The sequence below is a fragment of the Nicotiana tabacum genome, chromosome 17 (assembly GCF_000715075.1).
Source record: "Nicotiana tabacum cultivar K326 chromosome 17, ASM71507v2, whole genome shotgun sequence".
Taxonomy (NCBI): Eukaryota; Viridiplantae; Streptophyta; class Magnoliopsida; order Solanales; family Solanaceae; genus Nicotiana; species Nicotiana tabacum.
Window position 1 is genome coordinate 9,579,884 of NC_134096.1, and position 71,727 is coordinate 9,651,610.

A 71,727-nucleotide genomic window follows, 5' to 3' on the forward strand; every position below is an offset into this window, starting at 1 on the left:
AAGAAGGCCATAACACCGCCAAACTTAACATATTCAATCAAGGATGACGACACCACATCTCGGATGAAGATTCCACCACACTCGAAAATACCAAGTCTTTTTTCTCCATCAATCCAACCTGAACATTCTTAGTCTAATTGCCTTTCCCTCCGTTGGAAATAAAACACTGAACCTCTGAATCACACATTGAGAAAAAACTCCTTTCAATTCATTCATTTTCCCTATACATAGACAAACATCCTACCATTACTTTAATATTGTGCGATAACAACTCGTGAACATCGTAGCAATTGGTGCATAGCCCCCAAAACCATAAGAAATACAGCTACTGAGTTGTGATGACAAAATATCCTTCCACAAGGTGACAACACCAGCCCAATCGAATACGCAGGGAGAAACATCCTACTCTACATCAGTAATGCCATTAAAATTCCTTGATTCCAAATTTATAACAAGCATTTCACGTCGCATAAGATTGAATGGGAAGGAAATGAATGCATAAGCCTTAAAGGAATCAAATCGCACGATGAGGAATCAAAAAGGGAAGTGCTCCTAACAGTCTTGTAGCCTCTCAAAGATAAGTACAGACGTCTCTGTACCGATCCGCAAGACTCTACTAGACTCGCTCATGACTCATGAGACCCAAGTGAACCTAGTGCTCTAATACCATGTTGTCATGACCCCAAATCCATAAAGGTCGTGATGGCGTCGAACACCACTGTCAGGCAAGCCAACAATAATTACTTAATTGGGTTCTCATTTTGTTATTTTTTAAAATCATATTTTCCTTTAATTTAAATGGTAAAGAATGAGGATTTACGGAGTAAATAATAATACTTTTAACAAACTCAATACAGAACAACCCATAATCATCCCAAAATCCGGTGTCACAAGTGCGTGAGCATTAACTAGGAATATAAAATAAAATACAGCAGTTGTCTGAAATACAAATTGGACAAAAAAAATGTAAATACTCTGAAGAAGACTCTGCTGGCTGCGGGTCGACAAATGGAATACAGCTCACCTAGGTTCCCCGCATGTATACACACCTCTGCTCTCACATGGCCTCTAGACATATATGTACATGCACAAAAATGTGCAGCAAGTGTAGTATGAGTACGTAAGCAACGTGTACCTAATAAGTATCTAGCCTAACCCCAGAGAAGTAGTGACGAGGGGTCGACATCGACACTAACTAGTGGTCCAACAACATAAGGTACAGTAAAGAGGTAGCAAATATGAGGCAGAGTAAGTAAGTGAAATAGACAAATATAGATCACGTGGTACATATTCCCTCTCTTTATGAGGAACTCATGCTCTTAATTAGAATTTTCCTCCTTAACCGGAGCATATATATAGGTATAGTGAAACTCATCAAGTGGCCACCATAATTCAAATCCGAAATTTACAAATACACTAGTTTCTTGCCAAGTTTTACGCACGATTTCATGGGAACGTGATATAGGAAATGCCGAGGCGTACGACTTGATCCAACATAATAATAAAATTGTGCACTACCGAGGGTCGAACGGCCCGAACCATATGATAAATCAATTAACCTGCCAAGGCGAACGGCCCGCTCCCATGAGAGTGTGCTACATAAATCATGCCGAGGCGAATGGCCCGTTCCCATAAGAAGTGAAATACAAATTTCTGCCTAAGCGATCGGCTCGATCCCATAAGCATAAGTGGTTTTGACGGGTCCTTGACCCCACTCACCAATAAACGTGTGAGTTGTAATTTCTTTAACAAAAACCTTTCAATGAAGTATATATATATCACGCAAAGATGCCATAGGAGGAGTAAAGTTATTCGATGACTAATCGCGAAACTATGAAGTCTCTACAGTTACTCGGTGACTAATCGTGAAATCGTGAAGTCTCTATAATAGCAAGTCTACTCTCAAGTAGAAATGTAAAATAAAGAATTAAATGAGCAAGGAAAATCCCTATAGTACAAGTACATCATGGTGTGAACCTAAGTCTACCCCGGACAATAACATGAATCTAACTACGTACGGACTCTCGTCACCTCGTGTGTATGTAGTCTCCGCAACAAATTGCACATATTAAATACATTACTTAGGGTTAGGAGTAGTTTTCCTCCCTCATAGAGTCAGACAAGAGACTTACCTCACTCCGAAGTTCCATAACCGGCTCCAACACTGCTCTAATACCTCAAACCGATTCCCGTCGCTCCAAAACTAGTCAAACAATATGCAAACCAATAGGGATATACTCTAATACTCTTGACAAATCAATTTAGACAAATTCCCAACTCCGCTTGAAAGGTCGATAAAATCACCCTCGGGCCCACGTGCCTGGATTCCGATTTTTTTAAAAGATAACTATTACCCATAACCTCACGAACTCAAATATATAATTTATTTCCAATTCCATTCCCAAATTCGTGGTCAAAATCCAAAAATACCAATTCTAGGTTTTCTATAAAAAAATAATACCACAAATTCTACCAATTTTCATGCTTGAATCCATATAAAAACCATGTATTTAACTTGTAATAAATGAAAATCACTTACCTTGTATTGTTTGATGGAAACCTCCCTTTGAAGCTCTCCAAAACCCCCCAACCAAATAAAAAATGGAAGAAAATGGGCCAAATTCCCGTTCTTAAAGAACCCTTTTGCCCAGCGACTCCGGCACCTACGGCCGCTTCACCGCATCTGCGGGCTCGCAGGTGCGACCAAAACCTCGCACCTACGCATGCCCTTTGCCCAGCACAGCTCCGCACTTGCGATGCCAAACGCGCCCCTGCGGTCTCGCACATGCGGAGACCTTCCGCTCTTGCGACTACAGCTGCCAGCTCGCATTCTGCTTATGCGGAGCTTTCCTCGCATGCGGGCTCGCAGATGCGGAAACATCCTCGCATCTGCGGCCATCCCATCTCCGTCCAGATGTCGCTTCTATGACCCAATCGCCGCACATGCGGTATTATTCAAGCATGTGCGATTGCACCAGGTATCAGCTGCCTCAAACACTTCTTCCAAGTCCAAACTCGGTCCGTTTACCATCCGGAATCTACTAGGGGCTCTCTGGACCTTAACCAAGTATACCAACATGTCCCAAAATACATTACAAACTTAGGCGAGGCCTCAAATCACGCAAAACAACATCGAAACTACGAATCATCCTCCGATTCAAACTTAATGAACTTTAGAACTTCAAACTTCTACCTTCGATGCCGAAACCTATCAAATCACGTCCGATTGACCTCAAATTTTGTACAAAAGTCATAATTGACATTGCAGACCTACCCAAGCTTCTGAAATCAAAATTCGACCCCGATATCAAAAAGTTCACTCCCGGTCAAACTTTCCAAAAACCTTCAAATTTCTATTTTTCGCCAAATGACCCCGAAATGACCTACGGACCTCCAAATCCACTTCCGGACACGCTCCCAATACCATAATCACCATACGGAGCTATTCCCAGACTCGAAATCTCAAACAGATATTGATAACATTTCAAATACACCTCAAACCCAATTCTTCTAGAATTCTTCCAAAATGCCAATTTCCATAATAGGCGCCGAAACGCCCCGGGTCATCCAAAAACCTTATCCGGACATACGAACCTGTTGGAACCTTTAATTCCCGATTCCGAGGCCGTTTACTCAAAAATCCCAGTTTGGTTGATTCCTCCAACTTAAGGCTTCCGAAATTTAAATTTTCTTTCCAAATCAACTCCGAACTTCCCGAAATTAAATTCAGACCACGCGTACAAGTCATAATACCTGAAGTGAAGTTATTCGGAACCTCAAATCGCTGAATGACACGCTAAAACTTAAAACGACCGATCAAGTCGTTATAATTACAGCCTAAGATCAAGCCGAAAGACGTAGTTGACGGACAACACGTGAATATTCATGTACTACCCTTTTTTGTCTAATATTACCCCCATCATTAAGAAACAATCTCTTTTTTGCCATTGGCCCATCATAGAGCTCCAACTCGAAGGTGTTTTTAAATTGCAGTTATAAGTTAAATATTAAATTTGAATATTTTTGTTTGAAAAATTTGGACACGTAGAATCAACTATTCCATTTTGGCATTCCATTAATAGTAAAGATATGAATGAACAAAAAATATAATAGATGACAAAATCAAACAATTCAAATAGTACATCATATACATGATAAATGTGAACATCTTTTCCTCTATAATTCTAACACTAAGCTGGCGAGCAATTTTTTGACAACCTACTTTTGCAAAATGTTCATTGAAAAGTATATATTTCTACAATTTATTGACGGTATAATATAATATATAAATGACAAAATTTCATATTATTCCCCTTCAAAAGACAAGAAAAAAATAAAGTAAATGCTAAATTAATACAAAAAGTTTTGGGTTTCAGGCCAATGGGCCGAAGTCATATGGGCCTTAAAGGTCCAAACATTTAGCTAGGGTTTCAGTTCCGTATTTGACTTCAAAGTAGTACTCTTTTGCTCACAACAGCTTCGTCTCACCCCCTCAACCCCTAACGCCGGCGGCGGAGGCTAATCGAAGAACAACAATGGTAAAATTCAATAACTTCTAGGTTTTCATTTGACCATATTTTGCATTTTTTTTTCATTTTCTGTTTTTTTTAATTGCATTATATACTAATATTATCTAAAGCAGTCGAGATTTGGAAGAACAAAAAGCAGAATATGCTAGATAATTACAATGGGAGTGGTGACGTTCAGTTTTTTTTTTTTTAATGAAATATACATTTGTTTTGAGTTTTTTCATTTAGTTTTTGCACACAAAAAAAGTTTGTTGTTTTAAAAAAAATTACAACTATCTAAACTTGTTAAAGTTTTTCATGCATTTTTTGTACTGTGTATGCGTGTATTTGCTGTCTAAAGGAATAACAAATTGTGATTTTAGTGTTATTTCTCTTGTTTATGGCCATAATATTATTGTTCATATTTTTATCTGTTTTATCTTATTGAGATATGCTTAGTTTTGATTTCGAGATTTCTTATCACCTTTTTTGGTCTCTCTTTGAAAATGTTAACAAAAATGGTTTTTTTGTTGGAATTTGAAAATGTATATGTGTATTAGAATGTTATTATGCAAATTCATTTCGGATTGGAGCTAGATTTTTATGACAAGATATCCCTAGAGCTGATTTAGGGTTTTAACATGATAAGTTCAACCTTTAAGGTTCTTATCATTGAACTTATTGTACTTTTAAGTTATGGGGTTGAGTGTAAATGTCTATTAAAATATTATAGGGTTTCCCCCATGTATTTATGTTGTGTTAAGAATATTTGGTTTTAGCTGAACCCGTAATTTATGAACTCCATCCTCCACTGCATATCCCCAAGGAGATTGAACCACTTCCGCTTATGTTCCTTACTTGACCTTCCAATAGCATTGCTAGTTCTTTTTTGGGGAATTTCTTTATTTTCTGGTTGAGTTTTGACATTGTTGCTGAATTATGTTACAGGCCTTCATCAAAGTCCAGAAGACGAGGGCTTACTTTAAGCGTTTTCAGGTTAAATTCAAGAGAAGGAGAGGTAAAGCTCTATTTTCCGTCATCATTTTTTTGTCTGTTCTCAATCTTGTTTGCAAGTAAAGTATCACTAATTTCAATGTTTTGCTACTGTATAGAGGGAAAGACTGACTATAGAGCCAGGAATCGGCTGATCAATCAGGACAAAAATAAGTACAACACACCAAAATACCGTTTTGTTGTCCGATTTGTATCCTTTCTAATGCGGTTTTCTGCCCTTAACTTGCATAGCATCTACTTAATTACACTGCTATTTCTGTCATAGGATGATCTGCCTTCGCATTTTGTCCACAGAACGTTTCCTTATTACTGTGGGTTCATTGAATGTCATGTTGAACGTTCATGACTTGATTAATTATGGATGTTTTGATAATCATTTATCTGTGACTTCGGGAGGTGAATGTTCCTAGTTTATCTTAACATTTTCTCTAGACTAACAAGGACATAATCGCACAAATTGTGTCTGCTAGCATTGCTGGTGACATGATTCTTGCCTCTGCCTATGCTCGTGAGTTGCCTCATTATGGACTTAAAGTCGGACTGACAAACTATGCTGCTGGTACTTACACAAAACTATTCAATTTGTTTGTTGTCCCTCCTGAAATTCTGTTCTTTATATATAAGTAATACATCTTTTAATGCTCAATTTAGCATACTGTACTGGACTTCTCTTGGCAAGACGAGTTCTCAAAAAGCTTGAAATGGACGAAGAGTATGAAGGAAACCTCGATGTAAGTAGTAGCTTTGGCTGCACAGTACTTGCTTTTATTTCTGACTTTAATTTAAGTATCAATTTTTTACAGGTCAATGGGGAGGATTACTCTGTTGAACCTGCTGAAAGCAGGAGGCCTTTCCGTGCTCTCCTGGATGTTGGCCTTATAAGAACTACTACAGGCAATCGTGTTTTTGGTGCTCTCAAGGTATTATCCTGCTTCTGCTTTTGGTTCATTTTCACCTAGTTAAAGTCTATACATCATTATGCCCCACTGCTAATTTTAGCTTTAATTCAAAAATTTTGTTCGTGAAACAACAGCATTTATGCTTTTCTTGAATCGTTGATCGGATGGTTTACTCAAAATATAGACATTAGCAATGGTTATTTCCATCTCTGAGGAAATAAAGCAATATGTTTTGTTTGTCCGACTTTAAAAAATGCTTGGGCTATTGGGCCTTAGCATGTTGGTTTGATTGTATAATAATGAGTACTACCTCTGCTGTTTGGAGGATAGTTTTTTCATTCCTTTTAAGGTTTAAGGTGCATTTTAAGGTCATGTGACCTTTAACTGTCTATCTGCATTATTCCATATAAAAACAAAAATAAAAACTCTGCCTATCTTTTGACTTTTAACAATGTCTATCTTCAATGTTGATTGTTGGATCAGGGTGCATTGGATGGTGGGATTGATATCCCTCATAGCGAGAAGAGGTTTGCTGGATTTGGCAAGGATTCCAAGCAACTTGATGCAGATGTTCACCGCAAGTATATCTACGGTGGCCACGTTTCTGCATATATGAAAGTGAGATAGTAGTATTTATATTTGAATCTTTTGTAATTTGTGACTATTGTAGGCTCCATGGGTAGGTAGAGGGATGTTGATCTTCACTATTATTTCTGGCTTCTTGTTACTCCCTGTCTCTAATATGCCCGTCCTTTGTTTGCAGACATTGATGGAAGATGAACCTGAGAAATACCAGTCACACTTTAGCGAGTACATCAAGACGGATCTTGAGGCAGACGATCTCGAGGAGATGTACAAGAAGGTTCATGCTGCCATACGTGCGGATCCAAGCTCAAAGAAGTCCGACAAGCAACCTCCTAAGCAGCACAAGAGGTTTGAGATTTTGTCTATAGTTTAATTGATCGATCATTATTAGCCTTTTGAACATCATTTATTTCTGCAAACCTTATCAACTGAAAGGTATAAGGACGAGTTGAAACTCATTGGTACATTAGTTGTGTCGTGTGTCCATATAGGGTCTTTGGTCTCCGATTTCTACATGATGCTTAGATTCTAATGGCTGAAAATCTTTTGTTAAATATGAAAATCTTTCTTCTTTTCTCACTTTAGTCATTTTGGGGCTGCTGTTCTGCAGGTACAACCTTAAGAAGCTAACATATGACGAGAGGAAAGCTAGGTTGATCGAAAGACTCAATGCTTTGAATGCTGCTGCTGGAAATGATGATGACGAGGAAGACGATGATTAGTTTACTACATAACAAGAATTTTGGATTCTTGTCGCTTATGGTTTTCTATTATATTTTTCTTTTCTTGTTTTCTACTAAGTAGAAATCTCAGTTTTGCATGCTTAGTAGAATGAGACATCACCAAAGTGACGATGTATGAGATTATATTTTGCTTCATTTGTTTATTCCATTGAGTTTTAACTTCTTTACATTCACATGTTAGAAGTTTTACACTATCAAGTCAACAAAAAGATAACATCAAGTACTCATGATAGTAGAACGAGTTTTCTGAAAATAAAGCAAGCAACTTGTAATAACAAAATAAACTATACTATCAATGTCAATTTGTTTTATATTGTTAGTGTATTTTAAAATCCTATTCTATTTGGTTAAATGACTTGGAATAAGTCAATTTAGTAATAACAACAAATCTGCGGGAAGATGTATGTAGCGTTACCCCTATCCTGAAAGGACAAAGATGTTTCTGATAGACCCTCGTGAAAAGAATCCTAGAAGAGTAGAGAGATTGTTTTTGATAGAGTTTCGACAAAAGAGAGGATGAAAAGGTGTAAAGGCAACAACTAGTAACATAACAAGATAAAATGAGAGATCGAAGCCAAGATAGCAAGTAAGCACTAAGGGGTCGTTTGGTTGGGAAATAAGTTATCTCATGATTAATTATTTCGGGATTAGTTATTTCACCCTCTCATGAGAATAAAAAATACCACAATCCCGGTATAACTAATATCACGATTCTATCCCAACCAAACGTGGGATAAACTCATCTTAAATTTAATTCCAGGATTAATAATCCCTTATCTCTCGTACCAAACGAGCCCTAAGTAGTAATAACACTCTAAGAATAAAGAATATTAGGATTAGTTATACCACGAATTTATCACAACCAAACGTGAGATAAACTCATCTCAAATTTAATTCCGGGATTAATTATCCCTTATCTCTCGTACCAAACGAGCCCTAAGTAGTAATAACACTCTAAGAATAAAGAATATCAGGACTAGTTATACCACGGTTTTATCCCAACAAAACGTGAGATAAACTCATCTCAAATTTAATTCCGGGATTAATTATCCCTTATCTCTCGTACCAAAAGAGCCCTAGGTAGTAATAACACTCTAAGAATAAAGAAATATCATATTGACATTAATGCTGTAGAACTGAGAAGACACAGGGGGAACGCTCGGCTGCCTACTAACCTACTAACCTAATCCTCGATCGTCATATCTTTCTATCAAGGGTCATGTCCTCAGTAAGCTCCAACTGTGCCACTCCCGCCTAATCACTGCTCTCCTTAAGATTTCTTTGGCCTACCTCTACCCCCTCTCTTGATACCCACCAAGGTTAACCTCCCAGACCTCATAATAGGGGCTTTTGTACTTCTCCTCTTAACATGTCCAAGACATCTCAACCTCATCTCCCACATCTTATCCTCCATGGGGTCACACCCACCTTATCCCGAATAACTTCATTCTTAATCATATATAACTTAGTAACAATTCTACTTAATCGTCTTTCTCTTTTTTGACTTTATCAAGCCTGATTCAAACATTAGCCATATCTCAACAGAGGCAGGTCTAAAGTTGCGGCATTGGATTCATTTGAATCTAATACTTTCGACGCGAAGTAAACTTTATGAGTAAAAATTAATAAAAATTACAACAAATAGTAGATAAGAATTCATAATTTAAGAACAAAAAATTTCATAATTTAAAACATATAACAAGTTTAATGCTAAGAATTTTGTAAGTTGAACCCGTGGAACTTAAATTTTGATCTAGCATTGTGTCTTTGGATCAAGGTCATATTCAAATAAATACCAAGGACAATTCAATGGCCAATAAGTCATAATTTGAACATTAATATCACACGTTCGACATTTAATAACTAATTAGTTTATTACTCCTTTGGTTTTATTAGTCCAATCAAATTTCTATTAAATACTTGAAATAAATAACTTATTGGTTTTATTAGTCCAAACAAATTTCTATTAAATACTTTTTTTAAAAAAACTTTCCTAAATGACACCACAAGAAAAAGAATTTTCCTAAATGACTTTTTTGACAAATAAATCCTTCCTAAATATATACCTTTACCATTTGAAAAATAAGAATAAAAGGAAAAACCTTTCCTAAATGACGCAAAACGCCATATGAACCCAGGCATAATCAGGGGTAATTGACGTTAAAAAATGACATAAGATATAACCATAAGATATAACACTAATAAAAATAATAATAATAATAATACGTAATAGGTTGAGGCTATAATTAAAAATAGAGGTCCATTTTCCCTCTTTCCTTAGCCATTAGCCAATAGTATCTCAACTCCGGGATCGGGAAAATTAGGGTTTTTTTTCCAGTTCAATAAAGATCCTTAGATCCAAATTCATTCTAAAATTGCTAAACCATAAATCATCAAATTCTTCTATATGCTCGATTTCTTTCTTCAATTGGAGAATAAACGAGTTTCGTGCTTCGTCGGAACCCTAATTTACGTCTCGGATCGAGTATGCTTTTCTTCCTCTATATTGTATTTTGTAAATTTGGAGTCCTCTTTTTGTTGTATTCTTGAAAATCTGAATTTCTTTTTGTTGTATTATAGTTGTCCCTTATATATAAACTCTGAGATTTGATTGATACTGGAATGTGCCAAATGATGAGAATTTGGAACTACAATTTTAAACACATTTTTACCAAACTCAATATAATATCAAGTCAAGCATTCTATGCTTGAACTCCCCACTAGTAAAAGGCTAAAAGCAGGTCATGTTTATCACGTAGGAGGGAGTATTTGGAAGATACTGAAATCGATGAGCTCTATTGGTTCACCATGGTGGTTATTTACATTCGTTAATTTGTATATATCTATTTTTTTGATAAGTAAAGTAATTTTGTTATAGTACCTAGGAGGTGCAAAATATGTATAATTTGTATATATTCATTGCCATTTTGTTTGCATTCTAGTCCCATAAGTAGAGTAAACCATTGCTTGGCTAGATGGTTGTGTTCAATTGTCTTACGCCCCAATACTTTCCAGGAAATAATGCATTATTCATGTGCTGGGCGCTAATTGATGGATCCAGACAGCAAGACGTTTGGAAGAGGTATGATTCTTACAGTGATTTCCCAACAGTCTCTTTGCATGTTAGGGTAAAATGACTACTGTAGACATTTGACTCTACTTGGGTCATTATTGCATGCCTAGGTTTTGATTTAAGGTGAAATGCATTGTGCTCCCTCCGTTCACTTTTACTTGTCAACTATACTAAAAATATATTATCACTTTACTTGTCCATTTTAGCAAATCAAGAGAGACAAATTTTCTTTCATGTTCTTACACTTATCATTAACTATTTATTCCCCAAATCATTTTCAAGACTTTGAAATGTTATTATTATCATGGGTATTATAGTAAAATATGTACTTCATTTATTTTTTCTTAAGGAGAGTGCAAAGTCCATTGTGGACAAGTAAAAAATGAACGGAGGGAGTAGTTGATCAGTACTACAATGTGAATTTCCTGCGTGATCTATTTGCTCTGCAGTTTCTGTTTTCTGTTTCCTTTTTTTTTTTTCCTTTTGTGGTGCTATTGTTTTTACTTTCAGGAGGTAGGAGTTAATGATTTACTGCCGACTTATATTTGCCAATTTCATTTTCATTCCAAGAATGAAACAACTGTCGTTTATTTAACAAAAGAAAAAAAATTCATTAGCAATGCAAGTTCTGAAGCTTTTGGAAGCAATGTGTTATCCAGCTTCTTCCTTCAACATTTGGATGATGTTGTCTGTTAGAGTTATGTTCTTAGGGTTACGACTTCAGTAACAAGATCTCACAAATAACTAAAAATTGATTGAAGCCTTGCCAAAGTGGTTCACAGTTTGCAAACAGTTAAGGTGTTGTAAAAGCTGTGATTGCCAAAAAAGAATATTGGGCTTAGTTTGTGAAGCAGAATCAAACCAAAAAAGAGAAGATTTTAGTACTTAGCATTAGTTGTTCTGATATTGGAGGTGACAACTGAAGATAATACAGAAAGCAGAGGAGAGAGATTAACAGTATTGCATGTTCCAGTATAACGAGTTATAATATTAGAAGTGATAAATGGAAGTAATACAAAACGCAGAGGAATTCAAAGTATGGTATTGTGAGTTGTGTAGCAGACTTACCATTTAGCAATAAATTTGAGATCTGACTTAAAATAGTAGTGAGTCCTTTGCCTTATGTTGCATGTTTGTTCGAAGATATATTTGTAAAAATTGTGACCCATCTCTGAGATTTCATATGAAGAATTTTAAAATAAAGCATTTGACACTTTGATCTTCTTCTCCTTAAAATATCTTCTTTTAAATCAAGATATCATTGGCTTACTGTGGTTGATTGGTCCAAATACATTATTAGGGCCAAGAGAACTTACAGGTGCTGTGGATCTTATCACTCACTTCAAGTTGTTGGCTCATCACGAGTTCTTCTGCAAGAAGCCTCTTTCATTGTCAATTTCAGATACTCATTATCTTCACAATGTGGTGGGAGACACAGAAATTAGGAAAGGGGAAGGAATGCAGTTGGATCAGCTTATACAGGATACTTCGTCTTCAAAAGAGTCAAATTCATGCATCCAATCATTCGACTTAGATGTTCTTAGAGAAGCTTTTCAACTACGTGAAACAGCTCCAATTGATCTGCCTCCTGTAAGAAATCTACTTTGGAAGCTTGAGTTATATGAGTACATCTGATTCAGCATATTTAAGTAACCCTTTTAATCCTTTCTGATCTCTGAAGCTGGAGATCGTGAACTGGATTTTTTTTCAAACCCTGTGCTTTTGCATATTGCCAATTTGCCTGTCCCAGTAATTGCTGATCAATAGGTATTTTTGGTGTTTCGTAGTCTGAGAAAGGGATTCCCACTGTAGCTGGAAAGTCTAAAAGTGAGTCGAAAGACAAGGAGAAGAAGCATAAAAAGCACAAGGATAGAGACAAGGAGAAGGACAAAGAGCATAAGAAGCACAAACACCGTCATAAAGATCGAAGTAAAGACAAGGATAAAGAGAAAAAGAAAGATAAAACTGGGCATCATGATTCTGGCGCTGACCATTCAAAGAAACATCACGAAAAGGTCTGCTACTAGCAAACTTTAAGAGTTATGCAAATACGATGATTCTCCTGGCATGCGGTATACAGTGAATATCATGTGGTTCTTTCATATTCAAGAAGTTTAGAAGACTGGTTCACAGTAAAGCCACTTAATAATTTGCTCAATGCTGTGTTTACTGAAAATGACATTACTTAAAACTGACAGTAGTACTTTTTTAGTAGGCGCGATTCTTTTTGATTTAGTTTAACAAGATTTTCTGTACGCCGTCATAAATTTGACTCGTCTTTTGCTTGTAATAGTAGCTTCAAGTCCGAGTTTGTTGATTTCTCTCATCCTACTGTATGTTTTATAGTGAATTTGTGTTATGTAGTGAATTTGTGAGAAGTTGACACTCTTAACTTTTCTTTATGTGACAAATGTGGTTAACTTTTTTTGTTTGACTCGAGGTCTTGGGCTAGTGGAGCTTAGCAATTGTGCTGGCTTGTTGGGATCACTTCTTGCTGTAGAAATTCAGCCCATATTTGCAACACTTTTAGGACTTTAGCAAATAGCTAAAGTGGCAATTCACTGTATTAAATGTGATTATACTTTTGTATGACCTCACTGATTATGATCTTTCTGATGATATCAGAAAAGGAAGCATGATGGTGAGGAGGATGTTAATAATGTTCACAAACACAAGAGAAACAAGGTAATATAATATTGTGTTCAATATGATTTTTGCAAATGTTAAGTTTGTTTCTGAGCTCATTATATGGGGTGATCTTTTCACTATATTGAGACTGTATCTTCACCTTATACTAATGGTGATATCCTCACATCTTGAAATGTTGCAGCACAAGAGCTCAAAGATTGATGAAATTGGTGCTATAAGGGTTGCAGGCTGAATTTTTGGCATGTGCTACTTTAATTATTGTCCTCAGGTGTTGCAGTTAAGAATTTGGAGGGATCCTTTGCTTACTTTTGTGAAATATCTGAGGTACAAAAGTTCATATCCTGCCATATCCCACCAATTGAAGAACTTTATGGCATGCCCAAGTGTTCCATCTGTGCTATCTATTATACATGTTCCATATCATACTTGCATCTGCATTACAAATTTTCACTTTTTCAGTGGAAAAGAAGAACATTGACTAGTTATATGCGTCAAAAGCCGTTTGGGCAGCCTTTTTCAGGCCATTAGGTGCTCATGAGGTTCATGTTTACGACAAAGAAGACATGCTTTGAAGTATTTCAGATATTGAACGATTTGCATTTGTTGGATAAAAAGCAGTTTCCTACACGGGTTTTTAGTGTCCCTTGAGCTTATAAAAAAAAAAGAGAAGGAAGTTCTTTGTGCCTGTTGGTATATATTCTGTTGCAGAATGGAAGGGTTTCTGAGCTATCAAAAAATAAAGTAGAAAATGGAAGAGTTACCGAGGGTCGAGGGATAATGTTCCTTGCGGATGTATTTTTTCCAAACCCAGAATGGGCGAAATAAAAGAATGCTTGTTTGGCATGGAAATATAATGTTCATCACAAGCAAGTTAATTAAAAAGTAATAACAAGCACATAGTATCATTAATCTTCTCATTAGTCGTGAGAGTTCTATTATATCATTTATCTGCATACCTGTTCCTTTTTATGTGTGAGGATGTACCAAGTTTATTTGGCGTTGCATTCTGTTGCTAGTATATACTTTTGTTGTTTTTTAACCAAGAGCGAATAGAATAGCTCATCATAGTATTTGTTTTGTCATGTGTTGCATAATGTTTCTGTTTCTCTTTTCCATGCAGAATAGCTCTGGACTAATTAAAGAATTCCAAGAGGGTGAATTCACTTGTTGAAGTAGATTTTAGTGAAAGGTACAAACTGCTGAAAAAGAACCTCATTGTATCATATTAAAAGGGCTTCTTTAGTTGGCAATGACTTTGAAAACCTTGATCCATTCTTTTGGTTGTCTTGCCTTATGATGATTAATTATTCTTTCAGTCCTTCCCCATCTTTCAGTGGCTCTAATCTCGATTCTTAGTCTTACCCAGTTGCAGCTTTGGGTAATAAGAAAGCATTGAAGGTTGAGTGTTGGTCAGGTCTCTTGTTATTTTTTGAGCTTGAGTGCGACTCATTGACGTTTAAATATTGAGGGGGGGAGGACTAAGTTTTCAAGGATGTGGGAATGTGTATTGTGTTAGGAATTCTAGTTGCTAGGGTTGAAGTTTTTGTTGTATATCTAGGATAAAATGAAATCAAGTTGTTTCTGACAAGGTAATGCTTGAGATTTTTGTGCTCCAGGACTTTTTAAAGCTAATTTTTAATGTATCACTAGTGATAAACATGTAAAATTTTGGCATTTTTTCTAATATTTTGTAGCTGCAGTTTTCTAATATTAGAACTTGTGAATGCTTGTTTTATTACTCAACTTTATTGATCTGAGAAGCCTGGCCTCAAATCTTTAATATCAAATTCAGATAGTGTTTTGTGACAAGAAAAGGGAGAGTATTTGCTGCAGTTCAAGTGGCATGCACATAGTAGTTTGTCCATCTAGTAACTGAAGTTACTCATTTAAGATGAGCTACACATAAAATAGTGAGGAAAACAACACTTACTAGTCCTAACTTTTTTGGCTACATCGAGAATCCAAGGCATGAATGAGTCATAAATGACACAATTTATAGGATTTCATGTCTTTCAGCTTTTCAATGAGTCATAAATGGCCTTGCGTTGGAAAAGGTATTACCAAGTAATTTTGAAGTTTAAGTTTCCCTCCTTGTGTATGCATTCAGGACCTCTCTATAACATTTATTTTTTATAATCACTTTACAATCTTCACTGTAATGGTCAAGTTTTCTTTGTGACTAATTTTTTATGTTATGTTATAATATATGTTCTTTATAACAACACTTTACTATAGCAACCAAAAAGTTTCGGAACAGATGAGGCTGTTATAGAAAAGTTTGGCCGTATATAGGTGTTGAAGTTGAAGTTTCCCTCTTTGTGTATACATAGACAGAGGCCGATGCAATATAGTCCTTTATTAAGTTTCATTGAAGGAATTAACTCGAAGCACTTTAAGCTTTGATTTTTGGTATACCAAAAAGAAACTTATATTTTGTGCGTTAATAAAGACCCGAGCATACTTGAACTATAAATATACATGATAGGCAATCTAATGGATACTCAATGCTCACATAGAGTACTTCTGGAAACTATTATGTGTGCATGACATGCACAAAAATATGATTAAATTTTTATGTGAAAATAAAGTGGGCTAGCTAGTTTTCGGATTGGTAAATCGAAAAATAGCCAGCGTTTGCAAAGTCATTAAAAAATAGTCACTGTTTTGCTGAAACAAGGAAAGTTCCAGCACAATATGCTAGATTATTGAGTTTCTGTATATAAACTTCCAGCATATTATGTTGGAATTCCAGCACACAGAATGTTCCAACATAATATGCTCGATTATGGAGCTCCTGCGTTAAATTTCCAGCATATTATGTTGGCACTCCAGTACATTATGCTGGAATCTCTTATGTAAAAAATTCGAACTCCAACATATTATGTTGGAACTTTTTCAGATTTTTAAGGGTATTTTTGTTGAGATTTTATCTTTAAATGAAATAGTAGCTAACATTTGATTACTTTTGAAATTGTGGCTATTTTTCAATTACCAGTTGTAAATATGACTATTTCTGATCCCCCCCCCCTCGATTTTTATGCTATAGAAATGTAGTACAAGTAGATTTTTGTTATGAATATGTTAAAGTGGTCACATGTGTGCTTGTTATCAACCCGCAATTTGGCCTTGCGAGGTTACTAGCTCAATTAATAAGATTAAGAGCACAGTTTCCAAATTATGCAATCAAGACACTTCGTCTTGATAATGCTGGTGAATTTACGTCCCATGCCTTTAATGATTATTGCATATCAATTGGGATAACAATTGAGCATCCAGTTGCTCATGTTCATACTCAAAATGGTCTAGCGGAATCATTGATCAAACGCCTCCAATTAATTGCTAGACCAATGCTTATGAGAACTAAACTTTCCATTTCGGCATGGGGCCATGCTATTTTGCATGAAGCAGCTCTTGTGCGGATCAGACCCACAATTTATCATAAAGTCTCCCCAATACGATTGGTTTTTGGTCAGGAGCAAAATATTTTTCATCTTAGAATATTTGGATGTGCAGTATATGTTCCGATTGCTCCACCACAACGCACAAAGATGGGACCCCAAAGAAGATTGGGGATATATGTTGGGTATGAATCTCCTTCTATTATAAAATATTTAGAACCTATAACTGGAGATTTATTTACGGCAAGATTTGCTGATTGTCATTTTGATGAATTAGTATACCCAATATTAGAGGGAGAAAATAAGCAACTGCAAAAGAAGATAGATTGGAATTCATTATCACTATAGCATTTAGATCCTCAAACAAATCAATGTGAACACGAGGTTCAAAAGATAATTTATTTGCAAAATATTACAAATCAACTACCTAGTGCATTCACTAACCTACCAAGGGTGACTAAGTCACATATTCCAGCTGCTAATGCTCCTATTCGAATTGATGTCCCCGTTGGACAATCTATAAATGCAAATGAATCTAAGCCATGCTTGAAATGTGGTAGACCAATCGCTTCCAAAGATAAAAATCCTCGAAAGCGAAAAGGAGCAAATGATCTAGGAGATCATAATATGAGGTAATTGCTCAAAAAGAGCCATGTGACATAACAAATGATAAGACCTCAGAGGAGATCCAGGTACCTGAAAATAATAAGAATGAAGAGATCTCAATAAGTTACGTCTCTACGGTAAAAAGGTGGAACCGAAATAATATTATTGTCGAAAATATTTTTGCTTATAATGTTGCTGTTGAAATAATGCAACAAGATGAGGATCTTGAACCAAGATCTGTCGATGAATGTAGACAGAGAAATGATTGGCAAAAATGAAAAGACGCTATCCAGGCAGAATTAGCGTCACTTGAAAAACGTGAAGTATTCAGACGTATAGTCCAAACACCTGAAGGAATAAAGCCAGTGGGATACAAATGGGTTTTTGTGCGAAAACGAAATGATAAAAATGAAGTCGTTATATATAAAGTACGACTTGTGGAACAAGGATTTTCGCAAATACCTGGCATTGATTATATGAAGACATATTCTCCTGTGGTGGATGCAATCACTTTCAGGTATCTTATAAATTTGGAAGTCCATGAAAAATTTAATATGCATCTAATGGATGTTGTCACAACCTATTTGTATGGCATATTAGACAACAAAATTTATATGAAAATTTCTGAGGGCTCAAAGTTCCTAAAACTAATAAAAGTTTTCGGGAAACTTGTTCAATAAAGCTTCAAAAATCCGTACATGGATTGAAACAATTAGGGCGAATGTGGTATAATCGCCTGAGTGAGTATTTGCTGAAAGAAAGGTATAAGAATGATCCAATTTGTCCTTATGTATTTATAAGACGGTCTGGATCTGAATTTGTTATAATCACTGTGTATGTTGATGATCTAAATATCATTGGAACTCCGGGAGAACTTCCAAAAGCAATAGACTATTTGAAGAAAGAGTTTGAAATGAAAGATCTTGGAAAGACAAAATTTTGTTTTGCTCTACAAATTGAGCATATGAAAGATGGACTTCTTGTCCATCAATCAACTTATACCGAAAAGATCCCAAAGCGTTTTTATATGGATAAAGAACATCCATTAAGTACCCCGATGGTTGTGGGATCACTTGATATAAATAAAGATCCATTTCGACCTCATGAAAATGATGGAGAGCTTCTTGGTGATGAAACTTCATATCTTAGTGCAACTGAGGCACTAATGTATCTTGCAAATAATACTCGACCAGATATAATTTTTACAGTAAGTTTATTAGCAAGATTTAGTTCCTTTCCAACAACAAGACACTGGAATAGTGTTAAGCATATTTTTAGATAACTCCGAGGGACTATTGATATGGGATTATTTTATTCTTATGAATCTGATTCACAGTTGATTGGTTATGCAGATGCAGGTTATTTGTCTGACCCACATAAATCACGATCTCAAACATGCTATCTATTTACTTGTGGGGATACAACTATTTCATGGAGTTCAACAAAATAAACTTTAGCTGCTACATCTTCCAATCATGCATGGATAATAGCTATTCATGAAGCTAGTCAAGAATGTGTATGGTTGAGATCAGTGACTCAACATATTCAACAATTGCGTGGTCTTTCTTTAAAAACGAAGATTCCAACGAAATTGTATGAAGACAATGCTGCCTGCATAGCTCAACTTAAAGGAGGATATATCAAAGGAGACAGAACAAAGCACATTCCACCAAAGTTCTTTTTCACACACGATCGTCAGTAAAATGGTGAGATAGATGTTCAACAAATCCGTTCAAGTGACAATCTAGCAGATTTATTCACTAAAGCATTGCCAACATCAATATTTGAGAAGTTGAGACATAAGATTGGAATGCGTCGTCTCCGAGATATCAAATAAAGCTTTCATCAGGGGGAGTATAATATGCGTTGTACTCTTTTTCCCTTAACCAAGGTTTTGTCCCAATTGGGTTTTCCTGGTAAGTTTTTTAATGATGTATTACAAGATATATGTACTCTTTTTCTTTCACTAGGATTTTTCCCACTGGGTTTTTCTAGTAAGGTTTTAACGAGGCACATTATCTTTTAAATGGACATTCAAGGGGGAGTGTTATGAATATGTTAAAATGAATGTCCATTGAATACTCCTAGATATCCATATTCCATGAACCATTTGAGTTCATGTACTTAGTTAATTAATCACTTAATATTTGTAGCTTTTAGGTGTATTCTTGTAACCTTTCATGTATCTTATATCCTATAAATAGGGTATTCTTTATCCTATGACGTACACAGAAGAAACACACCTGAATAAGATAACTTCTACATTCTCCTCATATACATCTTGTCTCTATTACTATATTGTTCTATTTTGCTCTCATTTCTTAATAATTTATTTTTAATTTTTCTTTGACGTGCTAGCCTGAGGGATAGCTCACTGCATATTTGCATATTTTGGATGTAGTAAAGGAGCGGTCTAGCCACTTTTTAGCCCTATAATTGAAAAATAGTCAATATCATGAAACATCAAATTACAAATGTGAAATTCTAGGACAATATCTTAACATTTTATTTGTGGAATTTGAAACTCCATGACAGTGATAATTTCCATTTATTTATGCTGAAAAGTGTCTATTTGTGAACTTTATCTATTTTGGATTGAATAGGGCTATTGCTGTAAAAATGGCGTGTGGTAGCCACTAAATAAGGTGATGTTTATTTTTTATCCACCAATTCTAATGTTGAGCAAAAATAGCCACTACTCCATTAAAATTAATATGAAAAGATATTTTTATCCTTTCTTCTATTTCTTTTATTCCCAAACCCTTCCTTTATACGCTTCTCTAATTTAAGTTCAGAGCCAAAATTTCATAGGCAAAATTTCGCTCCCTCAATATCATTTCTGCATGCAACTCTCTTCTCTCGATTGAAGTTCAAAGCCAAAATTTTGCTCCCTCAATATCGCTCCTGCCCAGCCCACAAAAATTTTCTGTGTATACTTTGTCCAACTTAATCTCTTCTCATTTGTCATCTTCTCTGCAGCGAACTAGCGTACTGGTATGTTTTCGATTCTGCTTTTATGTATTTTTCTTTTTGTATATCTCTAATCGTGATCAATGCTGCATTTGTCATCAAGTATGTGTGAAATGTACAAAATAATGATTATAACTTGATTCGTTGAGGAATAAGGTGCAGATTTTTGTGAGAAAGTTATTGAGAACCTTTTGGTATTGAAATGTGTTTGTGGTTCAATCAATATATTGATTATGTAAGGACATTTCAGAAAAATAGTCCTAAGAATTTGTAAGCTAGCTGTGTTTAGGAATTTTAGTTAACTGTGCTTCTATTAAAGATGCATCTAATTAGGTCCTGAATTTTAGTTTTTTAGTTTAAATATTAAGGACATTTCAAAAAAATAGTCCTACGAATTTGTAAGCTAATTTTAGTTAATTGTGCTTCTATTAAAGATGCATCTAATTAGGTACCAGAATTTTAGTTTTTTTAGTTTAAATATTAAGGACATTTTAGAAAAATAGTCCTAAGAATTTATAAGCTAATTTTAGTTAATTGTGCTTCTATTAAAGATGCATCTAATTAGGTCCTGGATTTTAGTTTTTTAGTTTAAATATTAAGGACATTTCAGAAAAATAGTCCTAAGAATTTATAAGCTAAGTTTAGTTAATTGTGCTTCTATTAAAGATGCATCTAATTAGGTCCTGGATTTTAGTTTTGTAGTTTAAATATTAAGGACATTTCAGAAAAATAGTCCTAAGAATTTGTAAGCTAATTTTAGTTTATTATTCTTCTATTAAAGATACATCTAATTAGGTCCTGAATTTTAGTTTTTTAGTTTAAATATTAAGGACATTTCAAAAAAATAGTCCTAAGAATTTGTAAGCTAATTTTAGTTTACTGTTCTTCTATTAAAGATGCATCTACTTAGGTCCTAGATTTTAGTTTTTTAGTTTAAATATTAAGGACATTTCAGAAAAATAGTCCTAAGAATTTGTAAGCTAAGTTTAGTTTACTGTTCTTCTATTAAAGATGCATCTACTTAGGTCCTGGATTTTAGTTTTTTAGTTTAAATATTAAGGACATTTCAGAAAAATAGTCCTAATGTTTACATTCTATTTCCTTCTTTGTAGTGTGCTAATGCACGCATGATCCGCCATTTGCTAAAGTTCTCACAGTTTGAGAAAAATCACAAGTCTTTTGGAAATGCATTCAACAAATTTGATATTCAGTGGCAAAGATCACCACACCAAACTGGATCGTACGTGTTGTCATTTGCTATATAATTTATATGTACTTTAGATTTATTTTATTAAAGATATTATTTAATTGACTCCATATTTTTCTTAGGACTGATTGTGGTGTATTTCTAATCAAGTATGTGGAGAAATTCTAACCTGAGGACATATAAAACTTCAGAAAAGAACTTGCAGCAAATCTTTGGGCACATGGAGAGTGGAAAAGAAATTCTGGTTATGATACACCACCAGAAAATGTCGGCGACGACTATAATAGTGAAAATGAAACTTTCTGCCCAAAGGAGTTGTAGTGTAGTTGTAAAGAAAGTCAGCTGTAGTAAATTTAGTATAAAACTGCTGTAAAGACTCCATATGAATTCTGAAATATCCTGTAAATTATCACAAGGCACTTTATTTTGTTTGCATAGCATAATTTTTTGGTCACAGCTATGTTAAATTACAGTTTCAGCAGTAATATGAAGGCATCGTGTTATTAATTTCCTTCTTTCTGTTAACTATTGATTTGTCCATTTTTCACAGTTTTAAAGGGCCAATATTTGATTAAATTGTCTTGAAGTTTTTAGAAATTCAAAGCAACACACATTGATTGTTGTAGAACTTCAGAATCTGTTAACTACATCCTTATTTGTTGAAGGATGAAAATAATATTCAAGACATATATTTTTAAATGTGCTAAACTTCTGAAATATAGACAATAAACTGAGATTTCCAGAAGTTAAGGACATTTTAGAAATTTATGTCCTATATATTAGATTCATACTTCAAATGTTCAGGACGTTTCAAAAAATTATGTCCTGAAGTCTAATTGTACCAATCTCATTTTAAAAATAAGATGTAGCAAGTTGTGTTTAGCAAGCTGCAGATGTCAATTTTATAACTACTGATTTGTCCATTTTAAATTGCTAGGTTTTTTATTAAATCTGTAGAGATATAGCAAAAGATACATTGATTGTTGTAGAACTCCAGGACATTATGTTCATCAACGTCCTGATTTGTTGAAGGATGAAAATAATATTCAGGACATATTTTTCTGAAATGTCCTGAACTTATGAAAATCTAGACAATAATCCAGAAGTTAAGGACATTTTAGAAATTTATGTCCTTAATATTAGATTCATACTTGAAATTTTCAGGACTTGTAAAAGATTATGTCCTTAAGTTTTACTTGTACCAATCTCATTTTAAAAATAAAGATGTAGCAAGTTGCAGGCGTCAAATTATATAAAGAAAAGGACTTTCTTGTTTACTTACGGCAAGAATAAAATCCCATAAACAATAATTGGTCCGACAAAGGTAAATTGAACTCCCAGAAAAAGAAAAAAAAACAAAGAGCAAGTAAGTGCAAAGAAACTTTGAAAATTCAGGACATCTTTTATATAACCATCTGCTAATGTTTACTTGCTCAAATAAAAACAATCTAAATGAATCCAATTTATAGCAAAAACTTAAAAGAGTAGATAAACATAAGTGGATATATCTATTATTCTCTATGCTTCCTTGAAAATGGATGGACTGCCGGAGAATATATACAAGATGTTCTATTATGACCAATTCTTCTGCAACGACCACATTTGAATGTTATTTTTGATGATTCGGTAGCTGGAATAGGCCTTTTCTTCTGTCTTATACCTGGCGGGACTTTGAAATTTGGAGGTTTAATAATTTGTGACTTAACACTCTCTGGTACAATCCAAGAATCCGTATTTCCTACAAGATATATTTGTCTTTCATATGTTTTCAGCCAAGATTCCTTTAAGTACCAGTCCGAGCAGAAATTGGACTTCTTGATGTTTCTCTTCTCGATAGCTGCAATTGCATGTATACATGGAAATTCATCAAATTGAAACTGAAAACAATCACATGTTCTTTTGTTTAAGTCCACCAAGAAAGTAATTCCTTCTTCCTCAACTCTAGAACGCCATGAATCAACAGGGAAGACCTTCAAAGTTGAAAAACTATAAGTTAGTACATTATGTTAAATTATCATTAAAATAATAAGCTAAAGTAAGAACATAATACTTACATTTGAAGTAAAAGCTAAATCTATCTTTTTCTTCAATTCCTCTTCTACCCAACAAGAAACGTCATAAAAAGTTTCTTCTGCTTCATTTCTTCTTTCATAAAACCAACATTGTAGCTTCACTTGGATGAAATCCATCATTCTTAATATAGGCAACTCCCTTGCTTCTAATAGCACAGAATTCATTGACTCAACTATGTTTGTTGTGAGCATGTCATATCTTCGTCGTGGACTACAAGAACGTGCCCACCTTTCCGGTGGTTCTTCCATCAAGTAGTCAAAAGTCTTCTTATCAACTTTTGCTATATCTGACATGTATAGATCAAATTCTTTGCGCCTGTATACTCTTGCAGCACTTTGAAAAAGTTTTATGACCTCACTTTTCACTTTCCTTCGCTTTAGGTTCTGCTCCAAATGATAGATACAAATCCCATGGTGGCTTTCAGTATATACCTTTGCAATGCCATGTGCAATAGATTGATGCCTGCCCGATAAAAAAATTAAATTGTCACGGCTCCCAATTGCATTGTGAAGCTCACTAAAGTACCACTTATAGGAATTGTTATTTTCAGATTCTGCAATTCCAAAGGCTAGTGGGAATATTTGGTTATTTGCATCATTTGAAACTGAAATCATTAAAACACCACGATATTTTGACTTCAAAAAAGTTGCATCAACAGCAATCACTGGTCTACAATGATTCCAACCAGCTATTGATGATGCATATGCATAAAACATATAAAGAAACCTGAAAATACAGTTTAACAGAAGGTTAAAAATACAGGACACCAAATTCTTAATATTCTCACTGCACATATCAAAGTTAAGGACACAATGTCCTTAACATTTTCAGTGCACACATCAAAGTTAAGGAGAACTTGTCCTTAACTTTTAGAATGCACACATCATAGTTAAGGACAACATATCCTTAACTTTTACAATGCAGACATCAAAGTTAAGGACACCATGTCCTTAACATTTTTATTGCACACATCAAAGTTAAGGACACCACGTCCTTAATATTTTCACTGTACACATCAAAGTTAAGGACAATATGTCGTTAACTTTTTCACTGCACACAACAAAGTTAAGGACACAATGTCCTTAACTTTTTCACTGCACACATCAAAGTTAAGGACACCATGTCCTTAACTTTTTCACTGTACATATCAAAGTTAAGGACACCATCTCATTAACTTTTTCACTGCACACATCCAAGTTAAGGACACCATGTCCTTAATATTTTCACTGCACACAGCAAAATTAAGGACATTGTGTCCTTAACTTTTACAATGCACACATCAAAGTTAAGGACACCATGTACTTAAGTTTTTCACTACACACATCCAAGTTAAGGACACCATGTCCTTAACTTTTTCACTGCACACATCCAAGTTAAGGACACCATATCCTTAACATTTTCACTGCACACATCAAAGTTAAGGACACCATGTCCTTAACATTTTTACTGCACACATCAAAGTTAAGGACACCATATCCTTAACGTTTTCATTGCATACATCCAAGATAAGGACACCATGTCCTAAAGTTTATAAAACAGACTAATAAACTCTTTTTGATTATTTACCTGTTGTTGTCGTCTATCTTTATGTTAGTGTATGTTCCCGAATTTTTACTTTTCATCATATACATGTATGAAGACAATAATTCATAATTCTCTTCAGGAGTTCCTCTTATTAAAGCTGAAGCACGTTGAATAGCACGCCACGCCTTGTGATAACCAATGTCTAGTCCATGCAATTTTTGCATTTCTGCCATGACAAAGGCTGGTGTAACTTCAAACCTTGGGTCTTGAAGATTGTCGATAATATAACCACTAATCAACTTTGAAGTTGCATGCCTTTGATCACCTTTCATAGTGTTAACTGAGCAGTCATGATTTTTCTCAATCTTTACTATCTTGAATAGTGTTGAATCTTTAATTCTGAAAGCACGCACACACCACTCACACCTATCATCATTGCATTTCAACGAATATCTTGTTGAGCTTGATCTAACAACCTTGAATTCAAAATGTCCTTTAATTGCTATATTGGAAAAACAGTTAATTATAGTCTTCTTTTTGTCAAATATTGATCCCACTTTTATTTCATCCAACGAAGCATTTTCTCTTAATATCGTAGTTGGGGATTCTTTTTGTTTCAAATTTGAGCTTTGTCTAGTTAGTTGAGTAAAGGTTTTTTCAGCAACTTCTTCTATTACCGATGCACTCTCTAAGACTTGAATACCCAAAGCGTGTTCGTTGTCAATCTCTATAATGCTTTTTCCTTCTACTTGAATAGAATCAAATATTTGAAGCACCTCTTCAGTTATTGGTTGAGCTTCAACCACATCTATTTCCATTATCTGTTGGCATTTGTCTTGATTGTCTTGTTGAGTTTCTGTATTAACATGTTCAAAGGTGCTTGTAGAATCAAAAACTCTTTCCGAAATATCAACAATGAAACGACAGCCCTTAAAGAGTGAATGACTTTTTAGTAACTCTATACATGTGTGAAGATCTAAATCTTTGGATACAAGCATTCCCTTGCTTGTTCCCATATTGATATCAAACCATATCATTGCTTCAAACTTGTCTCTATCCAATTCAATAACTTCAAATACCTGGTTAATGAAATCTTCAAATCGAATTGCCTCAGGTACTAGAACAAGCTTTGTTTGATGATCAAGATACTTATAGTCTGCAGTCCATCTACCATTAAAAGTAACTATAATACATATTGTATCCATCCTGCAAGTTAAGAAAATAGGAAATTCAGGATATATTTATACAACAATCGTGAAGTTAAGGACAAGATGTCCTAAACTTTATCAATACAAGTTGCAAAACACAGGATACTATGTCCTTAATATTTAGAGCAACATTCATGAAGTTAAGGACATGATGTCCTAAACTTTATCAATACAAGTTGCAAATACATGATATTTACACAGTAGTCATGAAGTTAAGGATATCATGTCCTAAACTTTATTAGTATAGTTTGCAAAAACAGGACACTATGTCCTTAATTTTTACACAGTAGTCATGAAGTTAAGGACATCATGTCCTAAACTTTATCAGTACAAGTTGCAAAAACAGGACACTATATCCTTAACTTCGATGTGTGCAGTCAAAATATTAAGGACATGGTGTCCTTAACTTGGATGTGTGCATTATAAAAGTTAAGGACATGATGTCCTTAACTTCGATGCGTGCATTGTAAAAGTTAAGGACAAGCTGTCCTTAACTTTGATGTGTGCATTGTAAAAGTTAAGGACAAGTTGTCCTTAACTTTGATGTGTGTAGTGAAAAAGTTAAGGACATGGTGTCCTAAACTTTATTAGTATAGGTTGCAAAAATAGGACACTATGTCCTTAATTTTTACACAGTAGTCATGAAGTTAAGGACATCATGTCCTAAACTTTATCAGTACAAGTTGCAAAAATAGGACACTATGTCCTTAACTTTGATGTGTGCAGTCAAAATGTTAAGGACATGGTGTCCTTAACTTGGATGTGTGCATTGTAAAAGTTAAGGACAAGTTGTCCTTAACTTTGATGTGTGCATTGTAAAAGTTAAGGACAAGTTGTCCTTAACTTTGATGTGTGCAGTGAAAAAGTTAAGGACATTGTGTCCTTAACTTTGCTGTGTGCAGTGAAAATGTTAAGGACATCATGTCCTAAACTTTATTAGTATAGGTTGCAAAAACAGGACACTATGTCCTTAATTTTTACACAGTAGTCATGAAGTTAAGGACATCATGTCCTAAACTTTATCAGTACAAGTTGCAAAAACAGGACACTATGTCCTTAACTTTGATGTGTGCAGTCAAAATGTTAAGGACATGGTGTCCTTAACTTGGATGTGTGCATTGTAAAAGTTAAGGACAAGTTGTCCTTAACTTTGATGTGTGCAGTGAAAAAGTTAAGGACATTGTGTCCTTAACTTTATTAATACAATTTGCAAATACAGGACACTATGTCCTTAATATTTAGAACAACAGTCATGAAGTTAAGGACATCGTGTCCTTAACTTTATTAATACAAGTTGCAAAATACAGGACACTTTATCCTTAATATTTTTTAAAACAACAGTCATGTTAAGGACACTAAATCCTTAATATTTTTTAGAACAACAGTCATGTTAAGGACACTAAATCCTTAACATTATGTCCTCAATATTTACAGAACAATCACAGAGTTAAGGACGCGATGTCCTTAACGTTATCAATACAGAAAAAAAAAAATCAAATTCCTAGCATATTATTCTTCAGTAACGAAATAAAAATTCACACAAACACACAAAAGCATATAGAGATATCTGAAACTTTAGAACTTACTGTAATTTTATGGTGAATTTTGGACGAGAAAATTGAATTCTGAACTTAGACAAAAAGTTTGAAATCGGAAGAGAAGCTTCTGCAATTTTGGACGATCACAACAATTCTCTGCACGTAAGTTTGAGCTGCTGTTGATCGTGAATAAGGAGCATATGTATCAGCGAAATCCTATATAGCAGAAGGGTATTTTCGTCCGGGCGGATAAAAATTTATTAAAGCAGTGGCTAAAGACTAAATACATTTAAAACAATGACTTAAAAGTAAATATATATGTTATTACTGGCTATCTGTGCGCATCGCCCATGTGGATTGGGTTGGACTGGATTAAGCCAGCCCATTTTGCTAGCTTTACCTTTAATAGGATTTAATAGGATATTTACACAAATAATCGGTCATATTCATTGTTTACTTTTTCTAGCCATATATATTAATTATACATAATTATACATTTATAATACATAAATTATGCATAAATTATACCTTCACCGGTTATTTTTAGTTTAAATGGTTTGATGTACGACTATATGAATTAATTCGTCAAATTTAACATGCTGAAAAGATACCGTACAGAATTTACTTCATTATCTTAAAAGCTTAGCACGACTTCATTATCTTCCCTCTTAGAAGCTCTAAGTTACAAGAAAATGTTGAAATTTAAAAAAAGAACTAACCTAACTGGTATTTTTTTTTTGTTTTAAACTTATAACCAATAACTTTATTAAGTGAACTTTGCTCCACTTGGAACATGATATTTTAAACTAACAAGTTTGTCTCGTAAATTTGTATACCACTATCTTTTTATCATTTGTGATACGATTCAAAATATGAGTGCCAAATAATCTAATTTTTTTTGTGTAAATTCAAGCATATAATATTTAAAATATTTAAAATAAAATCAACATCTTATTTAGGAAATATATAAAAATAGTATAAGTCAATCCAAAACGTTTAAAAAACATAAAACAAATATGATCAAAGAAGAATTCCTTTAATCCTCCAAATAATTTGTACCATATAAAGTGGGATAGAGGGACAAATAATTTATGAAATTCCATTCTTTCAAAAAAATTGTTATTACTGAAATCTTAGTATGTTCTGCGTCATGGTATACCCAATAAGAGAGAAGTAGTTATGGTCTTCGTATTAACGAAACTTGTCTTGTGTTACCATTGCATCTTCAAGAATTAAACTCATTTTGATGTCTTGTTGACTTAGTTACTACCATTAATATTCAAAACTAAAATTTCGATAAATAATATGTAAACAGTAATTATAGAAGTATAAACGAGTTAACCGGCCGCTAAAACCCGTATGTCGAATTCTTTAAGTTTAAATCCTGATTTGTATACCTATAAATTTTTATAATAAATATTAATTGATAATCTAGTAAAAATTATAACTAGTTATAACATATATGATTCACTACTAGCATACAGAATATATTGCTAATATTCATAATTGAAATCCTTCATGAAAATACGAGTAGCATGCATATTTTCAACCAAACAAATGAAAAAGAAAGAAAAAACACAGATTGGATAATATTTGCAATCAAATGAAGATTCTTGGATTCGGATTTCAAATTCTAGGAAACTCGAGTGTTTCTGTTAGGCCCGTGGAAACCAATCCCATTATCGCCTTGGTTTGGTAATAGCAAAATCTTGAGAAAGAGAGCAAGGTACCATATTTTCCAAAATAAATAAAGTCTTATATAAATTTGAACATAGTATTATTACTTCTCATTATAATTCTTGTACTATAAATTTTGTATAATACTCCCTCGGTTTCAATTTATGTGAACATGTTTGATTGAGTACGGAGTTTAAGAAAAAATGAAAACTTTTAGAATTTGTGGTTCTAAACAAGTCAAAAAGGGGTCCAGAGTATCTTTGTGGTTATAAAAGCTTCTTATTAAGGGTAGATTTGAAAATTTAAGCTAAATTATTTCTAAATTTAGAAATGAGACATTCTTGTTGGATCAGACCAAAAAGGAAATAGGTTCATATAAACTGAAACGGAGAGAGTATATCCCAACCCCTTGAAGAGTGTGCCATTATGAGCTACAGTACGATTGATAAGATCCCCATTTTTAATTAGAGATATCTATGTTGGAGTTATGTATCATTATTCGATACAACAACAATAACCCAGTATAATCCCACTAGTGGGGTATGAGGAGGTTAGTTTGTACGCAGACCTTACCCCTACCCTGGGATAGAGATGTTGTTTTCGATAGACCCTCGGCTCCCTCCCTCCAAGAACTTTGCACCTTGCTCTTGGGGTGACTCGAACTCACAACCTCTTAATTGAAAGTGGAGGGTGATTACCACTAGAACAATTCACTCTTGTCAGTCTATCATTATGCGATACGAATCTAAATTAGTGGGTTAAATGTTGGTGGTGTGTGTGAGAATAGCAAAATGGAGTGTGTTTTTTAGGGAAAAAGCAAAGTGAAGAGTGTGTGTGTGTGCGTATGCTTTATGCATGTGTGTGAGTGGTATGTGTCAGAAGCTGTCGTAAATAAGCAGTCGTCAAACATTCCTCTTTTTTTCTCTCTCTTACTTTCCTCTTTTCGCTCTCTCTCACTCCCTCTCTCTTTTAGGGATTCGCTCGCAACCATAAAACCCTCAGCCACCCAAAAATGGCCTAATTTCTCCGGCGAAATTGCTGCCGCCGACACTTCATTTCTCACCGCCGGTACTGTAAGCTCTCTCACTTTGAATTTCTCTTTCTTTTTCAGTCACTTTCTCACTAAGTATCTTCAGATCAAGTCTTTGCTTGTCAATAAATTGCTTTTTTTAGCTGTAATTTACAAAAATTGTGGAAAATTTACTGCTTTATGTGCTCATTTGAGCTCTGCAATCTTGTAATTAGCTTTGTTACTCGTTTCATTTTGGACATTCTTTCTTTTGCTGCGATCTGGATATTATTGTTTGGCCTTTGGTGAAATTTGAGTGCAATATTTTGCTGGTATGTTGCGACCGGCTCTCTTTGGCTCTGTTTAGTGTAGTATTTGAACGTGTGCTTCATGTTAATTTCTGTGCTTTTTTATCTTATATTTTATTATCCTTTTTTTTTTTGCATCGTTAAAAGTTGGAGTTTTTTTAATTTTTTTTTTTTCATTATTGTGTCCATTATTTGCGGAGAATCTTTCTACTCTTTGAAGACTTGTATGTTAGTATGGATAACTAGGAGGTTTTTGCTCTCTCGGTCGCATTTTATGTGTTAGGCTTTCTTTTTTAGTCTGTCCCGAAAAAAATGATATACCTTTTTATATTTAGAAATAACATAACCTTAAACTTTTTATTTTACACTTGATGATATGATTTATGTCCATAGAAATGTTTGTGACATGTTTTAGACTACAAGTTCCAAGATCTTTCTTTCTTTCTTAAACTCCATAGTCAATCAAACACCGCCACATAAAATGAGATGGAAGAAGTATTTGCTATTAATACAAGTTATTTATCAGTGTTAAAATGGTATTGGACTGAATAGAACAGAATGGATATAGAGAATTCACATAATTGATATTCTAGCTCTAATACCAAAACCAATTTTGAACCATTTGTTTGTTTCTTTATTATTCTTGATCGATAATATGTTACCTGTAAATTCAGAGGTATGGGAATATATATCATCTCTGTCAATAAATTGTCTAGAGTTTATGCTGCAAAGTGTAGAATAAAATTTTTGGAATTCTTTCGGTTCACAGAAGTAGAAGCTTTTTGTTGCTTCGTACATTTTATCTCTTAAACTTTTCATACTGAAGTTTGATATCATTTTAAGGAATTTCTACCATGGAAGATACACAATCAGTTACGACACTGATGGACTCCACAACCTCGAAGATACAGCAGCTACAGAAAGCATTTGCTGAGTTGGAAAGTCATCGTGCTGTTACGCTAAACCTGAAATGGAAGCAACTTGAAGAGCATTTTCATGGGCTTGAGAAGTCCTTGAAGAGGCGTTTTACTGAACTGGAAGATCAAGAGAAGGAGTTTGAAACAAAAATAGTTCAATCTAGAAAGATTTTGGAGAAGCGTCAAGCAGCTGTTATCTCTAAGGAGCAAGCTTCACTTGAGAGCCTCCAAGAGAAAAGAGATGCAGCAGTTTCTGCCATTACTATTGCTCTGGAGAAGCATAGGAAGCCGTATTCTGTGGAACCTTCTTGTGAGGTGCAAGGTGGGCCGTCTATGTTTGAAGCAAAGCCCCTTGATTTCATACCACTTGAGAATAATAATACAGAGGATCATATCAAGCCTTTTAAGAATGATGTTGGGGAAGTCAAGTTTTATCCAGAGTTAGTGAAGTTATGCCAAGATATGGACTCAGGAGGCCTTCACAAATTTATATCAGACAATCGCAAGAACCTGGCCGCAGTAAGGGAGGAAATTCCACCTGCTTTAAGAGCTGCTGTTGATCCTGCCTTTTTGGTTCTGGACTCACTCAAGGGTTTCTACCCGTCTGAAGTGTCAATTTCAGATGCTAAAAAAGATGCAAATCTTTTAGGTCTTCGCCGAACTTGTATTATGCTGATGGAATGCCTTAGCATTTTATTAAAGACCCTGGAAGTAGATTCTATTTCAAGTTTAATATCAGGAAGCGTAAAGGAACGTGCAAAAGCGATTGCTAATGAATGGAAACCAAAGTTAGATGAGCTTGATGCTGATGCCAGTAATGGGAATTCCTTGGAGGCTCATGCATTCTTACAGCTTTTAGCTACCTTTGACATTAACTCCAACTTTAACCAGGAGGACCTGTACAAGCTGATACCCATGGTTTCTCGTCGTCGCCAAACAGCTGATCTCTGTCGTTCCCTTGGACTGTCTGAGAGAATGCCAGGTTGGTTCTCAAAAATACTTGAGTCAATGGCTCGAGCATTTTATATTCTTATGCTTTCACCTCTTCTTTTTGTTCCATTTTATTTTTCTTCTCTCCCCTTTCTATTTCTTTGACTGGTCAAAGGGTATCCTTATTTGGTAAAGTCAAAATCAATGTGTTTCGGTTCTGTCTACACAGTTGAAGATTCTTTGATTGTTAGAACATTATAGGCCTAATCGAGATTGATTTGGACTCTGGTGTCGCATGCTTACGTGAAGTTTGCCTCTAAATGGAAGATGCCAATAAGCATTAAATCTCCTGTATAGTACTCTGAGTCACTTCATCTTTCTAGCTTCATATGTTACTTCCTCAGTTCTTCTATTCCAATTTAATTCTAGTCTAGTAGATTTTCGTGAGGGTTTCAATTTGACAAAATTCAGATAGAAATTAGGACAAATTGTGAAAGATTTTATAAATTAGTTGATGTACATGTTGCAAACTTATGCATTTTAAAACAAACTTTCTTTGTTGTTCGACTCTAGGGAAGCAAACTAGGACAATCTCTTTGGTGATAAAGGAAGTGAAGAAACCATCTCGTGATAGGATCTCGTGATAGGATTGCCTAAGATTTCGTTGAACTCTTTTTCTTGGACATTGAAAAATAGGAACATGATAAGAATTGCTGGTGCGGTTCATCTTGTTGTCTAGTAGTTAGGTTATGTTGTATTCCTCTTTGTATTATACTACTAAACTTAATGTAACATTAACCAAAAGGCAAAGGCTTCCTAATTTTGGGGAAATTTGGTATTTACCTGGTGAGAATTTGTTTGTTGATACATTGTGTAGACATGTAATTTTTTAGCCTCCCTGAAATTTTGCACCTTAAAAAAGGGGTATGACACATTGCGTTATAATCTACTTTTGTTCCTCTTCTATTCTTCTTCCTATAGTAGTTTGGAAAGTCGTGCAATTTCATGTCATGCCCAAGAGATCTGCATGTAACACACACATGTATGAAACTTACATAAATACGCACACACATCTAAAACTGTATCACAGTGCTGGGAGATAATTGCCTATTTTTAGCCTTTTACTACTGTGGAGCAGTATTTCCTATCATCTGCTGGATATGGGTCTAGAGTTTAGCTCGGCTCATGTGCTTTAGATTCTAACAGATTTGTTACAGTCTCTCTTTTTGTATTTCTACAGGTGTTATTGACGTGTTAGTTAATAATGGAAGGCATATAGATGCTGTTAATCTAGCATTTGCTTTCGAGCTGACCGACCAGTTTTCACCTGTTTCACTGCTAAAATCCTACTTGAATGAAGCAAGCAAAGCATCTTCACCTGTCAAATCTGGAAACGCATCACCTACTCCACAGGTTTTTACTCTGTACCTTGGTATATTTTGAAATTCACTAATTTTGACTGTATTGCTCTTGCTCTTTGTGTGCAAGAATCTCTTTCTCCTCTTAGTTTCCCTGGGTTGGGGGAACAAATGCTGGTCAGCTGGAGTTATGCACAGTCGATACCCTTCTGTTTACAATTACCTCTCCTTAATGAGAATTTCTTTTCGAAAGCAACTCTTTTTACATACCAACAATGAAATATCTTCTTTTTTCCAGAATGATGTCAATGAGAAACAGCTGACTGCACTGAAGGCTGTGATTAAATGCATTGAAGAACATAAGCTTGAGGCGCAGTACCCCGTGGATCCTCTCCAAAAAAGGGTTCTCCAGCTGGAGAAAGAAAAAGCTGACAAGAAAAGGGCAACTGAAGTTGCCAAACCTCAACCCAAGAGACCTCGCGCCAATTGCGTAGGAAATGGAGCAGCTCGAGTTACTAACGTTGCCATTGACAAGAACTTCTATGCTAGTAGAATGACTGATAGGTATCCTCAGTACATGTATGACCGACCATATGCTTATCCCGTACCAACCGACACCCACGTCCCCTCATTCCTTGGTACTCCCTACAGCCTTCCTCCTGGGCATGGCAACTTCTTGGGAAATGGCTACCACTACCAGGCTACTTACCTGCACTAATCAGTAAACTTTGCTAAAGATCCTTTTAGCTGTTAGTGTTAACCCTTTTGCTTAACTAGTACTGAAGTAGCCTTGTTTAACTTTTATTCTGATGTAACAGCTGATACTGTGATCTTTTAATATATGCAGTATGCACTGTCGTTTATGTTATTATTTCTCCGTTCATTTCTTGATATTTGGTTCTTCTCATATGCTACTTGTTAGAAGTCAACAGCTGCAAAAATCAGTTTATTTTGAGAAGTGTTTTTTTTAAAAGTATTTTTGGTGAGAAACAGTTTGTGTTTGGCTAATTTATTACCGGCAATTAGTGTTTGGCCAAGCTTTTAAAAACTGCTTCTAAGTTTATTTTTCTCAAAAGTGCTTTTAGAGAGAAGTTATTTCTTACTTGCTTTGAAAAAAAAGTACTTTTTAAAAAAAAAAAATGTTTGACTTGGAGAAGCTTGGCCAAACAAGTTATAATTTTTGCAAAGTACTTTAAATCGTTTATTCAATTAGATCACTTAAAAGCTAATTACTTATACCTAATATGGTCGGATAGCTTGAAAAAGAGGACGAATAAAATGTTGCAGGCGGTCAATTTACACAGAGCAAGTAAAAACTTTTCTCTGATGCGGTGGATATAATTTAATTCTATGGTAATATAAACTGGTAAATTTTATTATTTTCCTGTTGTTCTACTATGCGATTTGCTACATGAAAAAAGTCGAGAAGCGAATGGTAAATATATTGGTTCATCATAAATCAGTATAGCCAATTAGCATCCAGAATATACCCATTCTTACCTCCTAAAGACAACTCCATAAATCTATTTTAGCCAAAAGACCATCTCCAATTTAAAAATATTCTAGAGTATAAATTCAATAAGGTTTTTACTTCTATTTTTAACTAGTGTCGAGTTTGAATTATTTTTCAAAATATTATGTACATATATTATGTCCGCCCAAATATGGTTCTACAAACCCAATGAGTCAATGACAAGGTCCCATGTACAATAACTCTACCTCAGAACCACGAATTTGTGAGCAAATGATACAATTTGCCTATTCATGATTCTCTTCAGTTTCCTCTAGTACTCTCTGATGCATCTTGTGTTGTTCGAATTCTTCAAAATATCGTCATATTCGTATCAAATCCTCCAAAAATGCACTCTATTTTTGGAGGATCTGACACGGATCCAACAAAATTTTAGAGAGACATATGATGCATCTTTTGTTATATTTCTGACCCCTTAATTCAGACCAGAGGATATCTAACAAGACTTGCCAAATGACCAACTGCTTCTTCAACCATGGCCAGTCACCTCAAGAGCAGCTTTACTTCTTCTTTAATCATAAGATTGCCTTGTCAGTCCCAAGGGAAATTCTGATGCACTTTTTAGGACCCGTTTGTCGATAAAAAAAAATACTATAATTTTAAATTTCAAATATTATTTTTCAACTAATTCCAAATACTATTTTTTTCAAAAATTACAATTTTTATGTCGGAACACCTACTTAAAGTCTTCCTTTCAACAGGAAAATCTTTAAATCTTGCTTCACCATCAATGCTGCCCAAATTGACAAAGCAAACACATAAACTATTTTATGTAAGATGTATGATGACAGATTTGCGTGACATTTTCTGTTAAGTTAGCTTAGCCCAATTCCTTATTCTCACTAGTTGGAAATTCAGCAGAGTATGAGCCTCCCCTCTACCACTTAATTAAATATCATGCTTCAGTCGATAACAGGAGTGAAGTACACAAATAGCCCTCAAAGTAGATGCTTTTGAATTTTTTTCCTTGTCTCATAGGCACAACTTCAAGTTTAACAAATATTGCCTCTAGCTTCCCCCATAGGTATCACCTTTAACTTTTGACTTTAAAGTTCTGCTTGGAGTAGGAAGGTGTTCGTTGTTTGGACGGGTTCAAACTAGAGTGAAGGGAGGAGGAAAAAAAGAGTCCTCTCTTCCTGCCCGTTTAACTACTCCTCGAGACATTTTTGCTGATGGGCCCTTGAATTATAGCAGGAGCAACCTCAATTGCCGTACCCAGGCACCGGTCTCTAGAAGCTTCTGGAATGTTCTGGAATGTTCAATTTGTATGTCCTCAGGCAAATGAGAGAAAAAAAAAGGGTCATATTTCTGTAATTTTGGGTTCAAACTCTGTGAGATGTGCTTAACAGCTAATCCTGCGCTACTCGTTTTGCGTCCTTACCGCTGAAACAAAGCCATAGGTACCTCTTTCTTGTTCAATCTTATGTTTTCTTTATAGTCAAAGATTTCAGCACTAAAAATGGAGTATCTTTTATGGAATCATCAACCTACAAAAACACGAATTGATTGGCTATTGAGGGCAAACCGGTAAATATTACTATGAGTAACTCAATTATAAGGCATGCCAATGTTGTCTGTTGTCACTGATAGACCTTTCTTGGAACGTAAAATGGAATATGGATGTTTTATGTACAACTCTGAAGCATTTTTCCTTTTATGGGTCCTTCAGCATCAGATAATTGCATATATATATATAGAGAGAGAGAGAATCACAGTACTAACAGCTGCCTTTGCTTATAATAGAAGGCCAATTATATGTCTAGCGAATAACTTTTCCTGATTCCAATTCTATCAGTCTGAACAACGCCCGATCTTACGGAGCTTTCCGTTTTAGAATAAAGGCCACACTTAGATAGTCCTCGGGCCGACAAGTCAGAATTTAACAGCAACTGTCTCCGGCTAGAATCCTGATACATTTTTGTCACTACTTCTAAACTATATTAAGAGAATAAGATACCCTAATATATAATTAAGTAATTTCAGTGTCCACTTCACTTTGAACAAGTGACGAATTCCCAAACAGGAACTAACGGAAGGGACAAACAATTTTTTCCAATGCCAATGCAAAAGGTTATGGAGCTGGAGAAGATCAAAACAATCATTAATCAAGAGGATGCGTTTTCAAGTTGAGAAGCCCTCCTTTCAAGCCGACAACCAGAGGAAAGAAATGTTTCAAACTATAAAATAAAACACATGGAATAGAAAGGTGTGTGCAAGTTGGCCTACACAAGACACATAGCAGTAAAAAAAGGAAGGGTTGCTAAAATGTATAAATGAATAATTGTATATAGCAAATGGTTAGCTGAAGGAAACAAAAAGAGGGTCTCTTTTCAATACTCTGCTCTGAAGTCCAAACGGTCTACATATTAGCAACAGAGAAATGAAAGAGACAGCTGATCTTATTGATTAAACCACCTTAGGATGAGATTCAGAATACAATTATGATGAGGGATTACAAACGACATTTTTTTTGTCAAAAGGTCTTTTAACCACTCCAGAAAAGAAAATTATGGTCTTTTTAACCACATCCACAACCCCACAAGAAATGCTTGGGCAGACAAGAAAACAATATAAAAGGAAAAATAAAATAAACGTCCACTAGTTTAATTGCTTATGACATTTATAAGGATGACATAACATGTAACCATGCCCACATGCTGCTTTATCACCATTTGTAAATATGACAGAGATGCCTAATTTGTGGCAAAATAGCACCAATAAATTTCAGTTTGGCACTAAGGAAGTTCTTTTAAAGCCCATACTCAAGAAAAGTAAGAAACATAGCAAGGCAAAGCCTAGTGTCAGTGATGCGCTAAATTTGCTATCTTTGAAGCAATTTGAAGTAGCAAGCAGGGAGGAAGAAAGTGGTTTATAATTGCTAATGGAACTAAACAATCAACCACCATATCGTTTAAACCTTATTGCTAGATTACGTGGACAGCTTGGAAGATGCACAACTTCTTTACCAACTATTCCAAAAGGTCTTGAAATTACAGAAAGATAGCTACACAATCGACTTGAATGAATGTACATTCTAGGAGATCAAAGGCTTTGGTCAGTTGGAAAGACCGCCATACCCCACACTCCACATGGAAACTGCTCAAGAACTACAAAGCATCTACAAAATTCATATCAGAAGCACCTAGCTTTTCACAAGAAAGCATTAAGCAGATTATGAAGGCTTTAATGAATACTAGAATATCTCTTTTGGCAAGAGAGGTGGCTTAGCAGCTTTTTAGATTATTTTAAAAAAAAAAATCTTTTATATAGGTAGTAGCTTAAATACTCATTATGTAATTAAGAATCAATTCTCTCTTTTGTAATTACGTTATGTTTTGTGAATAAAACTTTCTAGTTCTTGATTGAAGTATTCAAGGGGTGCCAAAGAACTTCAGCTTACTCATTTTATTTGTAATTACCGGTTTACATTTCTTACAAAGGTTCTTATAGATTTCCTCTTCTCTTAAAGTATTCAAACAACAACTATGCATCAGTTCCAAACGAGTTAGTGATCCTCACTAATTATGATTCTCCATTTAAACTCAACTCAAGACAATATTATACAAAATAAAATAAAAAAGTACTAGAAGTTCTCTATATTTTCTATTGGCATATAGATCCCAACAAGGTTAAAAGACATTTAGTAAGCATATGACCAAAAATAAAGGTACAAACATGACGCATTTCCCCCCTTTTTAATAAAGGGGGTGTTCAAGTTAGTTTGCACACACCTCAACCATTCCATTGGATATCTGCTGCCTCCCACCAGCATAGGTACCGAGTAACTCTGCCGAACAAAGCTTAGGCAGGTGAGAGGAAATCATCCAGTCTTGAAGCATTCATATTTCAATTTATTCACTCTTTGTTCAAGTCTATAATCCCTAACACCTCCAAAGTCTTCCAAACCTATTCCACCAACTATGCAAAATTTCCCTCACAACACTCATTTACATGCCATTGTTTTAAAAAAGAATTGAATATGTTTCAGTCACTTTTCAGCAAAAGTTTGTTCATGACTTAGAACAGAATTTGGGTAGTATATGCGGTAGCTGACACAATGTCCAGGATATCTCTTTAGTGGTCCCCCTAATGTCATATCGGGCAATTTCAAGGGAGCATATCATCTTGAATTCAAGTTTTTAGACAAGCAATAGGTATCCGTTTGAAAGATAGAAAGAAGATCTAACCCTCCTCTTCCATTGATGCCACTTCCTCCTTACCATTTAGCTATTTTCCATCGACTCCCCAGTCCCCACACCCATGTAACCCAAAAACGAAGAAGTATCTTGAACTCAAGTTTTATCACTTCAATCTTCTGAGATATACCAAAGATTTTTGTTACAGGGCATTTAGTAAATGAACATTTAAATGTGGGACCTTGAAGTTTTTGCTCCTCAGACTAAATGTTCTGCTTGTATAAATTACAATTTCCAGCCCAGAGTTTGTCGTTCCTATAACTTCTTCACCTAGTTTCACGCTGAAATAATGAGTCTATAGTACCTCCAAATTAATCTGATTGCTTGTACATTCAAAACCCTAGTTATATAAATCTAGTTGCGACATGTAATATGCTAAGTGATATTGTGATAAGATACACCTAGTAATAAGAAGAGATTCAAATGCAGATTGGTTTACAAAATAAGAAACAGACATCAAAGCTAAAGCATAACAATGCTCATAACCAGGAAAAGGGAAAGTATGTAAGATCAGTGAGACTGTGAAACTAATGGACTGCTCCTAACCAACTCCGACAGTCAATTAAGGTTACACATCACAATAGTTGATCACGTGAATTTCTCATGATACATTGGTCTTAAGAATTTTGCAGGTCATGGTCTGGGCCAGCTGGGTCACATGTTGGCTGAGTAGGAGCACTATATAAGTCATTTGTTGGCTCTCAACCTACTTAATCTGTGACGTTTTGGACACCAGGTTATTTACAAGAGTGCAAAAGAAACACTAAGTCACATTTCTAAAGACCCACTTGTACAAACTCTCTATCTAGACTGTCTCCACCCCTCATTAAGTCTTGACACATTTAGAGACTGTCTCCACCGCCCATTAAGTCTCGACACAAGATTGAGTTCTATCCTCCCAAAGATGAAAGTTAAATATGTATTTGATATTTTGATCTTGCTCAAATAACCACATTTACAGTCCTCCACAAGATAGTGTTTTGGAACCTCTCTGTCCAAATCTAGGATAGATATCCTAGAAAGATAACATACTTGTTGCCTCATAAGGCGTAGGACATATTCTACTTAGCAAGATAACATCCCAAAAGATTATAATCAGTTATGGGAACATTCAGTAGCAGATACTATGGCATGCTGATTCTCTTGACTCTTGACCTTATGCAACAATGGTGTATGAATTTTTTTCTATAATCGAGAAACCCCGAAGGCTAGTGGCACATGCTAGAAACTTGATAGATAAGGGCTCACTCATCTACCCTTCTCCACTTAAATACCAGGTTAGGCTTGTCTTCGAACGTGTGACATGCGTCTAACTCACACATCACGTGTTGCACTCTTACCACCAGACCAACGCCTAGGGGCTACAATGGTGTATGAATTTTAATCCAAAGGCTTTCATATACCCAATACTAATCAAGTAAGTCACTTCAGCAATACATTCTCATAAAGACACAAACTTTAAAATCATCAGGCATATTGGGAATATAAGCTCATCCATCCAAAGACAGATACAAGATACATAACTCCAACATAAAATGGAGAATCATTGATTTCAAATAAACCAAGTTGGTCAACTTCAGACAATTTTAACATTAAAATTACCACTTAGTTCGAATTGAAAGCATTCCAGTGGCCAAAACATAACATACAGAATATCAATGAAAACATTGTCAAGTACCAAAAGTTCCACATATTATTATCATTATCTCAAAACACTAAAATTTCATTACTCAAAACCTTACAGAAATTTCCAGTACAACTTTACTTACGGAATATCCCAAGGCTTAGGTTCAGGAATAGCAACAACCATACCTTGAAGCTCAGGCGAAAGCACAACCTGACAACCAAGCCTCGAATGCTTGTTCAAAACCCTAGCCCTAGAATTCCTTTTTAAAACATACTGCTCATCATACGTAGCTGGTGGAAGCTTCTCGAGCCATTCCTGAGCAATGTGAACCTCACATTCAGCGGAACAAGCGTCGATGTCTTCGAGTCGGTGAGAATCCGGGTCAATTAACCCGTGATTCGTTAGGGCTTTGAGTAGTGTTTGACCCGACAGCCCGATTATTTCGCGTTTGTGGCCGTCCGGGTCCACGGCGGAGAGCTTGACGATCCGATCGGCGACTTTGGCGGAGGCGGAGCGGGAGGGGGATGCGGAAGAGCGAGTGATTGAGGCTCTGAAGGTGGAGGAAAGAGATGGGTTTCGGACGATTTGGGAGGCAAATCTTTGTAGATTAGCGATCGCCATTTCTGAGGGTTGGGAATTGCTAGGATTGTGAGGGCTCTTCAATAGTACCGGCAGAGGTGGCTAATTTTTATTTTGTTTCGTTTTTTTTTCCTTTTGGTTGATAAAGTTGTGTTGCCTATGTTGTAGGCCTATTTTATGGGTATATATACGGGCAAAATACATAAAATAACACCTTAGCTTGTCCCAAATTCATGTTACACGCCTGTTACCCGACCTTTAAAAAGTGTGTATATGACACACAACTACGTGGCACGTGCGTATTTTACACACAAATGAGTCACGCAAACTATACATTTTTTTTGTATCTAAAGCCTCATTTGGACTCCACATGTCCAGGTTTTTTCACTTTTTCATTTTTTTCATTTTTATGAATCAAATTTCAGCCAGTTCCTCCATTGATACTCCTAAAGAACACTTCTAATAATATCAACACCTCCTTCTCTAACTCATGAGCCTGAATCTCATCCCAAATCCATTACAGAACATTTTTTTTTCTCAGATATTGCCCTTCATCCTCGCTAAAACCCCACCCCGCTTCAATCCTAGATCCGTTACCATTCTTCTGCGCCTATCTCTGGCCTTTGCTTCTTCTTTTTTTGGGTTTTGTTTTTTCCAAGGTAAAATCGTCTTGAGATCTTTTGTTTTCACCTATTCTCATCCGAATTATTTCTACAAATTGCGCAAGACCCAAAAATTGATTATTTGAAATTGTTGTTGTTTGTTGAAATTGGTGTTTGGGGATTGAATTAGTTGTATACTTGTATATTAGAAGCTCCATTTCAATTGAAATTCATTTAGAGATGAACTAAATAGTTGGATCGAAATTTGTTTAAGAAGGCCGAAAAAGAGTGAGTTGAATTTTTTAGTTGGGCCTTAAACTTGAAGAAATGTGAGGTTGATGTTGAAAACTTTGGTTGTTGATTTGTATTCATGTTCTCTGACCTTGAAACTGAGATGAAGGTTGTAGTAGCTATGGTAGTTGGTTTTCATCGAGGAAGAAGATAGGTTTCTTTTTCTTTCTTGTTTTAACTTAATGACACGTGTCACAATTTAATTGGTGTGTGAGATATACTTGTTTAAAAGAAACGGTCAAACACAAAAGTGGTGTGTAATAGATACATTTGTAAAAGCTTGAGTGTATAAAATAATTTTCGTGGTCTACAAGTGTGTAACGGGGATTTGGGGACAAGCTTAAGTGGCAATCTATGTATTTTGCCTATATCTACTAGTTGAATTGGCCAAGTGACCATCAGGTTTAATTATTGTAGGGCTGACGTTCATGCTTAATTAATGGTTATGTAAGATTATAAAGTGAAAGGGAAAATTTAGTCTTTATCCCTAAAGTTTTAGTTATTACACGTTGGCCTCAACCTCTATAAATGTAATATTACCTGATTTAAAAAAAAAAAAAAAATCCCACCCCTTCCCGCCTCATCTGCCGCCCCAATCCATATTTTCCACGGTTGATTCCTCCATTGCAACTTATTTTTCTTGCATTCAACACATAGATGTTGTCTCCCTTCTTCCACATTCCTCTAAAAACTTCATTCTTTTGAGTTATCATTTACTTTGAAGAAATCAAAAAATTGGAGGGTTTTCAAATCGTCGAATTTGGGGAAGAAATTGGTAGTACATTGGATTGATAATTCATTCCAAGTGGTATATTGTGTACCTACTTCATCTGGTAAGTGTTTTCATCTCATCTCCTTCGTCATTGTTAATTTGGGTTTCTGCCAAAATATTCTACACAATGCTCGACCACTGGTGTACAATAGACCATTGTTAGAATAGATCATTGGTTCACAATAGACTGATGGGAGATCATATATTAGTATGCGGTCTATATTCTGGTGAATGGGTTGAGGGGCCAACTAGTTGGAATTGGAATTCATATACAAAGGTTACAGTATCTATCTGTATACCTAGCAATTGTACATTTGACGAATTTGTTGATGTCATCATTAAACGTGGAAAACGAACATGTTTCCCGAAGAATTTGAATATTACATATATGCTTAGCTCTGCACCAAATAGGGACAAGATTCCTCCTTCCTTTATTAAGAATGACAATGATTTGCAATCATACCTCCTTGATGTCACAATTGATAGTATGAGGCCTTGCTTGAAGATATTTGTGGTTGAAAATGAGTTTGAAGAAGGGACTAAAGTTCATGTTGAAAGGTCTCATCAAGGTTCAAATGTTGCAGCTGCACCACCACCACCAACAACAACACAACCACTAATTTTAGAAGTAGAGGAGGAACGAATGGTAAAAGATGGCTTCAATGGATTTAGTGATGACTTGCATCATTTTAGTGATAATGAAATGAACTCGTATGGTCCGGAAGAAGCAGATAGAGCGAAAGAGCTCCCAAATATTGTCAGTCGGGCAACTGGAGATAAATTCTTGGTGGACTAGATAGTTACACAACACAACCACCCTGACGGTACATGTTTTTTCCTTGGGAAATATTTTGACAACAAATTGAATCTAATAAAACAGTTGGATATTGCTTTTGTTAAAATGCATTTTACGTTTCGTATGAGGAAGAGTATTAGTAAATTAACTTCAATGGCATGACGAGATGTGAGTTGCCCGTGGAAGTTATGCACTTTAAAGTATGAGAGTTCTTATATGTTTTATATTACTAAGTACCATGGCGAGCACACATGCGGGGTACAACATATATCAAGCTGTCATCCTAACGCGTTGTCAAAGACTTTGAGTGCATATTACCAGGAACGGTATGTTAATAGCAAAAGGCACATCCCCGTCAAATCTGAAGGATGCCAAGTTTGCAGATTTTAATCAAAATCTTATTTATTGGAGGAGCTGGAAGGTAGGTGAAATAGCTAAGGCTATGATCAGAGATACTCAGGAAGAGGGGTATGCTTTGTTGGAATCGTATCACCATGTTATGATGTCCTATAATGAAGGAAGTATTGTTGATTTGAAGGTTGATGATAAATTGCATTTTAGATATTTTTTCGTATCTGTTGGAGCTTTCATTAAGGGATTCGCGCCTATGAGAAAGGTTATTGCTGTTGATAAGACATTTCTGAGTGGCAGATATGGAGGCTGCTTGTTGTCGGTTGTAGCACAAGATACAGAGAATCACATTTTTCCAATTGCGTTCTGTGTAGTCGATAAAGAGTGCGATAATTCTTGGACCAATTTTTTTTGAACAGTTGCGGCACATTGTTGACGATAGTGATGAATTATGCATTATCTCTGATCGACATCTATCTATTGGTAATGGCTTCAAAAAAGTTTTTACTGCCTCTCATCATGGTCTTTACACGCGTCACATTACTGAAAATATGCGCAAGAGGTTTCATTGTGGGATTTTTATTAAGCATTTCTTTTCTGTTACACAGTCATACAGTACTAAGGAATTCTTTGACCATTTCCAGCAATTGTGTGATAAAAGTAGGGAAGTAGCTAACTACCTCGCGAATGAAATTGGGTTCCAAAAGTAGATTAGAGCCTTCTTTCCAGTAAACCGATACGACGTGTTGACAACAAATATTGCATAACCGTTTAACGCAATGCTTAAGGATCAAAGAGACTTCCCAATCACTGGCCTATTCATTCATATTATTCGAAAGTTTTCAGAAAAATTCAAGGAGAGGCGTAATGAAATGAAAAATATTTTGACCCTCTTTGTTCCTTCTCCTGAAAATAAGATTAGGAATAATATGGTTGTCGGCGACGCACTCCGGTGCATCAATTAGAGAATAACCAGTTTAGCGTCGTCGGGCATGACAAGGATGCAGTAGTTAATCTCGATTTGAACACATTTTCTTGTTGTGAGTTTGATTTGAAAAAAAAATACCTTACCCACATGCAATGACAACTCTGAGATTGAGCTTTAGGGATTGGTTCCTCCATTTACGATCATTCTTAACCGTTTTATAAGGTTTCAACATACATGGCTACATATGAAGGAACCATTCACAAAATTCCTATAGAAGAAAAATGGGTAATGCTTGACGAGATTCAATCCACAAAAATACTTTCACCCAATGTCGAGCCTACAAATGGTATAAGGAAGTTTAAGAGATGTCCAAGCATTTTAGAACCTAGTTCTTCTGGCAGCAGGAAAAAAGGCAAAAATAAATATTCCATTTGCAAAGAACTTGGCCACAAGAAAACGACTTGTAAAGTATTGTTGCAGCATTCTTGATCTTTTAGCTACTGGTGTTGTAATAAAGATAATTAACTCTTTTAATATTCTAGACTTGTTGTTTGTAATCACTTGTTGTTTCTACTAGACTTGTTTCTACTATCAACTCCTGCATTGTACATCATACACTATTGTTTTATGGTCAACCACTAGCATTGTCTATTGCAAACCTATGATCTAGAGGGAGGGAACCCTCCCTTATTTTAAGAAGGAGTCATGTGACCAAGTAGTCTCATAGACTACTATTTTATGGTCAACCACCCATATTGTCTATTGTCAACCACTTGTAATCAACCAATATTCTATTGTCATCCCCCATAGATATTTTCAATTTAATTAAGAGTTATTTTCAATTTAACCAAGACTTGTTGCGCCGGTTTAGATAGTCTATTGGCAACCACTGATTTAGGTAGTTAATTTAATGTCTAATGTTAATAAGCACTGATAGCCAATATGAAAAGGACTTGTCTAATTAATTGAAATACATCGAATATGTTGATTCAAAGCATCAATTCGTTTCTCAAAACTCTCAACAGTCACGTCATTTACGAGAAGTCATATGGAAAGGCACCATTTAGTGTCAAATTCTGCCGATAAATACACTAGATCTAATGGAAATATTTATTCATCATTCTTCCAAATAGCCCAATCACTTAACAGATAAATGCCTCTGAGGCCAAGGCCAAGCATGGACGCCATTTTCATCAGAGAATAGGCTCATCCGAAAGATCTAAGAAGACATTGTGAGGCAAGAGAGGAACATTTGTCGTATCGCATGCATGTTGCAGATTCTCCTTCGTAGGGCTGGTGCAAATATTCACCACTATGTTAACCCAGAAAATTCCCCTCCCCGTGATCCTTCTCCCCCTACAGTTTAATTTTTTTTTCTTTAGTTATTGGAAAAAAAATGTATGTTGCTATGAGGGGAGTTATTTAATAAAATATTTAACTTAAGTTTTTGTCTATTCAATTTTTTGCCTTATTTTTTTTTATTTTGTTGCCATGTTTTCTATTTTTATGCTTTGGTTGTTTTTTTCTATTTGACAACACTTAAGTGCAAAAAGGCCCCAAAATAAAATAAAAAGGTTCAAATAGAAACATACAACTCAAAGGATACAAATTTCAGTCTTCCAATTATTTGAATCTCCCGCATAAGGGTAGTTCCTCGATTATTAGTTATTCGTTAGTGTAAAGTATTAATTTAGTTACCTTAAATAAAAAAATAATAATAATTTGTGAATAACTTAAAGTTGTAAACATCTAATTCAACAAATTTCAAACTTTGAATTGGATAAAATGGATTACTATAACATATCAATTATATCGGTATCAACCTAAGCCTATAATTGATGAAAATAATTTTTATTATATAGTCAATGAATATTATTATAACATAATGTTAAGGAAATGTATGCAATTTGAAGACTAATTACCTATTATAATCGATCATAGCATTACTTAATATCAACACATGTTGTTATTACAATCCAATATTCCATGTACAATATTCATACTTAGAGGCATTACTTGTTGACAATACTTCACTAGACAACACTCTTATACTTAGAGGTCTTGCTTCTTGAGTTGTTACATGTTCTAGAATGACCAACTCTCAATGGTATGAAATACACCGCCATGTATAATAACTTTAAATGTTCCATAATGTTTAAACATTATAAAATAAAATAAAACCAAGGTTGAACGTGGTATAATCCTTATTTTTGTGAATTTTTAACCATTAGTTTACCCTCGATCGCAATAAGAGTTGAGGACGAAACCTCAAGTTGACACTCGCCCATTAAGGAAGTCTATTGATTTGCGCTGAATGTCCAGGGTTGCGGTTCAGGGTTTATAGACTATTAAAGAAGTTTATCAGCGACTAGTGGTTGATGGCAGGCAGCTCGTATTGTTCAGTAAATTAAAATATGTCCACGTGGCCTATCCCTAACCATAGATTTTTTGACCCGTTGAAATTACCCATTTTACCGGCCATGTGATCAACATAAAATTGATCACATTTCAACAATATTTTTTTACCTACTCAAATTAACCCATTTGACCCATTTTAAATTACCCATTTCACCTGCCATCTCAAAACAAAATTGATCGCATTTTAACCCCAATTTTTACTTCCGAAAAATATTACTACTCAAACAATTGAAGGAAAATGAGTCAAGGGCCGAGTGCATCCTTTGAGTCGAGAAAGAATTGTCACTGCGGCATGGTTGCCCGTCAATTTACAGCTACAACTCTGGTGAATGCTGGTCGACATTTCTCAAAATGTTCCAAACTAAGGTAAGATGAATTTCACAGATTCACCTCTTTTTAATTTTAGGGATTTAATTTTATAAATAAATTATTTTTCCCATTTGATTCATTAGGGTAAAAGATGTCAAATTTGGGAATGTAACGATGATATGCTAGATCCAAGGATTGCTGACCTTATTAGTAGTTTGAAGTGTGAAAAAGGCACTCTTAAGTATGAAAAGACCGTTCTGCAGATAAAGGTGGTTGAACATGAAAATATATTAGCAATGGATGTTCATGAGGAAGATGATGATGATGGAGGGATTGATCTGGAGGGATGGCATATTCCTGTAAATTGTACAGTTTGAAGGATGATTAAGATGAATAAAATGAGGGTCAATAAGTGGGTAATGCTCTTGTGCGTCGTTGTCGAATTTGTGGCAGCTTGGATGATAAAGTAAGAAGGAGAACATTGGTTTGTTGTTGGTAGGAATAATTTAATTAATGTGAGTTTGTTTTGTTGGAAGTATTTTGGATCATGTAATATTGTACTGATATAATGTTAAATTTGTTGAAGTTATTAAACGCGACCTTGAGTCTATTACGCAACCAAGTAGCTAGTTTATTGATGGACCCAATGTGTATTACGCAACCTCTGGGTTATGCCTGATGTAATGTTATATTTGATCAAGTTATTAGTACTAGATACATTGTCTACTACGCAACCAAGTAGCTAGTTTATTACTAGACACGCTGTCTATTACACAACCAAGCAGCTGCATGTTGTAATACAATAAGGAAGTGATGAGGAAACAAAAATTACGGCATCAACAGTTAATAAGTAGCAAGGTAGTTTCATTACATATAGGTAGATGCAAATATCATAAATTACTACAAGTTCACCCAAAATAAAATTTCCCCATGACCAACACAAATTGAAATTACAATTATAAAACTAAGAAGGGTCCATCATTCCCCTGAAGATATCAACTACAAATCTTTCCTTGAACAACTCCATTCGCTTGTCATTAAGCTGATCCATCGGCGTATCAGTTAGCAGGAAGTCAATAACCTTCACTGCATATGCTCCATTGCTTTCATTATAATAATCAAAGACACAATTAGTTATTAAATAAACCATAAGAATGAGTAAAACATAATGGATGACACATTTAATTTGCTTTTGCTTAATGACTGACACATTCATAATACGCTCCTAGGATCATTTCTTCGTAAGCACATCTTGACCTAAGTCTGCAAACTCGCCAGTTTTCATCAAAATCCTAGGCATCATGAGTGTGAGGGGTTATACCAATTCTTATAGTTTACCATCATCATATAAACTGACATTTCTATCATAAATTCGAATCAAATCCTCTGCCAAGTGGAAAATAACAGGCAAAAAATACTTGTTATCAATTTGCCACACACAGTACAACATATTAGCCTTGCACTACTCCACAACCCAGGTTTTAGCATACTTCTTTGAGGATATAACATCAAGGGTGTAAGGCACAAGTCTTGACAAGTATCAATTGTCTCACAAAAATTCAAATCCTTTCCCTCTTTAAGCAACCTCCTTGATCTTATCTCATGCAATGCATATGTTATTTCATAATGCAACATCCATAACAATATAACTACGAGCATAAATACGTGGACATTTTATGTTTCGTACACGCATCAGTACCAAAAGTTCCTCCACATTCTAAATATTATAAAAAATTATACGTTATATATGGAGCTACTAAAAAAATAAATACACGTAGTGATTAAGGGACTTACAAAAATTAAAACGGATAGGTTAGCACCGCATAACTGCTCGAAAACCCCCCAACCATAGCTGCCAGTCAAGAAGTTTTTGGGAAACTTTTCCTTCTTGTCAAACCATTCACATAATAGTTTCTTGTCTTCCTTCGAAATTGGTTTGAGTACATCTACCTTTGGTTTCTTCTTCTTGCTCTGTTTCAACTTCCTCATCTTGCTTGCATAAATTGGAGCATTTCTCATTCTGCTTTGCAATCTTGTAACTATGTACCAAGGTGATTCAACTACTTTAGAAAGGCTCTCATTCTGATTTTGCATCTCTCCAAGGATATTCAACACCTTATCCAGTTTCTCATTCACAACCTTCAACTCTTTGTGCATGTCTGTATCACTTGGCTGAGCATTGCACATCATGCATGGTCCTCATCTACCAATATCAGAAAAACTACCAAGTGGTGAACCAGAAATATTCCTACCCAAAGGGTCATCACTAGCAATGTCAGCGTCATCATTAGTCTCTAAGCTCACTGCACCGGGTACTTTTTTTAATGATAGTTACACATTCCAAATCAACCGCCAGCTAGTTGATTATAGGATCCGCTACATCATCGTCGTATGGTACCAAATTCTTCATGTAGTCCCTATCCATCTCGCGTAGGATAAGAATAAGGTAAGGGTGCACCTCCTGAAATATAGCATAGATAGAAGTCAATAGACATGCAATACAAAATACTAGACACGAGGTCTATTATAATCTCCTACTTTGGTTGATTCTAATCTACTGGTGGAGTGTTATTGCACTCCCTATCTTACCATACCAGGGTCATCAACTCTCCACTTAGAGGGATCATGATCAGGGTCAGATGTCACTTTCTTGCTGTGTCATCTCAACATCCTTGGCAGCAACAGCGGTTCGACCTTTGATTTCTCGGCACTATGACCAAATAACGAAATTGCTTTGTACGCCCATGCCTACATTTTTTCATGAACCAAAAAGTATTAATTTCTATTTGTTTTAAATAAAATAATAGTACTCAAATGCAAAGAAATTTTGAGAATTTATTTTTAATACTTACCATGAATGCCCATGGGAAGCTGTATAGGACATAACTACCCGATTTGGACTTTTTACTAGAGATATTATTTTCCTTCCTCTTGCTCACATATGATTTATACATTGGCAACATGTTCTTCTTCAAGTACTCAATTGTAATCTCAAAATACTCATTGCCCTATGGATATTTCATGAAAACTTCTAGATTGTTAGCCATAGGAATCCACTTCTTATCGACGCGGGTTATGTTATCCCTTGCAAGCAATACTGAATAGACAAACCACACCAATGCAATCTTAAACCTCTATAATGTGTCAAACCTCTTGGACTTCAACTGTTTCAAAAGCAGCTTTGTATCCACCCCTTTACTGCTAGACTGGCAAACTTTGTCGCAAAATACTTGGCCATCATCCATCACTTTATTCATAGCTTCTTTACTGGGTTTGGAACCATAGTTCAATCCAGTCATCATATCAAACTCTTTCAATCCAAAGTGAACAGGTTTGTCTCCGACGAAAAACCACAACTCGCGCTTCTTCGCGTAATAAATTCGGCGAATCCACAGGGAATGGATAAACTGTTTATTGAACTATGTCCAGTGCTCTGCAAGTTTTGCAAACTGTCCAAAACTACTACTATTAAAAAATTTCATCAATTTGATTGTTTTAAGTTTATCCTTGAACTCATGGAGTACATTGATCCTATACCTCACACTTATCTTGGCCGGGAAACATCTATGCTTTCTTAGAAAAGTCCTGAATTTGTATTTGGATGCGTCGGTCGCCCTTACAAACACATGGATTGACAGAGCATCCTGGTCATCTTCAACTGCTGCATGTGTTTCACTTTCCAGTCCATCTTATCATCTTCAAGTTCTTCATCATCTTCTTCTTCTTCATCATCATCTTCTGCTACTTTTTATTCTTCTGCTACATCTTCTTCTTCTTCTACTACATCTTCTTCTTGTTCTTCTTCAGCATCTTTATCAACCTCCAGAGTAGCAACATCACCATTTTTATCATCCTTCACACCCAAAGCTTCATCATCACTGTCCTTTTCTTCTTCGATAATTGTTATTTCAGAAATATATTATTCCATTTGAGTTTGTGCTGCATTTATGTCCAAGTCTTATTACTCCTCCTCATCAACACCCTCTAATGCTAGCCTCCTTGAATTCTTTTTACTAACAAGTATGTCCTCGTCAACTAATTTAGATCTTGATCTTGTTCTTTTTTGTACCGAAAGTCTTTGATGGCTCTTTATTCTTTTTCCTCCTATTACGCTTAAAAATCTCAACATTTCCTTTACTAGGGGAAGCTTTAGAAGTATCAACATTTTATTTTCTAGTAGCAGCTTTTGAAGGCTCAGCAATTGCTTTACTTGGCGATGCTTCTTTTTTTGCATTTCCTTTCTTGTTTGAATGATGTGAAGGCTTTGTCAAAGGAATATGCTTCTTAGCAATTGATTTTCTCCTCATGTTACCTACATGCAAATATGCAATGTCACATTTAATAATTTCAAACTTACAATCAGAATAAGAAAAATAAGCTCAAATTCCAGCAAACATCTATGACCAGAAAATAATCGACCACAGGTTTATCAATAAATACTAGGTCGCCAGTTACGATGAAATTCTGAAATACAGACCACAGAGGTAGTCCAAGAAGTAAATATAACCACCTACGCCATATAAGATATGGTTATACACAACCCAATCGATCTTGAACATGCATATGAACGAATCACTCTACAAAACTAGAAATCAAAAATGTAAGAAACGGAAAAAGAAAAATTAAGGATTTACCAAAATTGACGCGTTCTGAGCTTTAATACAGTGTTTGATGGGTCTATAGAGACGATTATACCCAAAATTGAAGCTTGATTCTTGTCCCTTCCCGCCGAAAATCACGTTGGTCGATGGGGTTGAATGACAGAAAAGAGAGAGCATAGAGAGTAGAGAGATGGAGAGCAATTGGGCGAAAAAATGAGAGAGAAATTGTGTTTTTCAAATCTTATAGGTGACCCACAAGTTTTTTAAATGTTAAAAAGGCCCATCCACCATAACCCACTCATTTAACCATTTTCCAATCCAAAAGAAATTGAGAAAGAAAATGGAAGGTCACTTGACCAATTTAAGAGTTGAGGAGTTCTTCTTGCCAAATGTTCTCAACTGTCTCTAAAGTTGTCTTGAGTTGTTTATAAGGAAAATGATATCGTATAACCGTTCTTAAAATAATATCAGAAATATATATATATTTGTGTGTGTGTGTACAAAAATATACAAATTTTATACATTTTTATGGATATCAAATGTGAATAACTTCGGCAAGGGGCTAATAATGATTTTTGCCCATGTTTATACTTATTTCAACTTATTTATTTATTTATTACATTGGTGTGTAGACGAGCTTGTGGACCTTAGACTACTATACAGTTACCTATTAATTCTCACCAATACAAGTAATATTGTTAATTTTATCCACCAAAATTAATCAAACAGAAAGAAATCACCTGTCATTTTTATTCTAATATATTAGAACTTTGATCTTTAAATTTTGCATTGATTTCGACTATTGTACTTGAATAATATATCTTCCTAGCAATGCAACACCATCAAGGAATATAGGGTTATAATGGGATCCTTTCACTTTTAGTTAGTTAGATGTCTCCTTTTCTAGCCAGAAAACAAGAAAGCTCTTAGTATTAGATATCAAATGTATAAAGCAAAAGAAAAAAAATAGTATGAGTATGTGACTAGCATCCCAAAATTAAATCAGAATTTAAATCCAATCTTTCATAATCATTCATTTAACTTCATTGACATATTAGATATCACACTTTAGTGTGCGGCAAAGGTGACTATTTTACACTTACATTTCTAATTAGGATTTGGATATTAAGTTTTGTAAAAGGTGTTAATTGTTTTTAAAAAAATCAATAAATTTTCCTATATTTGCAATAACTGAATAGTTGTCTTACCTTTTTTGTTTGAAACAACTGTCATCATAAAGTTAAAGGTAAAAAAGTTTCATGAGACGCTCTATTTGATCCCCATTTAACTTGCACCTATTTAAAAAAATAAAATTAATTAATACCCAAAGTACATGTAACTTCATATAAATAACTTCTTCTCTACTTTTTTCATCCTAATCTTTCTACTCCTCCTTCTTTTTCTTAATTGCTATAAAGATAGATGTGACAATGGATTGACATGATGTTTGTGAGCAGATTTAATTGCGATTTATGGTGTTCTGAGTTGATGTGACGTTCCTTTTTTTTGCTATTGGTTAGAGTTTTTTTTCCTTTTTTTCTTAGTTGCAAAATCGGTTGTTAGATTTATTATTGTTTTATCAAATCGATGATTGGAGTTTATTCTGTATTATATTTGAAAATTATATTTTAGATTTGAGCTCATCTAAAGTAGATTTAGGCATTGAATAAATAGTTAAAATTCGAATAACAAGTCTCCGTTTCATGGGCAATCTGAACTTTAGACGCAAACATTTAAGTGCATGCAAAAAATTGGTTGCAGTTCAGATGCATACGTCTTAAATGCTTCTTAAATGTAATTTTTGCATTTATGATTACGCGTGCGTCTTAAGTTCATGCAAAAAATTAGCTACACTTTATACGTCTTAAGTGCATCTTATATGTAAATTTTGCACTTAAACATGTGTGTCTGGAGTGCAACCAATTTTTTTGATTGCACTTAGACACGTATGCATTTGAAGTCACAAGATATGACTGTAACTTTCCAAATTCAGACAAAATTTATAACTTCAGTCACATATTGTGCTACTTCAGTCACGTGCATTTGAAGTAGTATCTAAAGTGGGTAAAATAATATTTGTTAAAAAAATTAAAACTTATGATACAACTTAAACATTGACCCAAAAATCAAGCATTTGTGGTAAAATTTTCATGCCACCCCCTATTTGTACTATGTTATTTAGTAACTTGTACTCGCTTTTGTAAGAAGATTCAACTCTTACCCAATCTGAGAGATCTTCAGGCGTGCCTCCTCCTCCCCCTTTTTCTCATATTCTTCTTTTCCTAAATCCTAAGAGCTAGGAATTAAGAACAACTACATCAGCAAAAAAAACCCTCACTGGAACTCTCTTCTTTCTTTATTGATGAAGAAAAGACAGAGAACAACCAGCTGCAACTCTAAGAAATATATATATATGAGAATTGGGTATGACTTTAATAGTGACCCAAAAAAATTGGGGAGATCTGCACTTCCCCCCACCATAAAGTAAGGAATGTCTTCCCTCCGTTGAGGCCCCAATTGAATGAAGTTTCTAGTTGTGGATCATTAGGCCCAATATAGGGCAATTGAGTAGAAATGACATAGACATTCATTCTTAGAAATTAATCAGTATATCCTGAATTTCAGTTTTTTAATGCAATTTTTTGGGACAAAAATATCCTGAATTGTCCTGAAGTTAAGATTTTTAGAACAAAATAAGTATTGACTAATTTTTAAATAGTATCCATGAGAATGGCTATATGTACACTTGCCCCGGCCAATTAAACGTCTGATGGGTCATATTGCACGATCGTTGGGTCATTTAAAATCTTATTTTGGGCTCTTTTTCCTGGGCCGTTGTTTACAAATGCTGGTATACCACCAATTAGAGATTCCAATAACCCTTTCGATCTATAAGGAAAAAGGGTTAATTTTGCACATGCACTAATCAAAATAGAAAATTAGACAATTCCCAGTTGTCCTTTTCATCTTTAATGAAGTAACCTTACTGTGTTTTTAATAGGACCTGTTGCCTTTTCTTTCAGAACAATATAACTCCCAAGTCTACCATGCTCACTAATGCACGAAATGCACATATCTCTACTGTCTTAATATTTTATTTTTGTGGAAATTACTAGGTTTAGATTTCTACAAGTTATTTGTTGCTCTTTACACATAATATTTTATGTGTGAATCACTAAATTTGGAACAAATAATAGATATGAACCCTTAAATTTAAAAATCTAATGTATTTAATAATTTAAAAATTAAAGAAAGAATCCCTAGAATTTAATTACCGAGTTAAATATCATTTTGGAATTAAAAAACAATTTGCGTACAACTAATTGTATTCAAATGATATTGACATAACTATGAAGATCCGAATCATATTTGTCATGAAAAAGACGAATTGTGAAAATAGAACGACACTATTTGTAAAAAAACAAAAAATTGCTTAATATGTCTACATGTATTAAATTGATATTGACAGTAGTATATGAAGACACGAATCATATTTATGAAATATTCAAATGTATATTTAGAGACAAACACAAAAAACATGATAAGTATCATTCCAGCTATACTCTTCCCCACCCTTCATTTTCATATGATCTCCTATTACCTAAACAATATGTACTGCTTTCACATCCTACAGCTATTCATTTTTAGATTTTTATGCACCTACCTTTTTTGATATACGATCACTCTAAAGTCGGAACTAGTATTTAAAATGAATTCGAGATTCAAATCTTTTTTATGTTACTAGATTTTTAATTAATAATTTGTACGTATTCAATAAATTTCTTTAAAAAAATGTAACATAAAATATGACGGTGCTACTTCTTTCTAAGTTTCAACATTTCAAATCAGGTCCATTTCTTACCATCATGTGCGCTCCATTTATAACTATCAGCAGAATTAATTATAATGTGGGAGGTTCTATCATCAGTTTATATATATTACTATCGTATAATAGGTTGTAAGTTAGATTTCTGTTTATTAAAAAATTTAAATGAAAATAAAATTGACTTTTTATCATCCAATTTTCTACCAAAAGAAATAGTATAAAACAATTTACTCTATTATCTTTCTATAAAGTTACTGGAAGGAAAAATAGGTGGCAGAGCATTCAAAGCTTCGTGGGTGGTGGAGTGAGGGGTTAGATTAGAATAAGCAAAAGGTTAAAAACACTCGAAATATAAAATTTATCGACACATGATGTTTATGTCAATTACATTAATTTATTATAATTAACTGATAAATTACAACGAAAGTATTTAATTAGTTATGGTTAGCAATAAAAGTGTATAAAATATGACATATATTGTATACTTATTGTATGATGTAAATACTAAGTGTAAATAACATTTTCGCGAAAATTATCTCATTAATCTAATCCTATGATCTAAAGGAAATTCAAATTACTACTATATATAAGTTGACCATGTAAAGAGTTTTGTAGTCCTTAGTTACATTGTAACTGTCTTGTTAGCTTGCCAATCAAAAGGGTTTGCTCTTCCTAATATGTCCTTGTATTTGCTATTTATTACTTCATATACTAAAGTATGTTTCCAATAAATCAAGATACTTTCAAACCCTTTTTGGTAATACATAGCTGCTTAACCTAACTTTTTGCAGGTGAAGTATGTACCATAAGTTTTTTGCCCCTACTTTATTTCTTTTTTTGCTTAGGTTCCTATATTTAATTTGGTAGATATATTAAACTTGAGCCCTTCAAAAATGCTTGAAAAGTTGTGAATGATGATGAATAATTATGCACAAAAATAAATCTAAAATGTTGATAACAATAACCTTGAAGAACTCATTTGATATTGGGAGAGTGCTTTATCCATCAAATTTTCATAGTAATTCTAAAGTTATAATTAAATTTCTCTTCGATCTTATTTTTAATAGAAAAATTATTTTAAAAATATAAATTTAGATTTACTGATTTAACACAGTTATACAATACAAAATAAATTTCATTTTTTTAAAAAATTAATAGATTAGAATCTTGAAAAAAAAATTAAAAAAAAATTAAATTTTATCCAATTTACTTAATTAAGTGGGGATAGAACAGAGGAAAAGGGAGAGGTGCTTAGCAAGTGATCAACTGATAATCTCACATTTATTAAATACGGCTGATGGTTACATGATATTGAAACAAAGATTTATTTTTTTTTCTTAAAATTATTTAATTTGTCTGAAATCATATAATCCTTAATTGGCTGGATAGCAGAATTTTCTTTTAAAAACAAAGCATTAATGAGTTAATGACAAATTAAGTTATTTCTTGGACTTTGTTTTAATGAATTTGGGTCTTTCTGAATTTCATCTAAACCTAGACTTTAATCACCATATTGTTTCTAGCATAAACTATGGTCATATGAAATTATGAGTAGTTAATCAATAAATACCAAATATCTTCTTTTTTTCTACCTCTAATTAGAAATCATATGCTCCCAAATTCATAAAATATTAAAATATCTTCTTTAATATATGATTATAGTCCATTTGGAATCAAGTTACCTTTGTCCCTTTGATATATTTACTTATTCCTTAGCACACTTGCTTTCTTATAAATATTTTTTTAAATAAATTATCTAATGATATGATCAGAAAACATAAATAATGAATAATAAATAGATAAGAAGCGATGATTTAAAAAAAATTGTGCCCCAAACAACATAAATAATAATAATAATAATAATAATAATAATAATAATAAGTAAAAAATTATTATGAACTTTATTGTCTTGATCTTGGGCCCGAGCTCAGCACGGGTTGCAGGACTAGTATAATAATAGGAGACTAGGAGTAACATGATGTTTTGTTCCCCCAATCAAACCCCAAAATTCATAAACCAAAAGGTCCTTAATTACAACTCACGCCTACTTTTAGGATGGATTCAAAATTTAAACTAAAATAATTAAAATTTATAATTTTATCATATCTTATTTAATTTAATAATTTCAGAATTTATTATTTGTATATATTTAATAATGTTTTGGTGAGATGTAAGGGCAGGAGTGAAAATCATGGATTCAAATAAATAGCCTCTGTACTGGATACACTCTTGCCTGCTCCCTATATGTACTGTTTATCAAACGACAAAGTGACAAAAAACAAAAAAGTTAAGTACTCACACATTGAAGAAAAAGATGTGAGAATCTTGTTGTCTATGTTTCGGAATTGAGCCTTTGAGAATAAAAAAAACTTGATAGAAAAAAAACGTTTTTCCTTTAATTGATCTTACACTGTACGAACTTAAATTAGTTAGGGACTCGAAACGGATACCACCGCTCGTGTTAACACAGACATAAGTTGATTAACAGAAGCACCATGTTAGAAGAAAGTGAATGTTTAAAAAAAATATCAACATATTTCTCATATAAGAAGAAATTGACTGTTTTACCATTTTTTAAGTTTCTTTTTCAAAAATATATTTTCTTACGTTTAATAGGTTTTTGTAGTGGCACTTTCTCATAATTGATTATGAATTCCAGCATCATCACCCCACTCAACGAAAACAGTTTCACGTGTCTAATTCAAGGGAAAAAAGTTATACATGCACTGATGCACACCAAGAATCTTTCGCAACAAAACTTATAATTTAGTATATGAATTCTCACTTATTATACTTTTCTATTTAAAGTAAAAATCTTCTATTTTTATAAAATGAGAAAAACATATATTTTCTCACACTTGTTCTTTATTTTTCATTAAAGGGGAGTTTTGGTGTAACAAAAAATTAATGAAAAGTGATAAAAAAGTCACTAATCCAAGCTATAAAAATAGCCTTCATAAAAATACGAGGTATGATTATGTAGGTCCTAATATTATTGGGCCTTTCCTCTTATTTTTATGTATAGCGGGAGGTTATTGCACTAAGTGGTCGTTTTGTAGGAAGTATTAGCGAAAATAATATATGTATTAGCTTTGTTATTACTAATCCCTTGCTTGTTAGTAATATTATTCAACATATGTATAACTAATACAAGTATTAGCAAATCAGGACATTAGTAATACCATAATTTTTAATATATAATTAAATATGTATAAAGATAAAACTGTCATTTCAAAACCTTTAATACACTAAATCAAACAGTTGATAGAAATAATCATAACATAACAAATTTTATTATTACTAATCCCAATATTATTAATATTATATTCAGTACTATTCATCCCACCAAACTATAACCTTGTTCTTCGCTCTTTAATTATTTTCCATATTTTTTTTCTCTTCTTTCCAAGCAAAGGTGATGTCTCATTTTCCTTGTATTCCCATTTACCTTTGTTCATGCACATATTTCATGATTAAATGTAGTAAACGCAAAATTTTGGTCTTTTATGCTTATCCAACCGCAGCTTCCACTAGTCTGCCGGTCCACGCTCCCTTAAAAGTCACTGTTTTCTTACGTCATTTTCGCCCCACTCGTACTTATCGCTCAATTTTCATGCATATCAAGCTGCATATCTTATCGGGTCCCTTAGCGGCCCACTCGCTCACACTTGCGCGTTAATTACACGCTCCATTGTGCCAGCTCATCTTCCACGCAGAATCCTACGCGTGTATGCAGATATTTTCATTGTCCAGGGTGAAATTACGACTATATCCTCTACTGTGTCTATAGGAGTAGGTCAGAACTTACTATGTCAAATTTTAGAACGTTTTGTTTTTTAAAATTTTAACTCATATCACTCATAAAACTTCAAAAATAATTCAAAATTATATTTATATTCAAATACAATTCTAATTTTCAAATGTCATTTTCACTTGAATATCTTTTTTACTTTTTTTCAAAATTTTACAATTCTTATATTCAAACACCCACTTAATTTATGAATATATTTAGAATTAAGTTGAAAAATAGTATTTGAAATTTAAAATTAAACTTACTAATTTTGACGGACAAATACATTTTTAAAAAAAAAACGAAAAAAGAAAAAAAAATCTATGGATAAGTCCTTAGTCTAATGACATACCCTTACTGCAGATCATTTTAGACATAGTTTAAATTATTCCATTTTGAAGCTTGCGTCAATTTGAACTTCAAATGAAGCCCAAAATGAAACACAACAAATTCATCAAAATAGTGGTGTTTTGATTTACTTAAGATAGTCATGATAATTAAAAACATTTTAAAAAAATTGATTTGGTAATTAATAAACAACAAGCAATGGAAAACGATTTTGAATTTGGCAATTTTGATTAATGATTATGAGCTGGTATTTAACTCAAATGATTCAGGTAGCTTGATCCAAGCGAACATTAAACAGATTATAACTCAAATTTATTGATTGTCTGTCCAAATATAACCCTATTAAACATATGGCACTACTAATTGATCACCACGAGTTGTGATATACATGGTACCTGTAAAAATATTTCTAAGAGCGTTTCACCCTTAATCAGCCTTACGAAATGTGATATCAGATTAGTCGCGACCCAATCTGAACAAACTAAGGGATAGTTTGGTAAGATGTATTAGAGAAATTAAATATTTTGATATTATTAATCCCTTATTTGATATATATTTTTAATATATGTATTACTAATGCAAGCATTAGTTATACAACATATTTGGTATTATCTTATATATAACTAATACATAAGAAATCATGGTATTAATAATACCAAAAATAATAATGCATGCACTAGCATGGTTAAGGATAAAATTATCCTTAAAGTCCCTTAAAATTAAGAATATGAAGAGTATTTTTGTAAACAATTAATTTTCTTAAAAATTATGTAATGTATTTTAATTTTTAATATACCACACCAAACAGTGTATAGAAAATAATCTTTGCATAACTAATATTTGCATCATTAACAAATGTATTATTAATCCCTCAATTACTAATACACCTTATTCAGCACTATTACTGTATCTCAGTCAAACGACCCCTAAGTGGGAAAGCAAAACAAAAGCAAAACAAAAAAAAGACTAAAATTGTACTACTAGCTCTGGTGTACTTCACCACATGGGAAAAATACCTCAACTTGAAGGGACCCACATAATGACCACCAATAATTGATAATTCTCCTAATCTTTCTGTACTCCTGCTGGCAACACTTGCCTCTAAGCTTCTCCTTTGTTCCTCATTTCATCTTCTTATTCTCCTCCACCATCATTTTCCTCTTTTTTTCTTCTTGTTAAAATCCCACTTTTTAAACAACCCCAAAACCTTAATTTTCTCAAACCCCAAAACTCTTTTTTCCCCTATGCACTAACACCAAGATGTTGTTTTATCATAATCTTGAAAAATCCTTTGTGATATTCACTTTTCTTTTATTTTCTATATTGGTTTTAGCCACAGCAGAATCATCAATATATGAAGTACTTAAATCCCATGGCTTACCAGAGGGATTACTACCAAAGGGTGTGAGGAATTTTACATTAGATAACTCTGGTAATTTTGTTGTCCATTTAGATCAAGCTTGTAATGCAGTATTTGATAAAAAGGAAAATGAATTACACTATGAAAGGAATGTATCAGGAAGAGTTAGTGATGGTCAGATCGATTCAGTTTCTGGGATTTCAGCTAAGGATTTGTTTTTATGGTTTCAAGTGAAGAGAATTTATGTTTCAGCTTCAAGTTCTGGTGTTATTTATTTTGATGTTGGTGTTGTCTCTAAGCAGTTTTCATTGTCTGCATTTGATAGTCCAAAGGAATGTACTGCTGTTCAACTTACAGATCTTGAAGCTAAGGTAAGAACTTGCCGGCACCTGGTGTTTACACTAATCAAACCAAATATATACATGACACGTGTCTAAGGTCAACTTTTTCTTGATTGGTTTGCTTTTACTAATATTGTTTTTTTGTTTAATCATTCAGTATTCGGAATCCACTTGTATGGATTGACTGTTTGCTTCTCAAGATTCTATGATTAAGAGGGAGAAATTATTGAATACTATTGAAATCAGAATGGAGTAAAGTGGTCAATGAGAATTCATATAGTTAATCCAACTTGTTTGGGACTGAGGCGTGCTTGTTGTTGTATTCGATATTTCGAATCCATTATCCTGACTAATTTAGATTCACATCGTGCACTCCGGGAGTTCATGAATTGACTATTTGTTTCTTAAGATTCTAATATTAAGAGGGAGAAGTTATTGAGTACTATTATAATCAAAATGGAGTAAAGTGGTCAATGAGAATTCATATAGCTGATCCCAACTTGTTTGGGACTGAGGCGTACTTGTTGTTGTTGTATTCGATATTTAGTATCCTCTATCTTGACTAATATGGATTTGCATTGTGTATTCCCTGCTCGGAGTTCATGAATTGACTATTTGTGTCTCATGATTCTATGGCTAAGAGGGAGAAATTATTGAGTACTATTAAAATTAGAATGGTCTAAATAGAGCAGAATGAATTTAGGTGTAGTAGTAGTTATTTACAAGATTTGAACTTTAGTTCTTGACAGCAATCCAATTACCAATTGGATGGTTAATCAAATATTGGTGATTTCAGTTCTGCTCTAAATCTGTATGGTTTTCTGATATGGTTTTTCGGGTTTCTGTCCATTTGTTGATTAAATCTGAAAAATTCATGTTAAGCACAGTTAGTACTATATTTGGAACAAGCTTCAGGCAGAATGTTCCAAGATTTGTCTTTTTTGGGGTTCTATTTGAGTGCTATATAGAGATTTCAAGAATTTATAATTCTTTGTTTTTGTCAGCATTGTGTTTAAAGTACAGCCAAACCTCTCTATAACAGCTGTATTTGTTCTGGATTTTTTTGGCTGTTATAGCAAAGTGCTGTTATAGAGAATATATATTACTACATAACATGAAAATTGGTTCCATATAAAATTTGATTTTTATAATGAATGCTGTTATAGAGAGGTCTGAAGTAGTATAAGATTAGCACATCAAGTTCCATTTTTGATTTGATAAGCTTGTACTAATTTCCTTGTGTTTATTTGTGAGCAGAGTCTATCCAGTAAGATTAAGTACAAACTTGATCAGGGGAATATTGGGAATGCTGTTTTGTAGAATATGCAGGTTCAAAAGTTGGTACAAAATTGCACATAGCTCAATCAAAGGTGTGGTTGTCTTGTCATTCCTTGTATTGTAAATGTCTGCAGAGAGTCAAGTCTGGTTTTAGCAGGTCTCATTTGCTTGGAACAGATTGTGCTCTATGCTGGTTTGCATTTTCTTGTACAGTGCAGACAGAAGTGAATTCAGAATTTAGAGTCAGTGAGTAAATCGGATAAGAGCGATATCTTATTAGAAATTGGAAGCTAAGATGGTAAGCAAGAGAGTGATGTCAAGGGCATCTTACAGTACTTGGAGTTTGGGGTATAGGGATAAAGGGCATCGTCAGCTCTAAATGTGAAATTCTCAGTAAAGGTTTGTTTCTTTGTTGGATTATTCATTTATGGATATAGTCATAAATAATGGTTATTAGAACAATTCACTTTTTTGTAGTTGGAGACAGAGAATATGAAATAATGAAATAAATTTGCCATTTCTTTCGTATACTATATTTTCTTCTATGTAGTGTTGTAGTTATTTTGCTATGAAATAATACTTGCATTAGGGTTAGAGCTATTTACGTCACACCCCCTAGGGTGCGATCTTTTTTTTAACCTTGGGTGAATGCAAGATGCCTTGTGCACCGGGGTGCACTATATTTTCTTCTGTGTACTGTTGAGTGCTAGTATGTATTAATTTGCTATGAATAGGGGTTGAGCACTATAGTGATTTTGCTACGAATAGGGGTTGAGTGCTAGTATGTATTAACTTGTAGTCTTGTACCACTCTAAAGTTGGTGGAACTAAAAGGACGTGAATCATAGAAATTAGATATTTATAATACTATAGGTAAATTTAATCAAGATGTGAGAAAAAAGTTTTGCTGGTTAAGCCAGATGGATAAAGAGCAAGTTCTGGCTTGCAGTGCAGAAAGGGTGGTCCAAAGCAAATAGGTTGATTTCTTCTTCTTTTCTTTGTAAAAATGGTGTTATATATTATTCCATTCGCTACCTCCTATTAGTACATATTTCCAATAATTATGAAAGGCGCAGATGAAAACGAATCGACACCTAGCCTAAATGTTTAAATGTACAAATAGGTTGATTTCTTCTTTTTTCTTTTAAGAAATTGTGGTATTTGAGTTTTGTATCTTGATTTCCTCTACTTGTGAACCCTTATCTTTTTTAATTTTATCCTAATTCATTGACAGCTAGCCTAAACCTTTAAATGTACAAATAGGTTGATTTCTTTGCAAGAGAAGACAAAGTTTCATGCTCTCTCTCACACACAAAAATAGAATATGAAAAGACCACAGAGATGTCTTGTCTTTTTTAGTGGAATGAGGCAAATATTGGAATCTGTATAATTGGTTATGGCTAAAGGATTTTTATAGGGTGTAGGATGTGCAAGTTAAAAAAGCAATTTTGTCTTTTGCTGTTTTTTTAATTAAAAGGTCTTTAATTTGCCAGAGTGGTTTTCCACTTCCATTAGTATCTTTTGTTTGTGAAAAGTTGCTATGGCAACAGCAAAATGAGCACAAGAGTGGTTTTTTTGTTTATTTATTTTTTCTTTCAAAAATGTGTTTGTTCATGAAATTTTATAAGTTTTTGATAATGATTTTTTTTTTCACTCACAAAACTATAACTTATTTTCAAGTGAAATGCATGTCCAAACATAATTTTAAATTCTAAATATCATTTTTCTAGTTAATTCCAAATACTACCTTTTTCAAAAATTATATTTTTTTATGTCCAACCGCCTACTAAGTAATTTTTTTTATTTGTCTGAGTTTTGATAGACAAATTTAACACGGGCGGAGCCACAAACCTGCATACAGATTCGGCAAAACTCTATAACTTTAATCCAAATTCTATATGAAATTCATTTAATATGTAAATAATTTATCTAGAACAGCAGCATATTGCCTTTTTTAAAATATAAAACTCATTAACTTAAAATTCTAGCCCCGTCGTCCCTGTTATCAATATATGTGTTGTTGAAAAATAGTAAATATCCCATAAAATGAACTGGTGGCACGTACACTTAAGTTATTAAAAAAAAAATGTTGGGGCCAAACAGAAAAATGAGCACCAGCTTTTCTAACACACATTTGGTCACAACAAGCCATATTTTTGTTGGTATTATACCAGACTGGCTTTTGTGCATTTCTTTGGATTGTGCTGCCCTTATTGACAACAAAAATAACAATCACAGGGGGAGAAAGTGATATAAAAAAGGATCTGAAGTCAATGATTTCTCCACTATGTTTCTAGCTGATTTTTTTTTCTTTCTAAATTCTATAGATGAGGACTTCTAGACATCATTCAATTACACAATGGAACAATCGACAGTCAAGTGGAATTCAATTCACGATATAATTTGATCTATAGACATTATCGTTGTGGTAATTTCAGGCATACTGAAACTCGATTGTTTGGCACTGTGAATGTATATCTTGAGAGATGGTAGATTCATATTAATGTTGTGTAAGTCACACTATATACGCTTGTCGTGCAAGCTTAAACACTTTGAGATATACATCTGAAATGTGATCAGACCATAAATAAAGTGATTGAAAATATGGTCCAAATTCTAACAAAGTCAAAATATGTTTTTATAATTTTCTCCTATTAGTCTAAACTTTGATGGAGAAAGGTATTCAACCCAAGAATGAGGCAATAAATATTTGGCAAAGTAAGATGTGAGCACGTGGATACGTACATCATCATAATAATAATAATAATAATAATAATAGACATGGTCAGAATATTAGTAGTAGTTGATACATTAAAATACACGTAGATTTTATGTATTTTATGTCTGTATGTGAGGAAATCACATGGTCAGTTAGCAACTCAGGTGGAAAATGGAAAAGGAATATTATAAGAAGCCCCATATATATCACTACTATTGACTCTTTGGCCACTGCTACCTGTTGGATTTTTGCTGGTTATTAAAGAAAAGAACAAACCTCACTTGTTGTTGTCCTTTTTGTTTTCTGTCTCTAAAGCTTCTCTCTATTCAACACTGACAACAATGATATTTAATCTCAGAATTTAAAGTTTATGATTTTTTATAGTGATTTTAATTTAATATTTTATCCGTTTCAATTTATGTGAACTCGTTTAATTGGATACGGAATTTTAAAAAAAATGAAGACTTTTGGAATTTGTGGTCTTAAGCAAGTCAAAAAGGACCCAGAGTATTTGTGTGGTTATAAAAGTTTTTTATTAAGGGTAAAATTATAAGTTTAAACTAAATTGTTTCCAAATTTAGAAAAATGTCATTCTTTTTGAAACGGACCAAAAAGGAAATATGTTCACATAAACTGGAACGGAGGGAGTATATATATAATAATAATTGAGGTCACAATCAAATATTTAAAAATATTTAATAAATTTTTAATCAATATATAAAATCTATACAAAAATTATTGAGTTCACCTAATCTTATTCTAATTTCACCTATTTTTTTGCTATTCCTCTTTCCTTATCTAGACTCTACCTCTCATTTTCCTTCTCTCGATCCACATGTTGAGGATTAAGACTATGTCTATTCTAGTAGTGGAACAGTTAGGGAACTAACGCAAAGAAGCTAAACAAAGGGAAAATTTGATTTAGCACGAAAAATTAAATTAACTACGAGATGAAATCAGACTTTTTCGTGGCAATAAAAGTTGCCACATAACCAAGTTAGAATTTGAATTTTGTGGGTTCTAAATTATAAGATAGCGAAATCATGTGTTCGTAATTGAAATCTAATTTTACTTATATATATATATATTAAATTTTTTAACATAAATACAAAAATTGGATTAAAGGCTCTGCCCTACCTACAACGCCAATATATTCTGCCAGTGAAATTTATACTATATTAAAGGGGAAAGGATAAGAGTACCTATAAAAGTTAAAATATTTACCGTGCTCTATCCATAAAAGAATTCTATCCATTAAATAATTACAATCCCCTACCCATTTAATAAACAAACGAGTTTCTCAAAATAACTACCACGCGCTAATGCCCTGCCTATAAAAATGCAAAAGCTGCTCAAAATTTCAGAAAATTAGCGCACAAAAATTGAGATTTCCACCGGCATCTGTTGAAGATTTGAAGATCGCCATCCTAATTTGAAGATCAGAAGTGTAAAAAAACAGAGAGAAGATGTTGATTTCTCTTTAAAATTCTAGTTTTCTCCTTAAATTTTGTAGAAGTAGCTGATTTGACTTTGGAAGATGCTAAAACTTTTGATACTCAAATTCACATCTTATTTTTTCGATTTTGATTTCGCATATTATAGAAGTTTAGCGCTCAAACTTCTAAATTTTTAGCTGAAAGTTCTGTTCTCAGTTTGGATATCTGGAGGTTTGAATCATAGCAGCTGATTTGATTTCGAAAAAAATCTTCTATTTGAAATTCAGTATTTGACATCAACACTATTGAAATTTGCATTGTCAAGATTCAATTTTGGACATAAAAGTAGTTATAACTTCAGAATCATGGAAAATATACCAATTCTGGTGCAGCATAGTGGAGAATGGAATGATAACCATAATTTCATAAACTTTCATGTTGATGAAATTCTAATAAAGACCTGTTGGAAATTTGAACAACTTCTCAGAGAAATTGCAAAGCAACTTCAAAAGGACAGTAACACAATAGTTATTCAGTATGCTATTGCTCAAGGATATCCACCAATTATAATTTGCAGCGATATGAGTGTTAGTGTTTACATGAAATTAAAAAAATCAAGTGCAAGGATGATAACACTCCCACTATGTGTGTCGTTTGCTAAAAATACTATAGCTGCAAGTACCACCAGTTTCGATGTTGCTACAATTTCATTAGAAATTCCATAATTTGAAAGCAGTGATATAATTAGTACTTTTGATGTGCAAGAAGGAGATAACACCGGTATTGAACTTGATGATGCAAACATAATAAAAATCATAACTGATCAATTTCATCAAAAAGTTGAAAAATGACAAATTTACAAAGACAAGAACCTGCTGGCTCTCCTTATGAAACAATATGTTGATAGAGAAAAATGTCAATATCGGGTTAATAAATCATGCCTAAGAAGGTTCGTCTCCATTTTTTAAAGTAAAAAACTATGTGATACCTATATAGTATATCATGATGCTATATCAATATACTATGTGAGTATACCAGGATGCTATTTCGGTATACTATGTGAATTCTACTGGTTTGTATGTGTTTTTTAATCAGTAAAATATGATACCGATATAGTATATCACTATGCTATATCAGTATACTATGTAAGTATAGAATTATATTGGTTTGTGTTTTTGTTTTTTTATCAGTAAAAGATGATATGGATATAGTATATAAGTATGCTAAATCAGTATACTATGCGAGTATAGAATTGTATTGGTTTGTATGTATTTTTTATCAGTAAAAGATGATACTGATATGGTATATAAGTATGTTATATCAGTATACTATGCGAGTATATAATTGTACTGGTTTGTGTTTTTGTTATTATCAATAAAACATGATACCAATATAGTATATATGTATGCTAAATCAGTATACTATGTGAGTATAGAATTATGATGGTTTGTCTATGTTTTTTATCAGTAAAATACGATTCTGATATAGTATATAGGTATGCTATATGAGTATACTATGTGAGTATAGAATTATACAGATTTGTGTGTGTATTTTTTTTATCAATAAAACATGATACATAAATGTATTTGTATTATAAACAGGTATACCCTTGAATGCGTGGACGAAAGATGCACTTGGAGACTTAAAGTATCAAGCCTGCGAGCATTAAATCTTTTCAAAGTGATGGATTTCAATTATGTCAACAGTTGTTTAAATGATAAGAGATTTTGTTCACAAAAGCAAGATGTCTCAGCTTTTGTTGCAGCTGTGGTACAAGATAAACTTGTTGATCCGAAAACCATATATACACCAACAAATATCCAGAGAGACATCCAAAAAACATATGGTATGGACTTAAGCTACATGCAAGCATGGAGATCAAAAGAAAAAGCAATGCAATTGTTGAGAGGAACACAAAGTGAATCATACAAGAAAATACCAACATATCTTTATATGTTAGAGTACGCTAACCCAGGATCAGTGACACGACTACACACTGAAATAGATGATAGCTTCTTGTATGCATTTCATAGCTATATATGCATCGATTAGAGGATGGATCTATTGTAGGCCAACAATTGTAGTTGATGGAAGTTTTTTAAAGTTAACATATAGAGGGACCATATTCACGGCTTCCACGCAAGACACAGAAGGTAAGAAAAAAGTTATTTCAGAATCAGTATTGAATAATTGACGTGCTTTACTAATTTAAAAATACAATCCAATTACATTCAGTTAAAGCAACAAAAAAGATTTTCAAATATGATATGATACCAATATGGTATACAAGTATACCAACATAGTATATAATTATTTTGCTACATACCTGTACCTACCTATGACTATACTACTATATGAAATGATAAATTAACATTGTGTATTGTAACTAATATTTTTTCCTTTGGTTTTACAGGACTAATTCTACCCCTCGCATATGCAATTGTTGATTCGGAAAATGATGCATCGTGGGAGCGGTTCTTCGTGCAGTTCAGAAAAACCTATGGACAAAGAGAGGGAATGTGCATTATATTAGACATGCATGATGGTATATGGAGAGCAACTTCGATTGTCTATCAAGAAGTCCCTCATTGTGCATGTATGTTCAATCTGTAGAACAACATAAAGACGAACTTCAGGAAGAGCCAAAAACAAATCAAAGAAGTATACTTTGCGTTAGCAAGAGCATACACTATTGAAGAATTCAACAGGCATACTATAGATGCTATTGATAGTAGAGTGAAAACATACCTGATGGATATTGGATATGATAAATGGTCCCGGGCGCATTTCAAGACAAATAGAACCATGACCATGACATCGAATATTACAGAATCAGTAAATGCAGCAAACAAGCACGCAAGAGACCTCACAATTGTGAATTTGCTTGACTTTATGACAACATTGATTCAGAAATGGATTTACACCAATCGGAAGGATGCCATGGAATATGAAGATCGGTGTAAAGTATGAAAAAATATTGGCAGATAATACTATCTTATCACAGACGATGACAATATGCATTTTCAGAATCATAAAAATACTGCATGTACTGTAGTTTTACTTCTGCACCTGAGAGATTTCACTAAACAACTACATATTGTTATTAAAAAAATACTATTACTTCATACAACTAATGACTTTTCTTAATTAAAATTATATTAGGTGTTGCCATCACCTCAATTCTTACATTTAGTAATTGATGGCCAAACAAAAAATGTGGTGCGCTTACATGAAAAAATGCACTTGTGGAAGGTTTCAGCTAGACGATATTCCATGTCCATATGCAATGACAGTTATACAAAAATTCCATATGGATTCATACAAGTATTGTTCGGATTACTACAGCATAAACTACTTGTTGAAAACATATGAGATACTAGTAAACCCTTTGCTTGATGAAACAACGTGGCAAATTCCAAAATATGTCTCTTCGCA

At 34.0% G+C, this 71,727-nt stretch overlaps 7 protein-coding genes across 10 annotated transcripts; 5 read left to right on the top strand and 2 right to left on the bottom strand.

Annotated features, from left to right (window-relative positions):
• Positions 1 to 4,401: 4,401 nt before the first annotated feature.
• On the top strand, positions 4,402 to 7,916 carry LOC107794917 (large ribosomal subunit protein uL18-like). The gene is made up of 9 exons (XM_016617477.2): positions 4,402 to 4,538; positions 5,457 to 5,526; positions 5,621 to 5,712; positions 5,955 to 6,081; positions 6,174 to 6,253; positions 6,326 to 6,442; positions 6,905 to 7,039; positions 7,185 to 7,354; positions 7,617 to 7,916. The coding sequence occupies exons 1-9, from the start codon at positions 4,536 to 4,538 to the stop codon at positions 7,726 to 7,728; spliced, it is 906 nt and encodes a 301-aa protein (XP_016472963.2). The 5' UTR covers positions 4,402 to 4,535; the 3' UTR covers positions 7,729 to 7,916.
• A 2,097-nt stretch (positions 7,917 to 10,013) lies between these two features.
• On the top strand, positions 10,014 to 15,086 carry LOC107794918 (mediator of RNA polymerase II transcription subunit 19a). Of its 2 annotated transcripts, none has more exons than XM_016617478.2 (7): positions 10,014 to 10,234; positions 10,765 to 10,831; positions 12,123 to 12,412; positions 12,610 to 12,837; positions 13,448 to 13,507; positions 13,653 to 13,795; positions 14,592 to 15,086. In XM_016617478.2, exons 2-6 carry the CDS (start codon positions 10,801 to 10,803, stop codon positions 13,701 to 13,703), a joined length of 660 nt encoding a protein of 219 aa, XP_016472964.1. In that variant the 5' UTR covers positions 10,014 to 10,234; positions 10,765 to 10,800; the 3' UTR covers positions 13,704 to 13,795; positions 14,592 to 15,086. The 2 variants fall into 2 exon arrangements, with proteins under 2 accessions (XP_016472964.1, XP_016472965.1); XM_016617479.2 differs by having other exon boundaries at positions 14,597 to 15,086.
• An 8,077-nt stretch (positions 15,087 to 23,163) lies between these two features.
• Positions 23,164 to 26,454, bottom strand: LOC142171688 (uncharacterized). The gene is made up of 4 exons (XM_075235375.1): positions 25,927 to 26,454; positions 25,292 to 25,725; positions 23,707 to 24,187; positions 23,164 to 23,622 (listed from the first exon to the last, which is right to left on the bottom strand). The coding sequence occupies exons 1-4, from the start codon at positions 26,452 to 26,454 to the stop codon at positions 23,164 to 23,166; spliced, it is 1,902 nt and encodes a 633-aa protein (XP_075091476.1).
• Positions 26,455 to 30,508: 4,054 nt separating this feature from the next.
• On the top strand, positions 30,509 to 35,065 carry LOC107767509 (FRIGIDA-like protein 3). Of its 3 annotated transcripts, none has more exons than XM_016586541.2 (4): positions 30,509 to 30,740; positions 31,833 to 32,888; positions 34,077 to 34,249; positions 34,493 to 35,065. In XM_016586541.2, the coding sequence occupies exons 1-4, from the start codon at positions 30,524 to 30,526 to the stop codon at positions 34,910 to 34,912; spliced, it is 1,866 nt and encodes a 621-aa protein (XP_016442027.2). In that variant the 5' UTR covers positions 30,509 to 30,523; the 3' UTR covers positions 34,913 to 35,065. The 3 variants fall into 3 exon arrangements, with proteins under 3 accessions (XP_016442027.2, XP_075090115.1, XP_075090116.1); XM_075234014.1 differs by having other exon boundaries at positions 30,551 to 30,745; XM_075234015.1 differs by lacking the exon at positions 30,509 to 30,740 and adding an exon at positions 30,846 to 31,013.
• Positions 35,066 to 41,553: 6,488 nt separating this feature from the next.
• LOC142171512 (uncharacterized) lies at positions 41,554 to 42,302 on the bottom strand. Its single transcript, XM_075234012.1, has one exon. It carries the CDS (start codon positions 42,167 to 42,169, stop codon positions 41,687 to 41,689), a length of 483 nt encoding a protein of 160 aa, XP_075090113.1. The 5' UTR covers positions 42,170 to 42,302; the 3' UTR covers positions 41,554 to 41,686.
• Positions 42,303 to 62,235: 19,933 nt separating this feature from the next.
• On the top strand, positions 62,236 to 64,666 carry LOC107767507 (uncharacterized). Its single transcript, XM_016586539.2, has 2 exons — positions 62,236 to 62,890; positions 64,118 to 64,666. The coding sequence occupies exons 1-2, from the start codon at positions 62,420 to 62,422 to the stop codon at positions 64,178 to 64,180; spliced, it is 534 nt and encodes a 177-aa protein (XP_016442025.1). The 5' UTR covers positions 62,236 to 62,419; the 3' UTR covers positions 64,181 to 64,666.
• A 5,309-nt stretch (positions 64,667 to 69,975) lies between these two features.
• Positions 69,976 to 71,262, top strand: LOC142171689 (uncharacterized). Its single transcript, XM_075235376.1, has 4 exons — positions 69,976 to 70,210; positions 70,326 to 70,445; positions 70,706 to 70,888; positions 70,970 to 71,262. The coding sequence occupies exons 1-4, from the start codon at positions 69,976 to 69,978 to the stop codon at positions 71,260 to 71,262; spliced, it is 831 nt and encodes a 276-aa protein (XP_075091477.1).
• Positions 71,263 to 71,727: the final 465 nt, after the last annotated feature.

Coding starts and splice junctions, on each gene's coding strand:
- LOC107794917 (XM_016617477.2), top strand. Junction 5,713..5,954: donor ACCGTTTTGTTGTCCGATTT/GTATCCTTTCTA, acceptor CATTTTCTCTAG/ACTAACAAGGACATAATCGC. Junction 7,040..7,184: donor ACGTTTCTGCATATATGAAA/GTGAGATAGTAG, acceptor CTTTGTTTGCAG/ACATTGATGGAAGATGAACC.
- LOC107794918 (XM_016617478.2), top strand. CDS start 10,801: ATGGATCCAGACAGCAAGACGTTTGGAAGAG. Junction 10,832..12,122: donor CAGCAAGACGTTTGGAAGAG/GTATGATTCTTA, acceptor ATACATTATTAG/GGCCAAGAGAACTTACAGGT. Junction 13,508..13,652: donor ACAAACACAAGAGAAACAAG/GTAATATAATAT, acceptor GAAATGTTGCAG/CACAAGAGCTCAAAGATTGA.
- LOC142171688 (XM_075235375.1), bottom strand. CDS start 26,454: ATGGATACAATATGTATTATAGTTACTTTTAATGGTAGATGGACTGCA. Junction 25,726..25,926: donor AAGTCTTAGAGAGTGCATCG/GTAATAGAAGAA, acceptor TTTGAATTCAAG/GTTGTTAGATCAAGCTCAAC. Junction 24,188..25,291: donor AAGATAGACGACAACAACAG/GTAAATAATCAA, acceptor TTTATCGGGCAG/GCATCAATCTATTGCACATG.
- LOC107767509 (XM_016586541.2), top strand. CDS start 30,524: ATGCATGTGTGTGAGTGGTATGTGTCAGAAGCTGTCGTAAATAAGCAG. Junction 30,741..31,832: donor CACTTCATTTCTCACCGCCG/GTACTGTAAGCT, acceptor TATCATTTTAAG/GAATTTCTACCATGGAAGAT. Junction 32,889..34,076: donor ACTGTCTGAGAGAATGCCAG/GTTGGTTCTCAA, acceptor GTATTTCTACAG/GTGTTATTGACGTGTTAGTT.
- LOC142171512 (XM_075234012.1), bottom strand. CDS start 42,169: ATGGCGATCGCTAATCTACAAAGATTTGCCTCCCAAATCGTCCGAAAC.
- LOC107767507 (XM_016586539.2), top strand. CDS start 62,420: ATGTTGTTTTATCATAATCTTGAAAAATCCTTTGTGATATTCACTTTT. Junction 62,891..64,117: donor TTACAGATCTTGAAGCTAAG/GTAAGAACTTGC, acceptor ATTTGTGAGCAG/AGTCTATCCAGTAAGATTAA.
- LOC142171689 (XM_075235376.1), top strand. CDS start 69,976: ATGGATTTCAATTATGTCAACAGTTGTTTAAATGATAAGAGATTTTGT. Junction 70,211..70,325: donor ATTGTTGAGAGGAACACAAA/GTGAATCATACA, acceptor TGCATTTCATAG/CTATATATGCATCGATTAGA. Junction 70,889..70,969: donor AGAAGTCCCTCATTGTGCAT/GTATGTTCAATC, acceptor ACTTTGCGTTAG/CAAGAGCATACACTATTGAA.